The sequence below is a fragment of the Oncorhynchus tshawytscha genome, linkage group LG01 (assembly GCF_018296145.1).
Source record: "Oncorhynchus tshawytscha isolate Ot180627B linkage group LG01, Otsh_v2.0, whole genome shotgun sequence".
Classification (NCBI taxonomy): Eukaryota; Metazoa; Chordata; class Actinopteri; order Salmoniformes; family Salmonidae; genus Oncorhynchus; species Oncorhynchus tshawytscha.
This window is the reverse complement of record NC_056429.1, coordinates 75,169,147-75,231,459: the sequence shown is the minus strand read 5'-3', so window position 1 is coordinate 75,231,459 and position 62,313 is coordinate 75,169,147. Positions and strand designations below refer to the sequence as shown.

General features: G+C 44.0%; 3 protein-coding genes and 1 long non-coding RNA gene across 10 annotated transcripts in view; all 4 read left to right on the top strand.

Annotated features, from left to right (window-relative positions):
* The first annotated feature begins 10,440 nt into the window (after positions 1 to 10,440).
* LOC112256748 (exportin-5-like) lies at positions 10,441 to 32,436 on the top strand. Of its 3 annotated transcripts, XM_042325546.1 has the most exons (34): positions 10,441 to 10,703; positions 12,838 to 12,959; positions 13,088 to 13,160; positions 13,381 to 13,518; positions 13,826 to 14,008; positions 14,113 to 14,139; positions 14,310 to 14,495; positions 14,734 to 14,810; positions 15,636 to 15,680; positions 15,854 to 15,950; positions 19,329 to 19,412; positions 19,597 to 19,722; positions 20,092 to 20,182; positions 20,334 to 20,462; positions 20,847 to 20,962; positions 24,159 to 24,314; positions 24,430 to 24,471; positions 24,601 to 24,690; positions 24,931 to 25,130; positions 25,393 to 25,489; positions 25,653 to 25,834; positions 26,910 to 27,010; positions 27,145 to 27,241; positions 27,370 to 27,506; positions 28,481 to 28,578; positions 28,858 to 28,904; positions 29,013 to 29,110; positions 30,275 to 30,334; positions 30,434 to 30,534; positions 30,619 to 30,726; positions 31,102 to 31,239; positions 31,423 to 31,590; positions 31,869 to 32,015; positions 32,060 to 32,436. In XM_042325546.1, exons 1-34 carry the CDS (start codon positions 10,599 to 10,601, stop codon positions 32,063 to 32,065), a joined length of 3,672 nt encoding a protein of 1,223 aa, XP_042181480.1. In that variant the 5' UTR covers positions 10,441 to 10,598; the 3' UTR covers positions 32,066 to 32,436. The 3 variants fall into 3 exon arrangements, with proteins under 3 accessions (XP_042181480.1, XP_042181478.1, XP_042181482.1); XM_042325544.1 differs by having other exon boundaries at positions 31,869 to 32,436; XM_042325548.1 differs by lacking the exons at positions 31,423 to 31,590; positions 31,869 to 32,015; positions 32,060 to 32,436 and adding an exon at positions 31,291 to 31,410.
* An 811-nt stretch (positions 32,437 to 33,247) lies between these two features.
* Positions 33,248 to 34,568, top strand: LOC112252919. Of its 2 annotated transcripts, none has more exons than XR_002953916.2 (2): positions 33,248 to 33,547; positions 33,791 to 34,568. It is a non-coding gene; the product is annotated as an uncharacterized LOC112252919 (long non-coding RNA). The 2 variants fall into 2 exon arrangements; XR_002953915.2 differs by having other exon boundaries at positions 33,788 to 34,568.
* A 4,747-nt stretch (positions 34,569 to 39,315) lies between these two features.
* On the top strand, positions 39,316 to 45,791 carry LOC112256742 (rho GTPase-activating protein 19). The gene is made up of 11 exons (XM_024430203.2): positions 39,316 to 39,681; positions 40,076 to 40,311; positions 40,543 to 40,623; positions 41,118 to 41,327; positions 41,944 to 42,170; positions 42,361 to 42,447; positions 42,705 to 42,770; positions 42,915 to 43,097; positions 43,482 to 43,577; positions 43,680 to 43,793; positions 44,280 to 45,791. The coding sequence occupies exons 1-11, from the start codon at positions 39,665 to 39,667 to the stop codon at positions 44,334 to 44,336; spliced, it is 1,374 nt and encodes a 457-aa protein (XP_024285971.1). The 5' UTR covers positions 39,316 to 39,664; the 3' UTR covers positions 44,337 to 45,791.
* Positions 45,792 to 48,302: 2,511 nt separating this feature from the next.
* Positions 48,303 to 62,313, top strand: part of LOC112256733 (slit homolog 1 protein-like) — a 188,611-nt gene continuing 174,600 nt past the window's right edge. For all 4 annotated transcript variants that reach the window (XM_042325519.1, XM_042325506.1, XM_042325512.1 and 1 more), the window contains exons 1-2: positions 48,303 to 48,922; positions 60,904 to 60,975. In XM_042325519.1, the coding sequence (XP_042181453.1) occupies positions 48,720 to 48,922; positions 60,904 to 60,975 (275 nt within the window). In that variant the 5' untranslated portion in view covers positions 48,303 to 48,719. The remainder of the gene's footprint in view (positions 48,923 to 60,903; positions 60,976 to 62,313) is intronic.

Here is a 62,313-nt window from a genome sequence, read left to right as displayed (position 1 = left end):
GGTATGACGGCTGCGTGGTCCCATTATTGTTTGTACAGATGAACGTGGTACCTTCAGGCGTTTGGAATTGCTCCCAAGGATGAACCAGACTTGTGGAGGTCCACAATTTTTTTCTGAGGTCTTGGCTGATTTCTTTTGATTTTCCAATGATTTCAAGCAAAGAGGCACTGAGTTTGAAGGTAGGCCTTGAAATTCATCCGCAGGTACACCTCCAATTGACTCAAAATATGCCAATTAGCCTATCAGAAGTTTCTAAAGCCATGACATCATTTTCTGGAATTTTCCAAGCTGTTTAAAGGCACAGTCAACTTAGTGTATGTTAACCTCTGACCCACTGGAATTGTGATACAGTGAATTATAAGTGAAATAATCTGTTTGTAAACAATTGTTGGAAAAATTCCTTGTGCCATGCACAAAGTAGATATCCTAACCGACTTGACAAAACTATAGTTTGTTAACAATACATTTGTGGAGTGGTTGATCGAGTTTTAATAACTCCAACCTAAGTGTACAGTGGGGCAAAAAAGTATTTAGTCAGCCACCAATTGTGCAAGTTCTCCCACTTAAAAAGATGAGAGGCCTGTAATTTTCATCATAGGTACACTTCAACTATGACAGACAAAATTAGAAAAAAAATCCAGAAAATCACATTGTAGGATTTTTAATACATTTATTTGCAAATTAAGGAGGAAAATAAGTATTTGGTCACCAACAAACAAGCAAGATTTCTGTCTCTCACAGACCTGTAACTTCTTCTTTAAGGGGCTCCTCTGTCCTCCACTCGTTACCTGTATTAATGGCACCTGTTTGAACTTGTTATCAGTATAAAAGACACCTGTCCACAACCTCAAACAGTCACACTCCAAACTCCACTATGGCCAAGACCAAAGAGCTGTCAAAGGACACCAGAAACAAAATTGTAGACCTGCACCAGGCTGGGAAGACTGAATCTGCAATAGGTAAGCAGCTTGGTTTGAAGAAATCAACTGGGAGCAATTATTAGGAAATGGAAGACATACAAGACCACTGATAATCTCCCTCGATCTGGGGCTCCACGCAAGATCTCACCCGTGGGGTCAAAATGATCACAAGAACGGTGAGCAAAAATCACAGAACCACACGGGGGGACCTAGTGAATGACCTGCAGAGAGCTGGGACCAAAGTAACAAAGCCTACCATCAGTAACACACTACGCCGCCAGGGACTCAAATACTGCAGTGCCAGACGTGTCCCCCTGCTTAAGCCAGTACATGTCCAGGTCCGTCTGAAGTTTGCTAGAGAGCATTTGGATGATCCAGAAGAAAATTGGGAGAATGTCATATGGTCAGATGAAACCAAAATATAACTTTTTGGTAAAAACTCAACTCGTCGTGTTTGGAGGACAAAGAATGCTGAGTTGCATCCAAAGAACACCATACCTACTGTGAAGCATGGGGGTGGAAACATCATGCTTTGGGGCTGTTTTTCTGCAAAGGGACCAGGACGACTGATCCGTGTAAAGGAAAGAATGAATGGGGCCATGTATCGTGAGATTTTGAGTGAAAACCTCCTTCCATCAACAAGGGCATTGAAGATGAAACGTGGCTGGGTCTTTCAGCATGACAATGATCCCAAACACACCGCCCGGGCAATAAAGGAGTGGCTTTGTAAGAAGCATTTCAATGTCCTGGAGTGACCTAGCCAGTCTCCAGATCTCAACCCCATAGAAAATCTTTGGAGGGAGTTGAAAGTCCGTGTTGCCCAGCAACAGCCCCAAAACATCACTGCTCTAGAGGAGATCTGCATGGAGGAATGGGCCAAAATACCAGCAACAGTGTGTGAAAACCTTGTGAAGACTTACAGAAAACGTTTGACCTCTGTCATTGCCAACAAAGGGTATATAACAAAATATTGAGAAACTTTTGTTATTGACCAAATACTTATTTTCCACCATAATTTGCAAATAAATTCATAAAACATCCTACAATGTGATTTTCTGGATTTTTTTTTTCATTTTGTCTATCATAGTAGAAGTGTACCTATGATGAAAATTACAGGCCTCTCTCATCCTTTTAAGTGGGAGAACTTGCACAATTGGTGGCTGACTAAATACTTTTTTGCCCCACTGTATGTAAACTTCCGACTTCAACTGTGTATAAACCTCATTCCTCTCAATGACCACCAGGAAATGGGATTGGGTTCACATTTTATGCTATTGTCTGCCCATAAGTGATAGGCAGTGTTTTCCTCTTTCAGAAATGGTTGTCTTGACCTCTTTATGACTAATTGGTTGACATTGCTCTACACAGCAACCAGCTTGGTCAGATCTTTTCTCTCTCAAAGCCATTGGCCTTCTCTCTGTTTAAATTGATCCTCTCCCTATCCAATGACATCAGACTATTTTGTTTTCAGGAAGGCAGTGCTAAACCTGAGCAACTCCACAATGCCATTTGGATGATTTGGGGTTAGCAAGGCAACACATTTCACTTAATTTATTCAGTAGTCAACAACCTTTGGTTCTTCGCCGCTTGAGTGTTGTTGTTGTGGGTTTCTTTTTTTAGTTGACCAGTACCTGCTCTTGTATGTAATATATTAAGTAGTTTTATTTGTTGTTTTACAAAATGTGAGTCCTTTAACATCAATCAAACATCAGGGTTTGATTCGTGGATGGGGACACTGAATATGTAGGTTTCTTTGAATGGAAGTGTCTGCTAAGTTATCATATTACTGTATTATTTGTTAGAGTACTGTGTAGACCCACTGGGCACAGATGTCACACATCTAATTTTGATTTACATTGGGTTGAGTTGTCAACTAACATGATGTCACGAACATCGTCAGGGAAATGACCGGACCAAGGTGCAGAGTCGTGAGCGTACATTTATTTTTATATAGAATGTCACCAACAAAACCGACCGTGACGCTTACTAGGGCTTTACAGGCCACTATAACAAAGTCAACTACCCACCACTAAGGTGGCAAAACATGCTGCCTAAGTATGACTCCCAATCAGAGACAACGATAGACAGCTGTCCCTGATTGAGAACCATACCCGGCCAAAACATAGAAACAGAAAACATAGAAATAAAGAAACTAGAATGGCCACCAATATCACACCCTGGCCAAACCAAAATGACACATGAATTCAACATGAAATCAACAAAACAATTTCAGTGTGTCATTTGATGAAAAAATGACAAAAAAAGCCTGTACGTTGATGACTTATTGCGAATCCAATTAGTTTTCCACATTGATTCAACATCATCACATAGATTTTTTGGGTTGAAATAACGTGGAAACAATGTTGATTCAACCAGTTGTTGCCCAGTAACTGACTAGTGTGCATCACTATCACTGGAGATCATCTTGCCGAGTGCTATTCTTGTTTCTCCACTCAGACAGTCTTATATCAGCTAATGCTGGGAATATTTAGTGATGATGGAGCAGAAATACTGTCTCTTTCGCAGAATAAAAGCTTTGCACTCAGAATTTTGCTCATAACAGATCACATCGGAATGAGACCTTTCTTCAGATATACTTTATTCATAAGTTGGGAATATAGTGGAAATATGGTACACCAGATACTGTAGCCTCTATATTTGTTGCAAAAAAAGTGTCACCACTGGAAATGGGCACTTTAAAGACCCAGCTTTGAACATTTTGATGAGGTTTCATCTTAAGGTTAGCAAAGACAGTCAGATACTCTGAACAAATCTAATTTCCTCAACTGTTCTGACATTGCAATTATTATTCTCTACCCATTCACTTCAAAGACCAAATTTGGAAGAAAAATAGGCCCACAATAGAATAGGCCTACAACAAACGTTGTGTGTTGATGTCTGCCTCCCCTGTCGACCAACCATCCCCGCACCCCTAGTGACTGATGCCTATCTCTCCCAATAGCTACTGTCTCCAAGGCACTTGGCCACCGTTCTCCCGACTGTGATATCAACCACTGCTGTTACTGCTCCCCAGGGCAGCTGTGCAGAGCCAGTAAATAAATAAATAAAGGCTTTCATTGTTCCAATTGGCCAAATGATGGGGAAAATAAAGGTACAGATGTAAGCAGAAAGAGGAGGTCCCAGACTACTGTAGGCTTATCAGTAATCTCACCGAGAGCCTGAGGTTGTGGAAGACCTAAGCATAGTGTTTGTGTGATAACATACCTATCTTTATCCCTCTAGGGGCTGCCATATCATAACCATCATCTCTTCCTGACTTACTGTTTGTCTTGCCAAGGAAGGCTGAGAGCTGTTGTGAGTCTCTGTTCACATCCCAACTTGAAACTGTTCAATTGTAGGTTACTAAGAACAACTATTGCAATGGATTGAAAGCATGTGCATTATACATTAATATTAGCATTTTCTGTGTATGGTGATATACACTGAGTTTACAAAAAATTAAGAACACCTGCTCTTTCCATGACATAGACTGACCAGGTGAAAGCTATCATCCCTTATTGATGTCACTTGTTAAATCCACTTCAGTCAGTGTAGATGAAGGTGAGGAGACAGGTTAGAGAAAGATTTTTAAGCCTTGAAACAGTTGAGACATGGATTGTGTATGTGTGCCATTCAGATGGTGAACGTGCAAGACATAACATGGCCCAGCATCCCTGTGGAATGCTTTTGAGGATTCCCACTCTGGGCACAAATGATGTCTGTGCCCAGAGAGGGAATCCTCGAAATGAAAGTTTCTTTCATGTCTTGCATTTCTTCTTTGCTTCTGATCAAAACGGATACATTGTATTACAAATCATCAATTTGATTAAAAGTTTTTTTGTTTGTTGAAATGACACGTTTTTTCCCAGTGAGTTGTTATTCATTGTTTCACGCCAGTGTCTCTTTTTATGGCATAAAATCCATTTGCAAGGATTGTTTTTTTCTATCTCCAATATGATGAACGCTTCAAGGCAGTATTTTTAAGACTATTTGATCAAATATACACTGAACAAAAATATAAACGCAACATGTAAAATGCTGGTTTCATGTTTCATGAGCTGAAATAAAAGATTCCAGAAATGTTCCATACGTCATAAGTTGGGAATATAGTGGAAATATGGTACACCAGATACTGCTTATTTCTCTCAAATGTTGTGCACAAATTTGTTTATATCCCTGTTAGTAAGTATTTTATGCTTTGTCAAGATAATGCCTGACAGGTGTGACATATTAAGAAGCGTATTAAATAGGATGATCTTTACACAGGTGCATCTTGTGCTGGGGACAATCAAAGGCCACTCTAAAATGTGCAGTTTAGTCGCACAACACAATGCCACAGGTATATCAAGTTTTGAAGGAGCGTACAAGTGGCATGCTGACTGCAGGAATGTCCAGCAGAGCTGTTTCCAGAGGATTTAATTTCAATTTCTCTACCAATGTTGTTTTCGAGAATTTGGCAGTACATCCAACTGGCCTCACCACCGCAGGCCACGTGTAACCACGCCAGCCCAGGACCTCCACATCCGACTTCTTCACCTGCGGGATTGTCAAAGAGGGAAGGTGGGGTGCTGAGGAGTATTTCCATCTTTAATAAAGCCCTTTTGTGGGTAAAAACTCATTCTGATTGGCTGGGACTGGCTCCCCAGTGGGTGGGCCTTTGCCCACCCATGGCTGCACCCCTGCCCAGTCATGTGAAATCCATAGATTAGGGCCTAATGAATTTATTTCCATTGACTGCTTTCCTTCTATGAACTGTAACTCAGTAAAATCTTTTAAATTGTTGCATGTTGCATTTATATTTTTGTTCACTATACATTCATCTCAGATCCATAATTTCTCATTTGATCCAGTAAGAGATTTACATTGAAATACCCCTAGTCATTGGCAATTTTTTTTATTGGACTCTTATTGCAGTAGTACCGCCAGAAAATGTAAATAGATTATGATCACAACCTCTGGAAATGAACATCAGTTCTGCTTATATGACATCTACAGAACTCTCAAGTAAACTTTTTATTGGATAGATCAATTGTCGTACCTTGGAATACTTTTATTGGCCAACAGTAACTGCAACTGTGATAAGAATGTATTACTTTGATGGCCCCATAAGAAAGTCGTGTCTGGTTAATGTAAATGCTTTAAAAAAGAAAATGATTTTTTTTGTTGCTTAAAGGCACAACACCTGTAGGGGGCAAAAGTACGATAGAAAACAATTATTATAATTTGTAAACAAAGCTATTTTCCCTCCACGTCTGTCTCCATGGTGTCTTATGAACTCACCCCCAAGGAACATGTTGCACTGTTTGATCTGGAGGCATTGAATCAGACTAGTTTAAGCCTTAACTTGGGAACAGAACATCCTCTAAGATCAGCAAACACATCTGATAGGACACATGGATCAAAGCAAAAACATAACAAATAATAATGATGTAACTTAGTGGGCATAAAAAGAGAGAACAAAGTCAGACATAAACATATTGTACATTATTAAACGAAGAACAGCGAGAATCCACTGCAGGATTCATAAGTGGGTCAAAAACAACCAAACAACAGTTACAGAGAAAGAGTTGTTCACCCTCCTTTTTAAAGCCCTTTTCAGCATTGGACCCGATCGATGATCCCAGAGAATCATTTGTTACTGGTGTTTTTTCTTATACTCTTTTTAGTGCTGTAGGCCTAAATACACACTGCCAAATCCACATCTACTGTAGAAAATGGTTTGCTTTCTCAGAGATGGATACATTTAGGATTGTATGTTCTCCTATTTTTTTAAAAATACAATTAAAATAGGCCACACATCGACGTGCAAAGTAGGCCTACAATGTTTGATGGAGAGAGGGGGACTGTTTAGTATAGATCACAAGGCATTCTTTTCAAGCTTTTGCTAATGCCATGTTATTAAATTTGTTTTTACTGAAGCATCTAAAATGTTCATGGAAAATTACATGATGAATATTCAATATTAAGCCTGTCACTCAGTGTTCAATTCATAAGCTACTGGTAGATAGATTGAAATAGGAAATTAAACATAGTTTACCCACCTCAAAATTACCCACCTGCTGCGCCAGGAAATTGCATTTAATTTAGATTGTCTTTAAATTGGGTTATTTTTTGTATTTTTTCATGATTTACTGAATCCAATGATGGCCAGCACTAACTACACTGCTTTGCTTCACCCATACCATTTCCTTGCCTATGTCGCCCTCCAGTGGCCGGATACTGTATATTATGTAGGTATTATGTAGGTATACCTTGTCAAACTGGTCTCCGAGCATTTCATATTATTCTGAATGTAAATAGGAAACCCTCCTTTTAGTATGATATGTTACGAGTTGCAATTTATACAAATGTTACATATTTGCAAAACGTACAGTATATTACACATTTCCTAAATGTAGGATATGTTACAAATTCCAATTTGTTGTTGCTAACGTTAGCTTGCTGGCTAACGTTAGCTAGGCTAGGGGTAAGGGTTTAAGGTTATGGTTAAGGTTAGGAGATAGGTTAAGTTTGGGGGAAGGGTTAGCTAAAATGGTTAAGGGTTAGGAGACAGGTTAGCTATCATGCTAAGTGCAAAGTAGCTAAAGAGTAGTAAGTAGTTGCAAACAAACTTATTTAACTAGTAGGCAAGTCAGTTAAGAACAAATTCTTATTTTCAATGATGGCCTAGGAACAGTGGGTTAACTAGTTGCAAAGTTGCTAATTACCTGAAATTATAAAGTTGTTCATGTAGATTTGAACACACAACCTTTAGGTTGCAATATGTTCACTTTCTACGCCCGACCAACCACCCTCCTTTTGATTTTGCCTTAAGTATACTTCTGTCTTATTATCAAACAACAAATCTAGCATCAATTTGAAAATAACCTCAATACGTCAACAAAACTAAGGAGATGATTGTTACATCTAGTCAGAGACCAGGCAGACTATCGATGGAACAGTAAAAGCAAGTTTCATCTTCAATCTATCCATCAATACAAACTGACCAAAAACAGTTGCAAACTTCTTCAACCTCAATGAAAGAGAAAACATAGCTGCATCTACAGATGAAATAACATCCTTGGCTGATCACCGCCTGGTATGGCAACATCCTATGTTGTCCAAAAAATCTAAAATGGTGGGCAAAATTGTGTTTTAGGACAGACCAGTGCTACAGGATTTTTCCATAAAGATCATCAAGGACATCAACCACCGAGCCACTGCCTGTTCACCCCGCTGCCATCCAGAAGGCGAGGTCAGTACAGGTGCATCAAAGCTGGGACCGAGAGACTGAAAAACAGCTTCTATCTCAAGGCCATCAGACTGTTAAACAGCCACCACTAACACTGAGTGGCTACTGCCAACACACTGTCAATGACACTGACTCTACTCCAGCCACTTTAATCATGGGAATTGATGGGAAATGATGTAAATATATCACTAGCCACTTTAAACAATTACCTTATATAAGTTATTTATTGTTCATCTCATATGCTATTGATACTGCCTTATCATCGACTGCATCCGAGAATCATGTATCACTAGCCACTTTAACTATGCCACTTGGTTTACTTATCTCATTTATAAAAGACCAATCATCTACTGTATCTTGCCTATCTTCTGTACCATCACTCATTCACATATCCTTATGTAAATTAATTATTTGACAGTTTTTTTTTCGGAATTGTTAGTTGATTACTTGCCTTATTACTGCATTGTCCGAACTAGAAGCACAAGCATTTCGCTACACTCGCATTAACATCTGCTAACCATGTGTATGTGACAAATAAAATTTGATTTGATTTGATTTGATTTGTCTTATTATGTAACCAACCAAATCTAGCATCATACCAATTTGAATGTCCCAACTTTTTGCATACTAAGTTACATCTAGTCTATGAGACCAGGCAGACTATATAGGTCAGTAAAGCAATTCATCTTCAATCTATCCATCAATAAAGTGACCAAAAACAGTTGCAAACTTCTGAATGAAAGAGAAAACATAGCTGCATGTACGAAATAACATCACTTGGCTGAACGCGGTGTGCAACATCCTATGTTGTCCAAAAAAATCCTAAAATGGTGGTGGAAAATTGTGTTTTATTAAGACAGTGCACATATTTTTCCAGTTTCTTTCCGACGACACACCATTGAAGCTAGTTAAGGAGGGAAATGATGCCGTTGCAGCCTGAATGGAAGATGTGAGCCAGTCCACGGTCAACACAAGTGTATTCAAGGCTGGCTATGTCAATTAATCCTAGAAGATTTAGCACCCACTATTGGCTGCCTTGTCTAGCGAGAATCGACACTGGCCCAAAATTCACATTTAAAAAGACCAAATTAAGGCATCTTCGACCAAATCTGTGTGCTGACCTTTGACTTAAATTAATTATTTAATGTGCGTTCTTTTTTTAGAAAAGTTTCCTATAGAACCGGTCAACACATAAATGCATTTCTCCTATTCACACTGCGTTTTCTGGACAACGAGATTCATTTGGGCAGTGGGAAAGGAGGATTCAATCAAGGTGTCTAGAAGCGGCCTTGTTTTGTACTGGGGTAACAGTAAATGTAAAAGTTGACCGACTAAAGGGGAAGATTCCTGGTGTTTGTGATGCTCGTGGTTTGGTGCGACGCAGACAGGGTGGTGTGATTATAGTGAAACAGAAGAGTCATTGTCTGTTCTTTTGAGTTTTGATGTTGAGTCTTTGCCCGACCAAGTGATATTAGGATATGTAAGTTATCCTGTACGAGCTTTTGTGCCGAATAGATTACGTTGTTACAGGTGTCAAGCTTTTGGGCACGTGGCAGCAGTGTGTCGGAGGGAGGTTCCTAGGTGGGAGAAGTGTGCAGAAGGGCATGAGACAAAGGAATGTGTAGCACTGGAGAAAGTAGTGGAATGTGTTAATCAAAAATGTCCCGTGCGAGAGAGGCAGGTGGAGGTTTCCAGGATTAGAGTAGTGCAGAAGTTGTCATATGCTGAGGCATCAAAGAAAGTAGAGGAAGATGGGTCAAGGGGGAGGGATCCTGAGAAGAGTGGTGTGAGTAGTGTATCTGTACCAGTACAGAGAGATAGGCCAACAAGTGATATGTGTTTCAGTAAGATTGGATTTTTGGCATTTATAGCAATGGTTATCGACTGTACTGCAGGGATGGAATGTAAGTCGCACAAATTTGAGGTTGTGGTGGTAACTGCAGAGAGGTATTATTTATTATATTATTATATATATTATTATATTATATATTATTTATTTCGGTGTGTGAGTCTTGACATCAAAAGAGTTACAAGGTGTGTTAAGTAGTGGTGTCCCATCCTTTCAGGTTGTTGGCCTGAGGTAGGAGTAAATAGATTGAATTAGTTGAGTAGGTTGGTGTTATTTTTTATTATTTGATCATTATTTTTTTCTGAGTCTTGTGTTAGATGTTAGAGTATTTCTTTATTTATTCAAGCAAAGTATAAGGGAGTACTCCAGTCTAGTAGGGGGCGGTAAATGCAATATTTATTGGATGCCAACCGCCGTTAAACCTCATTGAAGAAGAAGTAGTTTCGCTACTCTCGAACACGGCTGATGCCTATGGTTACGCCTGTGTAGCTAGCTACATGCTAATTCTCAAAGCGCGCTCAGTTGACCTATTTTGCAGGTGTTTTACATGGTGCGGTACCGCTAGCTTTCATCTCATTTTTTGAAGACGCTACTCAATATGATGGGTGAACCGGTGGCTGATATGTGTGATCGGCTTGTTAAAGCTGTGAACGTGATGATGGACGCGGAATCTAGCCAAATATATCGCTTGGAGGCCCTAAAGGTATCTTGATGGCTAGATGCTAGCTTGCTAATGTTAGCTGGTAAGGTAGCCCAAAGGCCGGCAGATGGCTAACTAGCTCGCTTTCCTATTTGCAATGTGATTGCTTGACTGAAAATGTGCATAGATGCATAGCTATAACTTCACATTATAGTTCACATGTCCATTGCATGTGGCTCCCGAGTGGCGCAGCGTTCTAAGACACTGCATCTCAGTGAAAGGGGCGTCACTACAGTCCCAGGTTCGAATCCAGGCTGTATCACATCCGGCCGTGATTGGGAGTCTCATAGGGCGGCGCACAATTGGCCCAGCGTCGTCCGGGTAGGCCGGCAGCAGCCACTCAAATAAGAATTTGTTCTTAAATGACTTGCCTTATGAAATTAAATCATCAATGGGCGTAGCTAGATAGCTAACTTCAGATGGCTAGCATCATAACGTTACCGTTTCCAGCTGCGGATTTCGTTCATTGCACGTCGCTAGTTAGCTAGAGCCATTGCTGCTGACTGATGCCCTCAAACTGAATGAAAGATAAGCGTTATGTCAACCATTTAGCCTAGTTATATTGATTGCGTTAAATCAACTGAGTTATGCATTGTTTCGAGAGTTTAATTCACTTCTCTCTAAAGCTCCATAAACTACATTGATAGCTATGACGGATATCATTGCAAGTTCACAGTTTTCGTGTTTTATTCATCCATTCAAATCAAATACAATTTTATTTGTCACACATACACATGGTTAGCAGATGTTAATAATGCGAGTGGAGCGAAATGCTTGTGCTTCTAGTTCCCGAAAATGCAGTAATAACCAGCCAACGAGCAATCTAACCTAACAATTCCACAACTACCTTATACACACAAGTGTAAAGGGATGAAGAATATGTACATAAAAATATATGAATGAGTGATGGTACAGAATGGCATAGGCAAGATACAGTAGATGTTATAGAGTACAGTATATACATATGAGATGAGTAATGTAGGGTATGTAAACATTATATTAAGTGGCTAGTGATCCATTTTTACATCAATTTTTCCATTATTAATGTGGCTGAAGTTGAGTCAGTATGTTGGCAGCAGCCACTCAATGTTAGGGATGGCTGTTTAACAGTCTGATGGCCTTGAGATAGAAGCTGTTTTTCAGTCTCTCGGTCCCTGCTTTGATGCACCTGTACTGACCTTGCCTTCTGGATGATAGCGGGGTGAATAGGCAGTGGCTCGGGTGGTTGTTGTCCTTGATAATCTTTATGGCTTTCCTGTGTCATCGGATGGTGTAGGTGTCCTGGAGGTCAGGTAGTTTGCCCCCGGTGATGCGTTGTGCAGACCCCACTACCCTCTGGAGAGCCTTACGGCTGTGGGCGGAGCAGTTGCAGTACCAGGCGGTGATACAGCCCGACAGGATGCTCTCGATTGTGCATCTGTAAAAGTTTGAGTGCTACCCTCTCCACTATTGTTCTGTCAATGTGGATAGGGGGGTGCTCCCGCTGCTGTTTCCTGAAGTCCACGATCATCTCCTTTCTTTTGTTGACGTTGATTGAGTGTGAGGTTATTTTCCTGACACCACACTCTGAGGGCCCTCACCTCCTCCCTGTAGGCCGTCTCGTCGTTGTTGGCAATCAAGCCTACCGTCACGCAGTCGTGGGTGAACAGGGAGTACAGGAGAGGGCTCAGAATGCACCCTTGTGGGGCCCCAGTGTTGAGGATCAGCGGGGAGGAGATGTTGTTACCCACCCTCACCACCTGGGGGTGGACCATAAGGAAGTCCAGTACCCAGTTGCACAGGGCGGGGTCGAGACCCAGGGTCTCGAGCTTGATGACGAGTTTGGAGGGTACTATGGTGTTAAATGCTGAGCTGTAGTCGGTGAACAGCATTCTCACATAGGTATTCCTCTTGTCCAGATGGGTTAGGGCAGTGTGGTTGCAATTGCGTCGTCTGTGATTGGGGCGGTAGGCAAATTGAAGTGGGTCTAGGGTGTCAGGTAGGGTGGAGGTGATATGGTCCTTGACTAGTCTCTCAAAGCACTTCATGATGACGGAAGTGAGTGAGATTGTCCTACACGTAGCTGGCTAGGTATATACAGTAGCTAACTTATTGAGTGCATGTTATTAACTTGTCCATGTCGCTCTTTTATTTTTAGTTTTGTGAAGAATTCAAAGAGAAGTGTTCCTTCTGTGTCCCATGTGGGCTACAGTTGGCAGATACAACTCAAACAGCAGTGGTGAGGCACTTTGGTCTACAGATACTGGAGCACGTCATCAAGTGAGTTATTGAGTATATTGTACAGTCTATAATTCACATGGTTATCCTCAATGATATCAAGACATCCCCCTACACATGTGCCAATGTGTTCCCCAAAACCTTGTTGTTTTTCTTCATGTTGAGAATAGGTTCAGATGGAACAACATGCCACAGCAAGAGAAAGTCCAGCTGAAGAACTGTGCTATGGGGCTATTGTCAACTGTGAGTCTGTTTGGGTGATAAACACCCTATTAGTGTATATTAGAGTATGTGGCAGATAAGATGACGGGTGGAATTACTGGTGGTCTGTCGACCCAATTACAAATGTACTTTCAAAAATTCAAACAAATTCCACATTGTTGTGCGATCAGTTAGATGTACATTAATGAATATGCTGACTCTAGTCTGTTTCATGACTCTGGCACACTGCCTCCCTCTGCAGGGCACGTATTCTATCCTGGAGGAGGAGAGCCACATCAAGGACGTTCTCTCGCGGATCATAGTGGAGATGATCAAGAGAGAATGGCCTCAGCACTGGCCTGACATGCTGAAGGAGATGGAGGCACTCACCAGTGTAGGGGTGAGTCGGCACGTTCCCGTTCAGTGTTTCCCCTGGGGTTTTATGCTGGTGCGTTGCCAAGGCCCCCAGAGCAACTTTCAGGGCTGAAAACATCACAGCATTCAATTGGAGAGAAACAAAACTGGGGGTGGGGGGGCTTATTGAAAATGGAAGGGAGCAAGGATTTGGTTTGTAATCCATCCACCAGCGTAGGGGTGAGTCGGCACGTTCCAGTTCAGTGTTTCCCCTAGGTTTTTATGCTGGTGCGGTGCCATGGCCCCTGGAGCAACTTTCAGGGCTGAAAACATCAGTGTCCATCCCCCCCCAGGAGGCCCAGACAGAGCTGGTGATGTTGATCCTGCTGCGGCTGGCGGAGGACGTGATCACCTTCCGGACCTTGCCCACCCAGCGCCGCCGGGACATCCAGCAGACCCTCACCCAGAACATGGAGAGTATCTTTAGCTTCCTGCTCGCCATCCTGCAGCTCCACGTCGACGAGTACCGCAAACTGGTAAACAGACAATGGTTATAACTGTCTTGTTAAAAAATAATAATAATATGCGGAAGTGTTTTTGACCTCTTTTTATTGATATTCTCTTTTTGTACCTCTTCCAGAAAAGAATACCTGGCCAAGAATTGCAGGTAGGAAAGAGTTTTTGATGTACAATATCCACTTTCTGATGTTATATTTAGATGTTATATTCACATTTAGACACCCAGCTAGAGACTTTTCTGTTTTGTGCACGTTACCCCCTCCCCCCCCTCTCTCATCTTATCCCCCTCTTCTTCTCTCCCCCTCTCCCCCGGGTCAGGCCAAGGCCCACTGTCGGGTAGGCGTGGCCACTCTAAACACCCTGGCAGGCTACATAGACTGGGTTGCCCTGGCAAACATCACCAATGACAACTGTCGCCTGCTGGAAATGCTGTGTCTGTTGCTCAGTGAGACAGAGCTGCAGCTGGAGGCTGCAGAGTGCCTGCTCATCGCCATTAGCCGCAAGGTTAGTACAAACTACACAGTACCAGACACTCCCCTTTCTGCAGTCAGGCCTTGTAGGACATGACACGCCCCTTTCTGTTCGGACACACCCCTTTCTGCAGACTACTCTGTAGGACCGGACCAGATATTTTTTCAAGACATTGGAATGAATAATGCAGGTCTACAATTACTGTATTATTAGTCAGGTACATCACAGGGCAAAGAACTGTTATGTTAACATGCTTGGTGTGTCTCCGTAGGGGAAGCTAGAGGACAGGAAACCACTCATGGTGCTGTTTGATGACGTTGCCATGCACTACATCCTCTCTGCTGCACAGTGAGTACATTCCCCTCATCACCCACAAGGCCTGGGTTTACACAGCCCTCTCTGCTGCACAGTGAGTACATTCCCCTCATCACCCACAAGGCCTGGGTTTACACAGCCCTCTCTGCTGCACAGTGAGTACATTCCCCTCATCACCCACAAGGCCTGGGTTTACACAGCCCTCTCTGCTGCACAGTGAGTACATTCCCCTCATCACCCACAAGGCCTGGGTTTACACAGCCCTCTCTGCTGCACAGTGAGTACATTCCCCTCATCACCCACAAGGCCTGGGTTTACACAGCCCTCTCTGTTGCACAGTTAGTACATTCCCCTCATCACCCACAAGGCCTGGGTTTACACAGCCCTCTCTGCTGCACAGTGAGTACATTCCCTTCATCACCCACAAGGCCTGGGTTTACACAGCCCTCTGCTGCACAGTGAGTACATTCCCCTCATCACCCACAAGGCCTGGGTTTACACAGCCCTCTGCTGCACAGTGAGTACATTCCCCTCATCACCCACAAGGCCTGGGTTTACACAGCCCTCTCTGCTGCACAGTGAGTACATTCCCTTCATCACCCACAAGGCCTGGGTTTACACAGCCCTCTCTGCAGCACAGTGAGTACATTCCCCTCATCACCCACAAGGCATGGGTTTACACAGCCCTCTCTGCTGCACAGTGAGTACATTCCCCTCATCACCCACAAGGCCTGGGTTTACACAGCCCTCTCTGCTGCACAGTGAGTACATTCCCCTCATCACCCACAAGGCCTGGGTTTACACAGCAGCATTACTAGCTCATTCTGGCTTCTAATTCTCATTGGTTTGTGGCTACAGGTCTGCAGATGGAGCAGCAATATGCAACAAATCCTCTCCAACACAGTGAGTAGCCTACACATTTTGGTATTCAGCGTCAACGTTCTTGTCCAGCTTTGTTATTTAGCATTCCATTTAGCATTTGAGTTCATGGGGCTTGGTACTTTTTTTCTTTCAGTGAAGTGTGCTGCGATGCTTAAAAATGCACTTTAAGTAAAGTTTGATTTGATTTCCCCCAGGCCAGTGGGGGCGGGGGTGGTGGAGAGACACTACACCTTCCTGAAGAGGCTATGTCAGGTCCTGTGTGCCCTGGGCAGCCAACTCTGCTCATTAGTGGTGAGTCTGGCTCAGGGTTTCCATTAGGAAAATGTGATGCCGGACAACTTGACCGGGAAGATATACATTTTCCTGCCATTTGAGAAATTTAGCCCGTATGTATTGGGTGCATAATGCATTAGGGCGTCCAGCCACGGTGCTCAGAATTACACATTTAGATTATTTTAATTCATCTTAACAGAACATGCAACTCATGTAATGAAGCAGTCAATGAAACACATTTTCAAACACTTACCAAAATGCAATTCTTAGGAAAACACCATTATAAACAGAGCACCTGTTAGCGGTTCCATATGTGACAGAGATGAACATCTCTGTTAGAAACTTAGAAAGAGGGGACTCTAAAGAGGCAATAACAAGAATGGGTTGCTAATATGACTAGGATTGTTGATATGAAAACCAATAGAACAGGAGAGAAATGGCACATCGTTGGGTCCAATACCGAAGTACATTTGCCCAAGTTATATAATTACTCCTGTCTATACAGAAACAAAATACCTCACCAGAAAGCATGACTTAGCCACAGAGGAATCGAGCTTCTTAATTTTTTTTGCTGTGGATTGTTTCAAATCACAAGCTGATAGGCCTATGCTTATGTGGAAAGCCCGCAGTTTGGGCAGCGCGCGTGGGGCTATAGTTCTGGCTGATTGAGTTGTGGCTGTCAGTGAAAAGCATCTAAAATATGTGTAAAGATAATGTGTCTTGAGTAGAATTTAAACTGTTGAGACAAGAATGGGAGGGGTGTGTGGCGAAGTCTCTCCAGAATGGCTCAGCTATCTCCTGCCAATACTTGCATATTCATTGTGTGAATTGTTTGCCCTTTGATTTCAATTTTTTTAATCAATTCCCCATCACATATGTCACCAGTAGTAAATGTGACGTTAATCCCGTCATTTTTTAAATGTCTGTTAATTCATGTGTTAATTACAGTCATTTACCGTTCTCATTCTCGTGGAAACGTTGCTTTCAGAGTTCACAACCTGCTACACTTGTGAGAGACAAGTTTTGGGTTTTTTCATAACCATTTATGAGATTTGTACATTTTATTCATTGTCTTTTGTTTGAAGTTCTCCACGTGTGCAATGAGCATGTGTTTGGTTTCTCTGTCCTGATAACTTTGAGGGAGCACCTGCTTGAGCACGCAAGTACTTGGCCTGCTGCGCAGAAATATAGGAAAGTGGGTTTTTTAACACTCATTGCTAATGATAATATATTAAAAGTATTGTTCCTCACAGTAAGCTATTTGAAAAATCTTTCCAATCTCCCCCTCGATAATCATCAGTCCTCGGTATGAAAGAGCAATAGGCCTACTGCTGCTTTTGCCTATAGTCTGAGTTCCATGAGCTAATTTATTTAGTCGCCAATGGATAACAGCCTATCAATGTGTCCCTATGGCAGAGGTTGTGGATCTCGCATTAGTTTACTTTTTAAAGTTCCGATTTTAATTCTGATTTGTATGATTAACCACCTGACATTGATTTTGAAAAAAGAAAACGTTATTATTTAAATAACAGTTCCACCAAAATGTACCTATGGAAATCATAACTGGCACGCAGAACAGTAGATCTGGTAAGAGAAATTGTAAGCTTCCCCAAACTTGAAACTCACGTGCCACCTATGAAGTCTTTATAAAATTGCCTCTGTGTTTCCATGGTGGGATTTTGCCTATAGGCTACTTTGAAGCAAGGTAAGACATGCCTCATGATATGAAGTAAAAACATTTCAGGTTTCAAACAATTAAGTATGTTTTCAAAATGCTTACTGCCTCCAACTCACATTGTAAAGTGGATGCGCTGATAGCCTGTCGCCTTGAATGATGAATAGGAGGTGCGCTTTAATTACCGCTTGTGAAATACAAATAGTAGCTCTTTTTAATTGTGCACCAAAACAGTTAACAGTTAACCTATAGACTGAAGCATGATGGTCAAATGTATTTACACTACCGTTCCAAAGTTTAGGGTCACTTAGAAATGTCCTTGTTTTTGAAAGAAAAGCAACAAAAAAATTGTTCATTAAAATAACATCAAATTGATCAAAAATGCAGTGTAGACATTGTTAATGTTGTAAATTATTATTTTAGCTGGAATCGGCTGATTTAAAAAAAATAAAAAAAATTAATAGAATATCTACATAGTTGTAAAGAGGCCCATTATCAGCAACCATCACTCCTATGTTCCAATGATAAGTTGTGTTAGCTAATCCCAGTCTCAACGTCAACAGTGAAGTGGCAACTCCGGGATGCTGGCCTTCTAGGCAGAGTTGCAAAGAAAAAGCCATATCCCAGAATGGCCAATGAAAAGAAAATATTAAGATGGGCAAAAGAACACAGACACTGGACAGAGCAACTCTGCTTAGAAGGCCAGCACCCGGAGTCGCCTCTTCACTGTTGACGTTGAGACTGGCATTTTCTTGGCAATCTCTCGCATAGAATAGCCTTTATTTCTCAGAACAAGAATATATTGACGAGTTTCAGAAGAAAGTTATTTGTTTCTAGCCATTTTGAGCCTGTAATCCCTCTCTATTTAATGCAGCTGCCAGTTGAGGACTTGTGAGGCATCTGTTTCTCAAACTAGATACTCTAATGTACTTGTCCTCTTGCTCAGTTGTGCACCGGGGTCCCCCACTCTTCTTTCTATTTTGGTTAGAGACAGTTTTCGCTGTTCTGTGAAGGGAGTAGTCAACAGTGTTGTACAAGATCTTCAGTTTATTGGCAAGTTCTCGCATGGACTAGCCTTCATTTCCCAGATCAAGAATAGACTGACGAGTTTCAGAAGAAAGTACTTTGTTTATGGCCATTTTGAGTCTGTAATCGAACCAACAAATGCTGATGCTCCAGATACTCAACTAGTCTAAAGAAGGCCAGTTTTATTGCTTCTTTAATCAATCAGAACAGCAGTTTTCAGCTGTGCAAACATCATTTTAAAAGGGTTTTCTAATGATCAGTTAGCCTTTTTAAAATGATAAACTTGGACTAGCTAACACAACGTGCAATTGGAACACAGGAGTGATGGTTGCTGATAATGGGCCTCTGTACACCTATGTAGATATTCCATAAAGAATCAGCCTTTTTCAGCTACAATAGTCATTTACAACATTAACAATGTCTACAATGTATTTCTGATCAATTTGATGTTATTTTAATGGACAAGAAATGTGCTTTTCTTTCAAAAACAAGGACATTTCTAAGTGAACCCAAATGTTTGAATGGTAGTTTACATTGACTGTTATTTCCATCACTGAATAAAAACCATTATTTTGTCATTTTGGCCGGCAAGTTTTCTGCTTTTCGTTTGTTTTAGCGGCCAAAAGCTGTACCAAAAAAAAAAGTGCATGTGGGTGTCTTGATTGTGTCGTTTGTGCTATGTGTTTCTAATGCAGGGTTCAGATGTGGAGGTAGAGGTACCAGTAAACCTTAGCAAGTACACAGAAGCGTTCCTGGCCTTCACCACACACCCAAGCCAGGCGAGTTACCTACTGTTAAAATAAAGTACTAGCCAGGTAGCTAACACTACTGTTTCTCCATATCCCACTTTGTCAGATCTGGTCCTCGAGCACTGAACATTGAGACATAGTATTCTTACATTTTTTTGATCTGTTCTGATAAACTACCCTACTCTGAACTAAAGTATTTGTCTTTTCCCACCAGTTCCTTAGGTCTTCCACCCAGATCACATGGGGAACTTTGTTCAGACATGAGATTCTCTCCAAGGATCCTGTCATCATCCAGATGACCATCAAGTACTTTAGAGCCACCATGACCAACCTAGTCAAGGTGAGACAGGCTACAATGTACATGCATCCAAGACTTTGTGCTGTTGCACATTAAAGCATCAAAATGTTCATTAGAAAAAGTGAGCATGTAAACGACTCACAAATTGATCTACACACGAAGGCACAAATTATGCATCTAAAATATAACTACACCGAAATCCAAAATATAACAACTACACCGAAATCCAAAATACGTGTAACAACTACACCGAAATCCAAAATACGTGTAACAACTACACCGAAATCCAAAATACGTGTAACAACTACACGGAAAGGTTTAGCTCTTCCACTATGTAGACTTTGTCTCTACATGCAAGGTTCTTTTAATTGTACGAATTGCTGTTCTATATTGTTGTGTTCCTCCTGCTAGACTGGTTTCCCTTCCAGCAACGACAGTCCCAGCTGTGAGTACTCCCGTCATGACTTCGACAGTGATGAAGACTTCAACTCCTTCTTCAACTGTAAGCAATGTGACTCCTATTGTGTTTGAATACGTTAGACTTAAACAATATTAATATAATACATTTTTCTTGCCATTAAAGAATATTTTCTCCAGTTCGTTCCTACGGATCACGACCCTGATGCTTGTGTCCGTGTTCCGATGTCTTCCAGCGTTCCGAGCGCAGCAGGGGGAGGTGGTCCGGAATGCGTGTCGTATTGTTCCCTTGGAGGCCTTCCAGATTGCAGCAGAGTGGCTGCAGTATCAGACCAGTGCGCCCATTGATATCGGAACCACTGTGTGTACGTGCTGCTTCTCGACTGTGGCAAATAGTGGCGATCTGGGGAGGGGGATCTCCTGTGTGTGTGTGTGTGTGTGGGGGGGTCACTGGTGAATATGTCAGTATGAAAATGATTGAATGTCTTGGAGGAGTCCATTTGATTGCTCAAATCAAGAGATTCTCATATCTTGGAAGGAGGAGTTGAGGAGGTTTTTAAAAAGAAATGCGTCTTTATTTGTATGAGATGAGTTCTCACTATTAACAAAAAATACATGAATACATGATACTGTTGATGCATGTTAACTAATCAGCCTGATTAACTACACTCTCTTTTTTCCCCCTTTTTATTCCTCCTGACTCTTTTTCTCTCTTTTTGGTCTTTCTGTCTTCCTCCTTTTCTTTCCAGCTAAGACGGCTGAGGGGCTGTGTTCTATCCTGTCTCCGTCAGTGGTCCAGTGGGATGCTATGACCTTCTTTACAGAGAGTGTTGTGGGAAAGATCTTTAAGAACGTGGAGGATGAGGTACAAGCTGCCAAATGAGAATAGCTACCCACAGCAGAGAGATGGAGAGAGCAAAAATAGTATTTTACAGAGGAGGGTAAGAGGGGTAGAGAGGGCAAAGTGTAAACGCTACCAGGGGGGTGCCCTAGATAGCAACAAAATGTGTAGGGATTTTTGAAACGCATAACTATTGATTCATATTTTTTCTCCCCATGGTCAAAAACATAAACTAGTGTTGGTGTAACTTTATATGAAGAGTCCGTAATAAGTTATTTATAAGGCAGTCACAAACTGATCACCATTTTATTAATTACTACTACATTTGTAAATGTTAGTAAGGTAGTCATTCAGAACAACAAAATGTATATATACTGAACAAAAATCGAGGGATTGGCTGAACAGATCGTTGGTTCTGCCTTTGTCTCCCTCGACAACGTGCCTGACCACAGACTCCGCTCCATATCCTTCTGTCCCATTTAGCTGCCAATCACATACAGTGGGGCAAAAAAGTATTTAGTCAGCCACCAATTGTGCAAGTTCTCCCACTTAAAAAGATGAGGGAGGCCTGTAATTTTCATCATAGGTACACTTCAACTATGACCGACAAAATGAGGGAAGAAAATCACATTGTAGGATTTTTAATGAATTTATTTGCAAATTATGGTGGAAAATAAGTATTTGGCCACCTACAAACAAGCAAGATTTCTGGCTCTCACAGACCTGTAACTTCTTCTTTAAGAGGCTCCTCTGTCCTCCACTCATTACCTGTATTAATGGCACCTGTTTGAACTTGTTATCAGTATAAAAGACACCTGTCCACAACCTCAAAACAGTCCCACTCCAAACTCCACTATGGCCAAGACCAAAGAGCTGTCAAAGGACACCAGAAACAAAATTGTAGACCTGCACCAGACTGGGAAGACTGAATCTGCAATAGGTAAGCAACTTGGTTTGAAGAAATCAACTGTGGGAGCAATTATTAGGAAATGGAAGACATACAAGACCACTGATAATCTCCCTCGATCTGGGGCTCCACGCAAGATCTCATCCTGTGGGGTCAAAATGATCACAAGGTGAGCGGTGAGCAAAAATCCCAGAACCACACGGTGGGACCTAGTGAATGACCTGCAGAGAGCTGGGACCAAAGTAACAAAGCCTACCATCGGTAACACACTACGCCGCCAGGGACTCAAATCCTGCAGTGCCAGACGTGTCCCCCTGTCTAAGCCAGTACATGTCCAGGCCCGGCTGAAGTTTGCTAGAGAGCATTTGGATGATCCAGAAGAAGATTGGGAGAATGTCATATGGTCAAAATATAACTTTTTGGTAAAAACTCAACTCGTCGTGTTTGGAGGACAAAGAATGCTGAGTTGCATCCAAAGAACACCATACCTACTGTGAAGCATGGGGGTGGAAACATCATGCTTTGGGGCTGTTTTTCTGCAAAGGGACCAGGACGACTGATCCATGTATCTTGAGATTTTGAGTGAAAACCTCCTTCCATCAGCAAGGGCATTGAAGAAGAAACGTGGCTGGGTCTTTCAGCATGACAATGATCCCAAACACACCGCCCGGGCAAAAAAGGAGTGGCTTTGTAAGAAGCATTTCAATGTCCTGGAGTGACCTAGCCAGTCTCCAGATCTCAACCCCATAGAAAATCTTTGGAGGGAGTTGAAAGTCCGTGTTGCCCAGCAACAGCCCCAAAACATCACTGCTCTAGAGGAGATCTGCATGGAGGAATGGGCCAAAATACCAGCAACAGTGTGTGAAAACCTTGTGAAGACTTACAGAAAACGTTTGACCTCTGTCATTGCCAACAAAGGGTATATAACAAAGTATTGAGAAACTTTTGTTATTGACCAAATACTTATTTTCCACCATAATTTGCAAATAAATTCATTTAAAAATCCTACAATGTGATTTTCTGGATTTTCCCCCTCATTTTGTCTGTCATAGTTGAAGTGTACCTATGATGAAAATTACAGGCCTCTCTTTTTTTAAGTGGGAGAACTTGCACAATTGGTGGCTGACTAAATACCTTTTTGCCCCACTGTATGAATGCAACATGCAACAATTTCAACGATTTTACAGTTCATTTGAGTAAATCAGTTCATTGAAATGAATTCAATAGGACCTAATCTATGGATTTCACGTGACTGGGCAGGGGCGCAGCCATTGGTGGGCCTGCAAGGGCATAGGCCCACCCACTTGGGAGCTAGGCCCACCCACTTGGGAACTAGTTCCACCTACTTGGGATCTAGGCCCACCCACTGGGGAGCCATACCCAGCCAATCAAAATGAGTTTCTCCCTACAAAAGAGCTTTGTTACAGACTGAAATACTCCTCCGTTTCATCAGCTGTCTGGGTGGCTGGTCTCAGATGATCCCGCAGGTGAAGAAACTGGATGTGGAGGTCCTGGGCTGGCATGGTTACACGTGGTCTGTGGTTGTGAGGCCGGTTAGACGTACTGTCAAATTCTCTAAAACAACATATCGGAAGCTTATAGTAGAGAAATTAACATTAAATTCTCTGGCAACAGCTTTAGTGGAAATTCCTGCAGTCAGCATGCCAATTGCATGCTCCCTCAAAAGTTGAGACATCTGTGGCATTGACTGCACTTTTTTGAGTGGCCTTTTATTGTCCCCAGCACAAGTTCCACCTGTGTAATGATCATGCAGTTTAATCAGCTTGTTGATATGCCACACCTGTCAGGTGGATGGATTATCTTGGCAAAGGAGAAATGCTCACCAACAGGGATGTAAACAAATTTGTGCACAAAATTTGATAGCAATAAGCTTTTTGTGCGTATGGAGAAATTCTGGGATATTTTATTTCAGCTCATGAAATACTTTACATGTTGCATTTATATTTGTGTATGTATTTTTAAAATGTCCTTAAATATCCTGTGTTGTGGGCTTATTATTTTGCTAGGTGCTGCTGGAATGTTTACCAATGGCAGTGACCAATTACACTGGTCACAGAACATTTTAGAAAGCATAAATAGTGCTCACTTTAGGGGCTGCAAAAGTACTTTACTGATGATTTGTAGATGGTTTATAAATGTGGGAGTGATGATTAATAAATGGTGAACACACACTATAAATGGTTTATTACAGATCCTTTAAAATAGTGGTTCCCAAGTGTTATGAATGTAATGAAAAGAAATTGCCGATGTAGAAGAAACTCTGACTCTAGTGTCCCTTTGCCCCTGCTGTAGAAGTTGCCGGTAGACCAGGGCATTGAGCTGCTACAGGCTGTGTTGAACTACAACACCCAAGACCCTCTCATCCTGTCCTGTGTCCTCACCAACGTCTCCGTCCTCTTCCCCTTCGTCACACACCGACCTCACTTCCTGCCTCAGGTCCTCTACAAGGTGAACACACCTGCGCTCAAAAGCATGCACACCGATCTACAATCTCTCTCTCCTGACCTTTTGTGCATTGTGTCCACCTTTTAAAACTTGAACTTGTTCTTCTTTTCCTTCCCAGCTATTTGCCTCCATCACATTCGAGGTGGTAGAGGAGAGTAAGGTGAGCCGTCTTAAATATTCTTAGGAGGGACGACAGATGTGTTCGTTGGGATTGTGTAGAAGCAATAGGAATCCGAGGCTAAGGAGTTGTTCATCCAATCATCAGTCTGACCTGGAATGTCATTTTCAGGCACCACGGACGCGTGCGGTGAAGAACATCAGAAGACACGCCTGCTCCTCCATCATCAAGATGTCTCGAGACTACCCACAATTCATTCTTGTATGTGTCTGCGGTCAAGTTCATTCTACTCCTAGAGAAGGCTCATCCATCGCTGTGCAGTAGAATGGAACAGCTGCTTTAAGTAGATACTGATGAAACCGTTGGCTATGACTCTTAGAACCAGTGTACAAATCTATTGCATCTTACAAGTGTATGTGTATCTGTGGGGGAGGGATGTTTGGGTGTGTCTGTTTTTCATGTAACATCTCTCTCTCACACTCACTCTCTGTCTCCATTCAGCCGTGTTTTGACATGATGTATAACCACGTGAAGAAGCTGTTCTCCAGCGAGGCTCTGTTGAACATGCTGGAGAAGTGTGCTCTTATGGAGGCCCTGGTCCTCATCAGTAACCAGTTCAAAGACTACAACAAGCAGAAACACTTCCTGGAGGAGCTCATGGCCACTGTGGTCGCTCGCTGGACCTCAGACGAGATGAGGCGGTATGTACACACACACGTACCATGTCTACACTGAACTGCTTACACGCACTGCATGCACACAGACGCACACATGCGTACACACACAACATGCGTACACACACAACATGCGTACACACACAACATGCGTACACACACAACATGCGTACACACACAACATGCGTACACACACAACATGCGTACACACACAACATGCGTACACACTAAACTATACACCCACTTGCACTGTATTATACACTGGTTGTTCTCTCTCTGTGTGCATCAGTGTGCTGTGGGATCCTGCTCTGTTCCTGGACTTCGTTGGTGCTGATCAGCTGGTGGCTGAAGGCACAGAACACACAACGGGCATCAACAGGTCACGGGTAGGTGTGTGTGTGTGTGTGTGTGTGTGTGTGTGTGTGCGTTCATGGCTAAGTGCTAAAACTTTTTATGTGATGTCAGGCTTGCCAATTCAACCAGTTCTGCCAAAACGTCAACTGTATTGAAACATTTCTTATTCACGGTTTGTCTCACCCTGCCCACCAGTTGAGTTTCTGTGTGTACACCATCCTGGGGGTGGTGAAGAGGGCCCGCTGGCCGGCTGACCTGGAGGAGGCGAAGGCAGGGGGGTTCGTAGTGGGCTACTCCCCTAATGGAGCCCCTATCTACAGAAACCCCTGCAGCGCCCAGGTCCTGGCACTGCTGCCCAACCTGCTCGCCCTCATCAGGTAAGGGGGTGGGGGTGCGGTAGAGAAACATTATGGGTTTTTGATTAAGATGGTGATGAGGATGGTAATAGTGTTTGTGATAATGGTGCTGTTTGTGATTGTGGTGATAGTGTTTGTGATGGTAGTGGTGATAGTGTTTGATGGTGGTGGTGGTGGTGATAGTGTTTGTGATGGTGGTGGTGGTGATAGTGTTTGTGGTGATGATGGTGATAGTGTTTGTGGTGATGATGGTGTTTGTGATGGTGGTGGTAATAGTGAGTGTTATAATGGTGGTAATGGTGAGTGTTTATTATGATGGTGGGTGTTTGTTTGTTATGATGGTGGTGATGGTGAGTGTTTGTTTGTTATGATGGTGGTGATGGTGAGTGTTTGTTTGTTATGATGGTGGTGGTAATGGTGAGACTGTTTGTTATGATGGTGGTGGTAATGGTGAGTGTTTGTTTGTTATGGTGGTGGTAATGGTGAGTGTTTGTTTGTTATGATGGTGGTAATGGTGAGAGTGTTTGTTTGTTATGATGGTGTGTGTTTGTGTGTTATGATGGTGGTAATGGTGAGTGTTTTTGTTATGATGGTGGTGGTAATAGTGAGTGTTTGTTTGTTATGATGGTGAGTGTTTGTTGTGGTAATGGTGAGAGTGTTTGTTTGTTATGATGGTGGTAATGGTGAAGTGTCTGTTTGTTATGATGGTGAGTGTTTGTTTGTTATGATGGTGAGTGTTTGTTTATGATGGTGAGTGTTTGTTATGATGATGGTAGTGGTGAGAGTTTGTTTTTTATGATCGTGAGTTTGTTTGTTATGATGGTGGTAATGGTGAGAGTGTTTGTTTGTTTTATGATGGTGAGTGTTTGTTTGTTGTGGTAATGGTGAGAGTGTTTGTTTGTTTGTTATGATGGTGGTAATGGTGAAGTGTCTGTTTGTTATGATGGTGAGTGTTTGTTTGTTATGATGATGGTGAGAGTGTTTGTTTTTTATGATGGTGAGTGTTTGTTTGTTTGTTTGTTATGATGATGGTGGTAATGGTGAGAGTGTTTGTGATGAACATAATGATAAAGAGGATCATGTTGTTTCTCTGTAGAACCCACAACAGTCTCTTCCTGCCGGAGAACATGTGTCGTCTAAGTGAGACGTTCTCCAAGGCCTACGACATGATAGAGGTGGAGAAGAACATGGTTCTAGGTGAGAGGAACCACACTGATTCAATGGTTATGCCCTGTACTGGTTTAGAAACACTATATCAAAGGTTGGTAACCAGTGGCTATAATTTCCCCTTTGAAGGATAATAAACATGAATATTGTGTCCTGACCTGTAGGCCTGCCTCAGCCAGCCCTGGACATCTATGACCCTCCAGTGTATAAGACTCATCTAGAGCGCATGCAGGGATTCTTCTGTACCCTCTACGACAACTGGTGACTTCCTCACTTTGGATAGTCTTCCGCTTCCTCCATCTCCACATACACACACACAACCACCAGTCTTGCTCTCTTGCTCATTTCCCCCTCTTCCTCTCGCTTGCGCACCCCCATTCTCTCTCTAGTTACCATATCCTGGGGAAGGCAGGCCTATCATTGCAGCAGGACTTCTACACCATCGAGGGATTGGCTGAACAGATCGTTGGTTCTGTCTTTGTCTCCCTCGACAACATGCCTGACCACAGACTCCGCACCATGCTCCATATCCTTCTGTCCCATTAGCTGCCAATCACATGTGAATGCAACGTGCAACAATTTCAACGATTTTACTGAGTTACAGTTCATATAAGGAAATCAGTCAATTGATATTAATTCATTAGGCCCTAATTTATGGATTTCACATGACTGGGCAGGGGTGCAGCCATGGGTGGGCCTGGTAGGGCATAGCCCCACCAATTTGGGAGTCAGGCCCACACACTGGGGAGCCAGGCCCAGCCAATCAGAATGAGTTTTTCCCCACAAAGGGCTTTATTACAGACAGAAATACTCCTCAGTTTCATCAGCTGTCCGGGTGGCTGGTCTCAGATGATTCCGCAGGTGAAGAAGCTGGATGTGGAGGTCCTGGGCTGGCATGGTTACACGTGGTCTGTGGTTGAGGCCTTTTGGAAGTACTGCCAAATTCTCTAAAACGACATGGTAGAGAAATTAACATTAAATTCTCTGGCAACAGCTCTGGTGGACAGTCCTGCAGTCAGCATGCCTATTGCACACTCCCTCTAAACTTGAGACATCAGTGATGTTGTGTGACAAAACTGCACATTTTAAAGTGGACTATTATTGTCCCCGGTACAAGATGCACCTATGTAAAGATCATGCTGTTTAAAGCTGTTTAATCAGCTTGTTGATATGCCACACCTGTCAGGTGGATGGATTATCTTGGCAAAGGAGAAATGCTCACTAACAGGGATGTAAACAAATCTGTGCACAAAATGTGAGAGAAACAAGCTTTTTGTACGTATGGAACATTTCAGGGATCTTTAATTTCAGAGCATTGAACATGGGACCAACACTTTGCATGTTGCGTTTAGATTTTTTGTTTAGTGTATATAGTAATTTTGTTCCGACAAAAAGGGATTATAATGTCATTGTTAGTGATCAAATACATTGATAATAGCATTGACTTTACATGTACAGTATCCATTCAGTCCAACTGTGTTCCTTAATGTGTGTGTGAACGGGTGTTCCTGAAGCAGCTGGTGGTGTCATGTCCTCAGGAGTGCTACAACAGTCTGCTCTGCCCCCTGCTGGGGCCTCTGTTCGCCTACATGCTACAGGTCTGAACTCTCACGCTTTTCCCCCTTGTGCCTGTGAAGCAATATACCAAAAAGGAGAGTTTCTTTGCATGTAAAAAATAAATAAATAAATAAAAAAAACACACAAAACAAAGTACTCACAACAAAAAAGGTTAACTGTGGTACAACTACCAAACTAACAGAAATCAGAGGCTGATCAAACACTCCGAGCTTATTGTCATGCGCACTAGTAATCAGTCACTATTAATAAGAAATGGGACAACTTATCATGTGACGTGTTGACTCTGTTTATTTATACAGAGACTCAATCTCAGGTGGCAGATCATCAACCAGAGGAGTACTGTCAGGTAAGATGTGTCCATCTGTGGGTCCTTATGAAGGCTTGTGGTCTCTTTCAATGCGTAGGTTTTCTTGTGCTAGTGGTATGTTGACAATCTCTTTCCCTCTGTGTGTAGTGGGGAGGAGGAGGAGGACGAGTCGTGTGAGGAGAATCAGGAGATGCTGGAGGAGCAGCTAGTTCGGCTGCTCACCAGAGAGGTTCTGGACCTGCTCAGTAAGTCCACACTTTTGGGAGAAAGGTCAGATTATTGGGATGCAGGGAGCGATTAACTAACACTTTCAATCAGAGGCCTTCAAGGGTCCAAATAAATAACTCCATTGAGAACATTAAGTAGCAGCATACCGGTTGGCTGTTGGTCATTGTAGCCTGTCATTCTCCTTTAACTTTTAATTCCATCTTCCATTGATTAGATGTCTCCTAACTTTTGCCCCACACACAGCGGCTCTGACTGTTAGCCTATTGCCACTTTGATGACTTGTGATTGGCCAACAACAAGCTACACGCACCACGCTCGTGAAAAGCAAGAGCAGCAGCATAAATGATCAAATTTCTCTCTTTCAGCATTCGAATCTGTACGTGTCCTTGCAGTCAAGTCAGTTAAAATTACACTTGACAATCAGATCAGACCCGTGACATTATTTAGAATTCTTGATCCAGACCCTCTTGGGTATTCGGCTACAGGTGGATCTGTATGTGTCCTTGCATTCAAGTCAGTTAAAATTACACTTGACAATCAGATCAGACCAGTGACATTATTTAGAATTCTTGATCCAGACCCTCTTGGGTATTCGGCTACAGGTGGATCTGTCCATTTCAGTTCAGCTTCTCCATTGAGCATGTATTTATGTATTGTCCAGGAGAAGGATTCATCTAAGTCTGAGAAACTGGACCTATGAATTTAGCTCTGCTGCGTATCCATATTTGATAGATTTGGGGTATATCAAAAATCTAAGTCAAATGTATTTATATAGCCCTTCGTACATCAGCTGATCTCTCAAAGTGCTGTACAGAAACCCAGCCTAAAACCCCAAACAGCAAGCAATGCAGGTGTTGAAGCATGTTGGCTAGGAAAAACTCCCTAGAAAGGCCAAAACCTAGGAAGAAACCTAGAGAGGAACCAGGCTATGAGTGGTGGCCAGTCCTCTTCTGGCTGTGCCGGGTGGAGATTATAACAGAACATGGCCAAGATGTTCAAATGTTCATAAATGACCAGCATGGTCAAATAATAGGTCTGGGACAGGTAGCACGTCCGGTGAACAGGTCAGGGTTCCATAGCCGCAGGCAGAACAGTTGAAACTGGAGCAGCAGCTCCAGTTGGGGTTTATGGAGTTTATTTCAGTCTAGTCATGTGTCCTAACATTGATCCTTTCCCATCAGCTCACGCCTGCATAATGAAAAAGGTGCCTGCGCCAGCAGGAAACAAGGAAGATGTGGATGGTAAGTGTTCACTTGTTTTCTAGGGAAGAAAAGTATTACTCAGGTCCACCCCCTTCTCAATCTTCCCCTTCCTTGTTATGTCCTATCCTGTGTGTGTAGAGGAGGAGATGATGTCCACTGAGTCCCAGGCAGTCACTGTCTCCCCTGCCCAGCCAACAGGTGAACTGACGGAGCTGGGGAAGTGTTTTCTCAAACACGAGGTCAGCACAACACACACACACACACACACACCGGAGCATCTACCCATGGCAGTGTGATGGGACTATTTCTCTCTCCCTCTGCAGGACATCTATATGACCTTGTTGACCATCTCATTCACCTCTCTGTCCTGGAAGGACACCAGTAACTGTCACCGCAGCGCCTCCATCGTGTGCTGGACCCTGCTACGACAGGTAGGCTACACACAGGACAGACTGACAGCAACTTTCCATCCTGAGCTCTCCCTATCCATTTAGCTTCCTTTTCCTCTCGCTCCCTCCTTACTCGGTGTCTGTCTGACTGTGTTTGTGATTCACTCCTGTGATTCGAAGATTCCTCCCTCCCTCCACTCTGCTGTCTCCCTCTCTCTCTTCACTGTGCCTCTCTCCTCCTCTCTCTTCCCTGTGCCTGTCTCTCCTCCTCTCTCTTCACTGTGCCTGTCTCTCCTCCTCTCTCTTCACTGTGCCTGTCTCTCCTCCTCTCTCTTCACTGTGCCTGTCTCTCCTCCTCTCTCTTCACTGTGCCCGTCTCTCCTCCTCCCTCTCTCTCTCTGACTCTGTTGTGTTCAGGTTGTAGGTGGGAACCTTTTGCCAGAGGCGGTCACATGGTTCTATACCAGTGTTCTGAAGGGACTGCAGATGCATGGGCAGCATGAGATCTGCAACTCAGCCCTCACACAACTGGCCCTGCTTATGTACGAGAACCTGGTGAGAGTCACATTCTCTCCCTCCTAACTCTGCCTCGCCTCCCTGGGTCAGCGGCCGCGGTACATGGAGCTGAGGGCTGTGATGACTCAGATCCCCAACATCACTCACTCTTCTGTCTCCTGTCCTGCTCCTCCCTTCCTCAACAACTAACCCTTTCCTCTCTTCCCTCCCTCCCTGGGACAGCGGCCGCGGTACATGGAGCTAAGAGACGTGATGACTCAGATCCCCGACATCAATCTGGAGGCTCTAGACCAGTACGACCAGCGGTTGCTGGAGCCCAGCTCCGCTCAGAGGTTGGGAGAGAAGAAGAGGAAAGACCAGTTCAAGAAGCTCATTGCTGGCGCTGTGGGGGTAATAACACCACCTGCCACCAGGGGGAGGGCTCTATTTAGTTTTTTCTGTAAAATGACCTGCAGCAAAGACCTAGAATTATTTAATTTAAAATAATGTCTGAAATGTGTCCATTGTGACTTTTGAAATAGATTTGAATTAAAGGATGTAAGTTGCACTGTATTGGTGAGTGCTATCAGTATTTTAATAAGTTTAATTGAATAGGGCCTGCACGCTGTGTAAGACAACCATTCAATCCAAACCGATTCTAAATTGTTCTTGATCTCTCCTACCCACAGAAAGCTCTGGCCCAGCAGTTCAAAAAGGAGGTACATATACGAAATCTTCCGTCTCTCTTTAAGAAGCCGAAGCCTGAGAAAAGGGACATTCTGGAGACCAGTGAGAGTGGAGCACTAGCAGCACTCTTCTCCCCAGTGCTGGATGACATCTAGGAGCACTAGCAGCACTCTTCTCCCCAGTGCTGGACGACATCTAGGAGCACTAGCAGCACTCTTCTCCCCAGTGCTGGATGACATCTAGGAGCACAGAGCAGCACTCTTCTCCCCAGTGCTGGATGACATCTAGGAGCACTAGCAGCACTCTTCTCCCCAGTGCTGGACGACATCTGAGCACTAGCAGCACTCTTCTCCCCAGTGCTGGACGACATCTAGGAGCACAGAGCAGCACTCTTCTCCCCAGTGCTGGATGACATCTAGGAGCACAGAGCAGCACTCTTCTCCCCAGTGCTGGACGACATCTAGGAGCACAGAGCAGCACTCTTCTCCCCAGTGCTGGACGACATCTAGGAGCACAGAGCAGCACTCTTCTCCCCAGTGCTGGACGACATCTAGGAGCACAGAGCAGCACTCTTCTCCCCAGTGCTGGACATCTAGGAGCACACAGCACTCTTCTCCCCAGCATCTAGGAGCACAGAGCAGCACTCTTCTCCCCAGTGCTGGACGACATCTAGGAGCACAGAGCAGCACTCTTCTCCCCAGTGCTGGACGACATCTAGGAGCACAGAGCAGCACTCTTCTCCCCAGTGCTGACATCTAGGAGCACAGAGCAGCACTCTTCTCCCCAGTGCTGGACGACATCTAGGAGCACAGAGCAGCACTCTTCTCCCCAGTGCTGGACGACATCTAGGAGCACAGAGCAGCACTCTTCTCCCCAGTGCTGGACGACATCTAGGAGCACAGAGCAGCACTCTTCTCCCCAGTGCTGGACGACATCTAGGAGCACAGAGCAGCACTCTTCTCCCCAGTGCTGGACGACATCTAGGAGCACAGAGCAGCACTCTTCTCCCCAGTGCTGGACGACATCTAGGAGCACAGAGCAGCACTCTTCTCCCCAGTGCTGGACGACATCTAGGAGCACAGAGCAGCACTCTTCTCCCCAGTGCTGGACGACATCTAGGAGCACAGAGCAGCACTCTTCTCCCCAGTGCTGGACGACATCTAGGAGCACAGAGCAGCACTCTTCTCCCCAGTGCTGGACGACATCTAGGAGAGCAGCACTCTTCTCCCCAGTGCTGGACGACATCTAGGAGCACAGAGCAGCACTCTTCTCCCCAGTGCTGGACGACATCTAGGAGCACAGAGCAGCACTCTTCTCCCCAGTGCTGGACGACATCTAGGAGCACAGAGCAGCACTCTTCTCCCCAGTGTGCTGGCAGCACTCTTCTCCCCAGTGCTACGACATCTAGGAGCACAGAGCAGCACTCTTCTCCCCAGTGCTGGACGACATCTAGGAGCACAGAGCAGCACTCTTCTCCCCAGTGCTGGACGACATCTAGGAGCACAGAGCAGCACTCAGTCTGGCCTAACACACACACAAACATGCATACACTTTCTATCCTCCCGGGGACTTTTACTCCTGAAGGATTGGCTCAACAAGTGTTCGACGTTTCTACCCTATCGATCGACAGTGGGATGAATGGACTCTACAATTTGTGGCAGCCTCCCCATTTAGGACAAAGGTAATCAGAATATTCTGTCATGGACTGAACCCTGCTAACTGCTCAATAATATTTATCCAAATAATGTGAGTGTCTGTCTGCCTTGATCAGAAATATAGAACAGTATGATGATGGTGATTGTCCTTCAACAGGACATGGCTTTTGCCATAAACCCTGCAGGTTGTAAATGTAACAAAGAATTGCGTTTATACAGCACATTTCCTCACTAGCACAACACATTTAGCTTTAATTGTGTTTTAGTAGATCCGCAAACATGGACCATCCACCTGGGTGCTCAACGACTGCAGCCATTTTGTGCCAGAAGAACCTGAATGGGATCCAGTGAGCATGTCTGAGGTGTTACACTTCAAAGTAGTCTGCTGTATAAGGAGAGCTATTTTCAAACCAATGTTTTGTACAGAATCATTACTCTGTTGATGGTTGAAGTAGATTTGTCATTGACTTTTTTTGCACTGGTTCTCCCAGCTGTGAACATATGAGAAGCCAGCACTGCATTCCACCTATGTTAATGGAAATAGTTTGCCGCAACATCGACTTTTGTTCGGCGGTATTGTTTATGAAAACTGATCCAATGTGGTCGAGATCCCATATTTTATGCCATCTGTTTTGTAGGTCATATTTGTGTGCATTTGGAAGAAGCTGCAGGCCTGAATCTCAAATCAATATGAAAAATAGGCACCAATTGCTGTGAGGTTTATATGTTGCCAGTCTGTCTTTCCCATTAATATGGGACCAAAGCTGATTTATCCAAATACATACAGAATGATCAGAGTTTTTTGATGGCATAAAATATAATAGTCAGGGGACTTTGTTACATCATTTTGGGAGGAATCTTAGATTTTTGGTATGAACTACCCCTTTAAATCTCCCAACCCTGTCAATGATTGATTTGTTCACGTGGCCAACTTTTTTCCTTAATGAATGTATAAAAAAACAAACTTGTACAGGGGGAGAAGTATTTAAAACTGTAGTACTGTTTTTATATTTTGCTGTTTTTAAATAAAGGTAGACTTGAGTCATTTTAAATGTTACTTTTTTAAATATTTAAGGTTATTCGTTAGTAATCCGTCCCTCCCATTGGTTCATCTTCTAGAGTCAGTGGCTGATTATGGTATGGAGTGATTTCAGTGCCAACAGAGATTGTATTTGAATTTTATCATTTTGAATTTGTTTTAGGATATTGAGTTTGATATTTTTTTATGTTTAATGCACAACTTGAATCATTGAATTCATACATTTTACTTGTATTTCAGGATTTGAAACGGAATTATATTAATATTCATGGTAGATATTGTATTCATTGTCTGTATCAAGTTTACAAACCATCTTTTGAAGATATTCAAAGTTCCATATGTTCAACTTCCCAGATTCAGTTTTCAAATTCAGCTCTCTAAATCCAGCTTCAAAACCACAGCCAACATCCTGATACTTTGCCAGCAAGGAAAGGTAGAGGAGAATGGATATTTTTGGTCATGTAGTGTATGTGGACACCTGCTTGTCGAACATCTCATTATAAAATCGTGGGCATTAATATGGAGTTGCCCCTCCCTCCTTTCTGCTATAAAAGCCTCCACTCTTCTGGGAAGACTTTCCACTAGATGTTGGAACATTGCTGCGGGGACTTGCTTCCATTCAGCCACAAGAGCATTAGTGAGGTTGGGTGACTAGGCCTGGCTCGCAGTCCGTGTTCCAATTCATCCCAAAGGTGTTCGATGAGATTGAGGTTAGGGCTTTGTACTCCAGTCAAGTTCTTCCACCCTGATCTCCACAAACAATTTATCTATGGACCTCGCTTTGTGCACTGGGGCATTGTCATGCTGAAAAACAAAAGGGCCCTCCCCAAACTGTTTCCAAAAAGTTGGAAGCACAGAATTGTCTAGAATGTCATTGTATGTTGTAGCGTTAAGATTTCCCTTCACTGGAACTAAGAGGTATAGCCCGAACCATGAAAAACAGCCCCAGACCAATATTTCACCTCCACCAAACTTTATAGTTGGCACTATGCATTCGGGTAGGTAGCGTACTCCTGTCATCCGCCAAACCCAGATTCTTCTGTCGTACTGCCAGATGGTGAATTTAGTAAAGAATCTAGTTGATACTTTCTTAACTTATTTTTTCCTAACTGCATTGTTGGTTAAGGGTTTGTAAGTTAGAACTTCACTGTAAGGTATGTTGTATTCTGCGCATGTGACAAATACAATTTGGTTTGTATTTTGATTTGATTGGAAGTGTGATTCATCACCTCAGAGAACGTGTTTCCACTGCTCCAGAGTCCAATGGCGTTGAGCTTTACGTCGCTCCAGCTTGTGTGTGGCTGCTCGGCCATGGAAACCCATTTCATGAAGCTCCCGACGAACAGTTATTGTGCTGATTTTGGTTCCAGTAGTGAGTGAGTGTTGCAACCAAGGACAGACAAAAAAAAATGTGTAGCCCTTTTTTTCCCCAATTGGTAGTTAGTCTTGTCTCATCGTTGCAACTCCCGTACGGACTCAGTAGAGGCAAAAGTTGAGATCCTCGTGTCCCCCGAAACACAACCCAGCCAAGCCATACTGCTTCTTGACACAATGCCCGCTTAACCCGGAAGCCAGCCGCACCAATGTGTCGGAGGAAACACCTGGCGACCATGTCAGCGTGCACTGCGCCTGGCCTGTCACAGGAGTTGCTAGAGTGCGATGGGACAAGGACATCCCTGCTGGCCAAACCCGGACGATGCTGGGCCAATTGTGCACCGCCCCATGGGTCTCCTAGTCGCGGCCGGCTGCGACAGAGCCTGGACTCGAACCAGGATCTCTAGTGGGACAGCTAGCATTGTGATGCAGTGCCTTAGACCACTGCGCCACTCAGGAGGCTGACAGACTATTTTTTACACGCTTTTCAGCACTTGCCAGTCCCGTTCTGTGAGCTTGTGTGGCCTACCACTTTGTGGCTGAGCCATTGTTGTTTCTAGACGTTTCCACTTCACAATAACAGCGCTTACAGTTGACCAGGGCATACATTCATGAACTGACTTGTTGCCACGTTGAAAGTCACCGAGTAAGGCCATTCTACTGCCAATGTTTGTCTATGGAGATTGCATGGCTGTGTGCTCACTTTTATACACCTGTCAGCAACGGGTGTGGCTAAAATTGCCGAATCCACTAATTTTAAGGGGTGTCCATATACTTCTGTGTTTATAGTGTATAATCAAACACTCTGTGGTAAACAAAGCTTCTGGCAGTTTCTGAAGCCAATGTGCCATGTGGAATATATTTTCTTTCAATGAAATTCGCTCTAGCATTTGAACAGTTTTGGTTATAATCTATTATGACCCCATTTCTGAAACCTAAGACTAAGCATGGATGTGCTTTCTGTTCCCCTCTGATCACAGGCCGTGTTAGAAGGGAGTGTCAAACAAAAAACGCAATTCGGCCCCGATAAGAATATAATTTGCCCTCAGAAAAGCCTCAATTCGTCAGGGCATGGACTCGACAAGGTGTCGAATGCGTTCCACAGTGATGCTGGCCCATGTTGACTCCAATGTTTCCCACAGTTTTGTCAAGTTGGCTGGATGTCCTTTGGGTTGTGGACCATTCTTGATACACACGGCGGGGAAACTGTTGTGTGAAAAACCCAGCAGCGTTGCAGTTCTTGACACAAACCGGTGCACCTGGCACCTATCTATTCTAAGGCAATTAAATATTTTGTGTTGCCCATTCAGCCTCTGAATGGCACACACACAATCCATGAACTTATGTTATGAGTGTGGGAACTTCCTGCCTCTACCAAGCTGCAGGAGACAGTCTTCTGGTCCCACGGTGAGGAATGGAAGAGGAAAGAGAGGAAGAATGCATCAAAGAGAATGAGGAAAGCAGAGGTTGAGGTTGAATTTCATGATGAGTGATTTCTGGGGTAGTGTTAAGTGCGGAGGTGGAGGCATTGAAGTTGAAGATTCCCAGTGTTTATGACGCCTGCCATTTGGTGCGACCCAGACCTGGTAGTGAGCGTGGGGAAGTGAAGGAGTCACTGTCAGTCTTTAAACAACAAAGTCATGTTAGGATATATTAAGTTATCCTGTTAGAGTTTTTGAGCCGAACCCACTGCAGTGTTTCAGGTTCCACTTGTATGGTCAGTTGCAGCAGTGTGTAGGATGGACATTCCAAGATGTGATAGTGTGCAGGAGGGCATGGGACAGATGAATGGGATGTTTTGGTGGGACAAGTTGTGTGTGTCAACTGTAGGAGTGCCCATGTAGCTGGGGATAGGAAGTGTGCGTTGTGAGAGAGGCAGGTTGAGGTGGTCAGAGTAGTACAGAAGTTGTCATATGCTACGGGAGTGAAGAAAACAGGAGGATGGGTTAAGGGTTAGGGATCCTGAGAGGATGACCTTGAATAGTGGATCTGTGTAGCACAGAGGGATAGGTCAACAAGTGATATATGCTTCAGTAAGGTTGTATTCTTAGTGTTCATACAGTGCATTCTGAAAGTATTCAGACCGCTTGACATTTTCCACATTTTGTTACGTTAGTCTTATTCTAAAATGTATTATTGTTTTTTACCTCAATATCCCATAACGACGAAGCAAAAACAGGTTTTTATAAATTTTGGAAAATGTATTCAATTTTTTTTAAAACATAATCACATTTACATAAGTATTCTGACCCTTTACTTAGTCAAAGCACCTTAGGCAGCAATTACAGCCTAGAGTCTTCTTGTGTATGACGCTACAAGCTTGGCACACCTGTATTTGGGGAGTTTCTCCCTTCTCTGCATATCTTCTCAAGCTCTCTCAACTTGGATGTGGAGCGTCGCTGCACAGCTATTTTCAGGTCTCTCCAGACATGTTCAAATGGGTTCAAGTCTGGGCTCTGGCTGGGCTACTCAAGGACATTGAGACTTGTCCCAAAGCCACTCCTGTGTTTGCTTGCCTGTGTGCTTAGGGTCGTTGTCCTGTTGGAAGGTGAACCTTCGCCCCAGTCTGAGGTCCTGAGCGCTCTGGAACAGGTTTTCATCAAGGATCTCTGTACTTTGCTCCGTTCATCTTTCCCTTGATCCTGACTAGTCTCCCAGTCCCTGCTGCTGAAAAACATCCCCACAGCATGATGCTGCCATCACCATGCCTCACCGTAGGGATGGTGCAAGGTTTCCTCCAAACGTGACGCTCGGGCTTTCAGGCCAAAGAGTTCAATCTTGGTTTCATCAGACCAGAGAATCTTGTTTCTCATGGGCTGAGAGTCCTATAGGTGCCTTTTGGATTAGGATTAGATGGATTAGATGCAGTGGAGGCTGGTGAGGGGAGCTATAGGGGGACGGGCTCATTGTAATTGCTGAAATGGAACTAAGTGAAACGTGGTTTCCATATGTTTGCTGTGTTTGATACCGTTCCATTTATTCCTCCAATAGCTCCTCCTACCAGCCTCCTCTGTTTAGGTGGTAGGGTAAAAAAAATAATTGTGTGGATCAAAATATAATGGCTTTATACCCCAGTCTAGTTGGTGGCGGTAATGCAACATACATTGGATGCCATCTGCCGTTAAACCTCACCGAAGAAGAAGGTTTGGGTCCAGTGGTAGCAAAGATATTTCTAACTAACCCAAGATAATTCATCTGTGTCGTTTACAGTGGAAGCAAATGAAGCATTGTGGGCAGAACAAGCAAGGAGGTGGGTAAAAGCGAAGCACGAACTATCGAGATCCTATTGGCGCGTTGTAGCATATATTTGCATATTTCCATTTAGGAACGCCTCCTCTAAAGTGGGTGTGTAAACAAACTAATTTCGACCGTGCACTCCTTCTAAACATAGCATTTTTTTTTTTTATTGGGAAAAAGTGAAAAGTATATAAACCTTAGTGCACTGTGTTCGTAACACATTTTAGTTTGGGAACATAAAAATGAATTGAGATCAGATGTTTCATCGATTAGAAAATTAGCAGAACGTTGGACCAGTTTAACCGACTTCCATCCATTCCAACGACCCGCGACTGGACTTCCTCTCACTACCATGTTTGGTGGTGAAAAAAACATTCTTATCAGATTTATGGCCCTTGTGAGGTGTCTGGGTTACCCCTTCAGTCTGTGGTGCTGATAGTAGTTTCAGCATCCAAGGAGGCGGGGTAAGGAATGGAACAGCGGAAGATTCAAAATGGACGAAAACATAAGGTAGGCATATCATCTAACAATTGTGACCGCCAAACTGTTTGCACTGTGCATGATAACATAATTACACTCATTATGTGGACATGACTGTTGCTATCTCTCAGATACGCCTAATGTTACTCAACCGGCTGGAGAGAGATTTTACTAGCAACTAGCTAGCTAACTTCCCTAGCCATCTAGCTAGCTACGTTCGTTACTATCCAGCTACATACTTGATCGTTATAATGGGTTTGCAAATTGGTACTTCCAAGAGTTAGTTGCTTGTTGGCTCTTTGACACATCAGACCTGAACATTTCTTTTTAGGTAACATTAAGTAGTTAATTAGTTACTAAACAATAACAACCAGACTATTTGTCTCCACTCTCTCCCCTCCCACCCCGGATGGACCGTGTGCAGTGTAGTGAACTCTCAGGACCCTGCACCACAGCCGGTCATCTTCAACCCAGACTTCTTTGTGGAGCGTCTGAAACATGAGCGTCCCCAGGTGTTCACCGAGCTGGTCCTCAGTAACATCACCAGGCTCATAGACCTGCCAGGGGATGAGTTTGCCCAGCTCACAGGAGAGGCAGACCCCAGACTGCCCACAGCACACACAGGCTTCCTACGCTCTTTCAACTTCCTCAAACGCAAAGGTGAATTAACCATAATGTTGTGTACTGTTGGTGTTTACATACTGGAGAGGGAATGCAAAACAACGACGCTGGACAGAGTGGAATCAGGTGTATCAAAAGGCAATTTATTGATTGTTTATATAACAGTACTCTACACACACACACTGAGGTCTTTTGCATAGTTTGCAGTCTGCATTTCAAATGTGTAGTGAATGGACAGTACAGGACATCTTTTTTTGTGGTGATTTCCAGGTAAAGGAGTGGTTTTTGGTGCTCCTCTGACAGAGGAGGGCATAGCACAGATCCACCAGCTGATTGAATACCTCAGCAAGAGTGAGTTCTACAGTTATGCCATCTTTACAACCTCACCTTTCAGCCTGCATCTAGAAAGAAACATATAATTTGCTTTCTCAACGTTTTGTAGAAGTGTTCTAATTTTACCAGTTCATGTCCTATTTCTGTCCTCAAAATCCTGGCAGGAGCACCTAATAGGCATTCTGTGTGTTATTTTCTGGCCCAGTCTGTCTAGTGTTAATATCTCGTCTTTAAGTCTGAGCGCTGAATGAGTGAGTAGGTATGAGCTCATGGTCTATTTCCTGCTCTAGTGATGTCAACGTCTGAAAGTGGACACTGGGATAGAGCAGGGGAGTCAATAATTCAACTGAAAACACTTTACTCGCTCCTTTTTTCTGTTTCTGTCTGTTCTCTCCTCTATTTTGCATTTCTGTTTGCCCCCCCCCCATTCACTCGCCACTGCTTTTCTCACTCTCACACACCTAATTATCTCTTCCCCTTATCTCTATCCATCTGTAATCCCTGTCTCTCAGACCTCCATGTGGAAGGGTTGTTCCGTGTGCCAGGCCACAGCCTGCGGCAGGCGGCCCTGCGGGAGATGTTGAACGCCGGGACAGAGATAGACCTGGAGACTGGGGACTTCCATCCTAATGATGCTGCCACCCTGCTTAAAGCATTCCTAGGAGAGCTGCCTGAACCCCTACTCACACACAGACACTACCACGCCTATCTGAAGATAGCAGGTAACATACACAACAAGCCATATAACCTAAATATACACAAGTACACCCCCTCCCCTTGCCCTCAGAACAGCCTTAATTTGTTTGGGCAAGGACTCTACAAGGTGTCGAAAGCGTTCCACAGGAAGGCTGGCCAATGTTGACTCCAATGCTTCCCACGTTTTTTTCAAGTTGGCGGAGTGTCCTTTGGGTGGGGGCCTGTTCTTGATAAACACAGGAAACTGTTGAGTGGAAAAACCAAGCCGCGTTGCAGTTCTTGACACAAACCGGTGTGTCTGGTACCTACTACCATACCCAGTTCAAAGGCACTTAAATCTTTTATCTTGCCCATTTACCCTCTGAATGGCACACATGCACAATCCATGTCCCAATTGTCTCAATGTTTTAAAATCCTTTAACCTGTCTCTGTCTTCATCTACACTGATTTGAAGTGGATTTAACAAGTGACATCAATAAGGGATCATAGCTTTCACATGGATTCACCTGGTTCACCTGTCTTGGACAGAGCAGGTGTTCTTAATGTTTTGTATGCTCAGTGTAAGTGTTACATTTTTAACTATTTGTGGATGCAAGTCTGCCAAAAACCAAACGTTATGAAAATAGGGGTGATTATCTCCAGAGCTGACCCAGTTTGATGAGAAGGGGAACAAGACTTCAGTGCCGGATAAGGAGCGTCAGATCGAGACCTTCCAGCTGCTGTTCATGCTGCTGCCTCCAGCCAACTACAGTCTGCTTAAACTGCTCTTGGACCTGCTCTACCACACTGCTCGCAACCAGCACAACAACAAGATGTCTGCCATCAACCTGGCCACCATGGTGGCTCCACACATCATCTGGCCCAAACATGTACGTCTTGTTCAAACCAAAGTTTATTGGTCGTGACACCGTTTAGTAGATGTTATAGCGGGTGCAGTGAAATGCTTATGTTACTAGCTCCTAACAATGCAGTAAAATGCCAAACCAAACAATCACTTTCCTTTCTCCCATTAGTTGATTATTGTTGTCTCTTCTCATTAGTATTGTGTGTCTTTTCCAGGTGCAAGCCAGTGACCTCCAGGGGAATATTAAGAAGCTAAACAACTCTGTGGCTTTCCTCATCAAGCACTCACAGAAACTCTTCAGGGTGAAAATTGACTGGCTAGCATTCATTCTCCAGTAGACATTTTTAATCAATATCCCTATTCATTACCCTCCCCTCTGTCGCACTCAATCATCTGGGTTCTGGAACAATAACTGTCTGGGGATTTTCACCTGAGTCAATACTGTGTCTGCATCAGTCAATCATTTCACATGTCAATCACAGTTTGGTCGCCTGAAACCTGTGAGTTTTGTTTGTCTAAACAATGACAAAGGTGGTAATTGTCTGTGTTTTTCCTCAAGGCTCCTGCGTATGTCAAAGAACTCGCCCGCATGCATTTTAAAGGATCAACCACCTCCCAGTTTACGGTGAGTACACTACAGAAACTCTGTAGTTGATTTCCATCACTATTTGACTGTGTTGGGCAACCTAAATCGATCATATCTTCTATCAGGGAATATCTCAAACTCAGCGAAGACCTGTTATCAATTCACTCCTCTCCTCCCTACCAGGATGGCCTGGGTCTGTGTGGTGGGGGTGCTCACCCCTCCCCCTCTAAGAGGGCTGGTGGGGCTGTGACGTGTACAGACGGGACCACCAGCAGTAACACACACACTGAGCTGGCCCTCAGAGAGCTTTACCAACAGGTCAGCAGCATGCCTGAGTCTGCCAAGAAGAAGAAACTCATCAGACAGGTGGGACACACACATGCCTACACCTGTATTTGCAGAATGTGCAGAAATAATGAGTGTTTGGCCAAAAGGGTGGCAGGTAGCCTAGCGGTTAAGAGCGTTGGGCCAGTAACCGAGGGGTCGCTGGGTCAATTCCCTGAGCCGACTAGGTGAAAAATCTGCCAACGTGCCCTTGAGCAAGGCACTTAATTCTAATTGTTCCACGGTCACCATCAATAATGGCTGGCCGTGACCCCACTCTCTCAAGGTTTCTCGGGGAGTGGAATATGCAAAAAAACAAACATTTCACATGCATATAATACACACTTGTGAATAGGATAAATGTACGGACCCACCTAATTATTGTCATTATTATTAAGACTTTCGCTGTTTTTGTGTGTTGTGTAGTTTGCTAAGCAGATCCCTGGGACGCCTTTGAGTGACCAACAGACACTGTACTCGAATAGGAAACATCGCCCCTCACGCTCCTTTGGAGGAATCAGGGTATCGTCAATTATTTAAAATAATAGCTAAATGTTCTGTCAATCCCAGGAAGATGTTAGACAGGATGTGTGATTTTGAAAGCTATGTTTGTGTGTGTACCAGAGGAGAGCGTTAGGTACCCAGGGCCCGGTGGAGAAGTCTAGCAGTAGCCTGGTGACTCCAGGATCCAGCAGCTCAGCAGACAGACAGGAGAAGGAGGACAGCAGCTTTGGATGGGTAAGTACTATACACCACTCCATAGCTGAGTCACTGTATGTGTGCGTAATAGGAACGGTATAGTGAAGTGTTACTTTGTCTCAGGTTCAAACCAAACAAATGAAACTGTCTGTTTACCTGGTTAGCAGCATGATTCACAGCTATAAACCTGTCACCAGTGGGTGACTGCGTCGTTCTCCCCATTTACTAATATGATGATAATGGTAGAATATGGTCATAATATGGTAATTTAGAGTGACATATATGCAGGGCTCCAACCCACGGTCCTGGTGAGCCAGTTAAACCATGACTACTGCGTTGTGGTATGGATGGAGTGTATTACCATTAGCTCACCAACCAGTGGCTAACCACAGGGCAAACTCCCTCCCTCAACTCTCTCCAATGGGGTTTATTTGAGTGACATTGTCGGATGGGTTTGGCACCAAGGTTAAGTAGAACGGACATAACTCTGAAATACATGAGGTTGTTCTCTCTCTTTTCTCTCAGGATTCCTCGTCTCTTAAAAGGATGTGCTTCTCGCCAACGCAGGAGACGTCGGTCTAGCAGTCAGCTCAGCTCATCCACAACTTTCTCCTCTCACTCTCAAAAACATTTCTCTAACTTGGTTTTAAAATGAAACTTTTAACAAACAGGGAGACACCCTGAGAGAGTTAAACAGTCAAGTCATTTACAAGCCAAATAATCTGTTGTCTTAAAAGCAGTAGAACCATGTAGACCAGTAAATTAGTTTTCATCTCTTCCTTGTTCTGTTTGGAAAGACACAACACATGTACACCTCGGTCATTCTGGTCAAGTAGGAGTTAGAATGACTAGAAAAACCAGTGAGAACCAATTGAAAACCCACATTTTTGTGGTTTAAACATTTGCATGTGTTTTGAGTTAGTTACTACTGTGTAGAGCATGCCATGTGGACAAACATGGTCTCAGGTAGGTAGAAGTAAGCTGGATCTATACGGAGTTTGCGCTGGTTTGTAGTAAACGTTTAAGCTAAGCAAAGTGTGTTGAGTGCCTTAAAATGATATTAGCAAAGTAGTAAAGTTAATGTGTGATGCATTATATTAAATTGAATCTTTATTTAAGCCTAAGTCCCATTGAGATAGTTTAATGTATTCCAGTTGGTGTGACTGTGGAGGCAGTAGCATCGTCTAATGTGTTCAGACTGAGCAGAGATGAGTGTGAAAGAAAGATGGAGGGAGAGGTGAGTGAGAGTAAAGTCTTGGAACATGGTATGTAGGGCTATGACTGGTTTTCCTGGTCTGGTCATGTGTTAAGGAAAACCTAGTAGATGTGAATGAGACCGTAGGAGTAGCTAATGGTCTGCTGTTATTACAACTGGTGTGAACTCACTGTTGCTTTGTTTGGGAGTGTTTCTGTAGCCACGGTCTTAAACTGTCAACACTGATTTATTTTTATTTTTCTCTTTTTTTCTGTCTCTATTTAAATACTTTTTTCATTTTTACTGTGTTTGTGTTTTTAACTTTTTTCTGAGACTACAACCAAAATGTGTATTAATGGTATTTTTTTATCCACTTATGTTTTATGCAATCTGTCCTTTTTGATACTGTTACAGAAAAGGTTTTCTATGCAATCTGTTACAATATTTGTTATTTAATATCACATGTTTTTATCCATGGCCTATCTGCATTGATTCTGTTTATAGCTATTTTCAAAACCAGTCAGACATTGAGTGCTGAATCCTGACAAGATTCAACCATATCTTCACACAAATCCTCTACCAACAAGAATTTTTTATTTTTACGGAAATGTGAATAACCTATATCTGTTTCACGATTTCCTTTTTCTAGTGGCAACATTAACTTTACATTTCAGTGTCAGCGGCATTTCCATTCTACTGATCTAACTATTGAGCATCAGAATTCTGTCTGTCAAGCTGTTTCAATGTGAATGTGCTACACGTACAACAGCATGTCTGTCATTATTGGCGCTACTGTGAAGCTATGCAACAAACTGCCATTAAAATACAATGAAACAAACATCTTTATTTCCTTTGTGGTCAAATTATTTATTTATTTAACTAGGCAAGTCAGTTAAGAACACATTTTTATTTACAATGACGGCCAAACCCTCCCCTAACCTGGACGACTGGGCCAATTGTGCGCCGCCCCATGGGACTCCCGATCACCGCCGGTTGTGATTCAGCTCCAGAACGCTACAGGGTCTGTAGTGACGCCACTCGGGAGCTCTTATTGGTTGTGTGAAATATTGATAATCAATAGCGGCGCTACTGGGAAGCTATACAACAAACCGCTGTTAAAAGACAATGAAACGAACATCTTTATTTCCTTTGTGGTAAAATGTGTTATTGGTTGTGTGGAATATTGATAAAAGAGGCAATGTTTTAAACTGATACGATGTCATGCTGAAGATTGACCGTGATTGAAGATTTTATAACATGGCAAGGTTTTATGTAATGTACATGTTTGACATTTAATTCACAGGTATTTAGTGAATATTTAGTTATTTGATTTTGTCTGCTCAACTGCCTGGAACTAGTGACCGGTCTGCAGTGACCGAGTGTAGTTTCGTTTTAACCACAAGATGGAGCACTTGAGATGCAAATGCTCAGCCTTTTGTAAAGATGCCCTGAAATCACTTTAGTAGATGTTTAGTGTTAAATCTTTTCTCACAATTATTTTTCAGCTTGGAAACGTGTAGAATTTTACTTTGTTATAACTGAGATGTTCAGAAAAAATGAATGTACATTTCAATAAGAGTGTTTATCTGGTCCCTGGTAGTTTATGAAAGTGTGATATCATACACTCTCCTTACATTCCAGGAGCAAAAGTCTAAATTAAAATGCATCTATTTTTGTCTGCAGTTTATTTTTCTCCTGGAAATTCTGTGAATAAGCAGTAGGTTATGAAAGAAAGGGGGACAAGGAACTAAGAAGTTATCCACAATGCAGGTGGTTGGAATGTGTGTGTCATGATTGTGTTGCATGTTTGGTATTAGAAGTATACACAGTGCACCTGTGTGTGTGCACATGCCTCTTAATGTGTGTGTGTCGTGTATGTTGTACACAAGTTTTACAGACCTCCAGCAGGGGACTGCTGCCACTCTCAGGTCCTTGTATATACACAACAGGACAGCAGTGACTGTGCTGGAAATACCAATGGTCACTACTGTATATAGTTACCAGGTCAAACTCTGGTTTTATTTAGAATGTGTTCTCCACACAGTTTGGCCCATTCTCAGTCAGACACACATCCATGCCAAACTTTGGTTTTAGAAGTCGGGGAGAGACAACTTTTATTTCAAAACCCTTTTTTTTTTAATCCAGTCGGATAAACACTCCAAACAGCCTACCCAACCACACGGAGGCAAACCATTGCCTCATTTTGTCATTCCAATCCCATTCTAATGATAAAACTGTGGGGGACCAAAATGCAATTTTAGAATGTGGGTTGGACATGTCCCCAGTGAAAGTTGTGTCCCTGATACATAGTAGTGTTTTAGATTAATTAAACTTCACCCAACTCTTCTATTTTCTCCATTTGGTAAACTCTAGTTACTACTAAATTATTTCACAATTACTACACATAAAAGAGACATGCACCTGAGCCTTGAGGTTGACTTATTTTATTTCCTGTATGAGTTGTGGTACTGTTTGCTAGTACTCTTAAGTGCAAATTGGTGTCGTCCCTTCCCACATCTCGGACAAACAGAGAGGTGTGTGAGTGTATTCCATTCACAGGTCTGTAAGAGAGTGGAGGGACGGGGAGAGACGCCCTAAACACCACCCTCTCCCCTGTGTTAGGAAGATCTATACACCACTGACACTTTTACTGGGCCAGATGGATCACTCTCTCTCTTCTACGTGTGTCTGGCGGGGCCTAGGAAGGACGGAACACACTTCTCTTTTTGTTCGTACAGTACCTCATCTCCATCAGTCTCTCTGTCTTTTTCTCCTCCTTTTTCTTTGTAAGCCATAGATTGGGCTTCCAGGGTTCTTCAGGTTCTGTTATAGTGTTTTTACGTTGGGATGGCTCCACCACAGTGCATGCAGGAAGAGCCGGAGCACAGAGGACTTTATTTCATTGTTTGGAGAGAGGTTGGAGACTAACCTCCTAGCCACCACTATGGACTTCAACAGTCTACTAATGTCCAAGTCCTTATATTAGGTGGTCATAAATGTACATTTTGTATGTATGTATTTAAACACACACATACGTACACCTACACAGACCTTTGTGATACTGGGGACAGGGGTTGAACAGTGTCACAGGTTACTGCTCTCTGCTCTATATGGGCTGCCTGGAGGCAAGCCTGGGAGAGAATGAAACAGAATAAAGGACAGAGAGAGTTGTGAGGGTGAGAATAAGAGAGAAATTGAGGGACTAAAAGACAGATTGAGAGAGAATGAGAGAGTTCAGGCAGGGTTCTGTGTGTGTGTGGGGGGGGTGTGTGAGGAGGGAAGGATGAGGGGGAGGGGTGGAGTCAGGGGTCTGCTATTTGTAGCTCCTTGTGATGGATGACTGCTGTGTGTGTAGGAGAGAGAGATAGGCTTTTCTTCATTCTGCTCTATCCCCATTCCCCCTAGTCAGACAAGCAGAGCAGAGCGGGACAGAGAGAGAGAGAGAGAGAAGAGTCGTGAGCGAACGAGTGCAGAACAGAACAACTCCACAAAGAGAAGAGAGAGGTGGATAGTTCCCTTTGCGAGAAAAAGAGAAGAAAATCAAGCCTTTCAGAATACATTACCAACTGAGGACATTACTTATTTCTAGCCCTGTTTCATGTTGTAACAGTGAGATTTCTTTCTCATTCTACGAGAGCCAACACATTGATTGTAAACAACTTGTATTGTGTAGTAGGAATTGGGGATTTTGCAGAGAGAAGGAGAAAGAAAGAGAAAAGGCTTTTTTGGAGCCAGGTTTTGAGAAGCAGGAGGCTGCAGTCGTGGAGATCATGCCCGGTAGAGGAGCTTGTTCTGGGGCAGGCGTGGGGAGGTTGCCTGGGTACTGGGTCTGTGTGCTGGTTCTCTGTGCCCTGGTGACAGGCTACGTCAGCGCGTGCCCTGCCCTGTGTACCTGCAGTGGCACCACGGTGGACTGCCATGGGCTGGGCATCAAAACCATGCCCCGGAATATACCCCGCAACACCGAGAGACTGTAAGTGTTTACTTCTGTACCATACCTGTGTGTGTTTGTGTCCCCGTCTGTCTGTTTGTCTCTTTACTATGTGTGTTTATTTGTCTGTCTGTCTGTTTGTCTCTTTACTGTAAGTGTGCATTTGTCTGCCTGTCTGTGGTTCTATGTCTCTGTGTGTCTGTTTCTGTGTGTGTGGTGGCGCACATGACTTTGCTGAAACAGAGAGAGAACAATAGCCCTGAGTGGTGTGTGTGTGTGTGTGCGCATGCATAGCATTCCAGTCAGGTATAAATAGGCATGAGAGACTGGAAAGAGCCGGAGTAGATGTATGCCGTTCATGTGTCCATAATTGACATACCTGCCGTTGTTGTGTGTGTGTGTGTGTGTGTGCGTGTGTGTATGTCTACAGGCTCAGACATATATACATGTTCACCGCAAAATGTGGAAATGCTCCAGTAATTAGTTTAATATAATTACTACAATTGTAGATCTTCACTATTTCCCCTTTTCTATGCAGCAAAATGTTACTGTGAGATGATTAAATCAGTACGCTTCTATTTTGGTGTGGTGGTATGGTATATGTATTTATGAGCTGAATTTCACTCCATATTTGCATCTTTTTTTATTTCAATCTTCTCTATTAAAATAATTCATTGTTAATTTGACTCCCTTTAGACGAGATGTAAATGTTAGCCTACATTCTGTTGGTTTCAGGACACGGTGTATTCTCCTGATGATATAGTTAGTTCACTATCTGTAGACTGGATCTTCTCTTTCTCTCTCTTTCCCCCTCCTGCACCGGCCCTCCCTCCCTCTTGCAGACCCCCCTCTCCCCCAAATTGTTAAATCATGTAGAAAATTAAGCAAATCTGCTCCTTAAGTGTGTCCTGCCTGTGAGAAGATCTGCTGGACGTCTTGTAGCAGGAAGGAGAAAGTGGAGAGATGATGAGAGAAATGGAAAGAGATTTCTCCTTTTATGGATTTCCTTTTGAAATATTCATCTGTAAATCAGTGGTGAGGAGGAGGATAGGAGAGGTGAGGGAAATAGATTGTTCTGTTTCAGCTTCTAGAATAGCTCAGATGAATAAAAGATGTTGTGGGAACGGAGGAGAGAGAGAGAGGAGAGAAACACTTGTGTCAGAAGCAGCGTTTGCGTAGCGGGAGCTGACTGCATATTTCATGAACTCCATATTTCATTTCTAAGAACACCTTTTTGTAGCGGATGCATGTGTCAGAGCTGCTTGTATGTTCACAGACAGAACACACACACAGACAGAACACACACACAGACAGAACACACACACAGACAGAACACACTTAGGACATTTTCTAGGGGGAAACATGACGATTCTGTGGTTTCCTTTTACATGAACAGCCGTATGCTCTGAGAGTGTACCGTAGTTAAACTGAAGTGTGTTTTATGTGTTGCAGTTAGTTTATATATATGTGTAGGTCATGTATACTAGCTGTTATACCTGGGATTTGTAATGTGATTTCATGCTTCAAACCGTCTCGCTAAATAGGATGGATTTCTGTGCCTCTCTAAATGCTTCTGTCTGTGTCTCTGGCAGACCTTCACTCTTTGGCGGTTAGACTTTTAAGTAGTCAAGCGTTTCAAGTTTTCTGTCAATGCGCGCGCGTATGTGTGGTGCGCGTGTGTATGTCATGTAGAAGGTTCTTGGTCTCCATGAATTGGTTAGTTAACAATATAAACTCTCTGTAATCCAGGGCTGGTATATAGGGTGATCCATCAAGATGATTGAACAAGTCAACCCCCCCCCACCCGCTGGTCCGCTGGGTCTGTGTGTGTGAAAACACCGCTAAGGCTGATAATAGTGCAATATTGGTGAGGGGTACTGGGGTAGACAACTACTGGGGCAGAGTACAGGCCTTTACATTGACTTCAGGTGGAGAGAGGGGAAGGTATGCAGGAGGTTAGAGGGACACAGCCTGTCTGGACAAGCTTTATTGGCCAATCCTGGAATGCTGGGGCGATTTGAGGGGAAAGTGTGTGTGAACGATGTGTGTTGGTCAGTGGACCGTGAGTATGTGTGTGTGTGATTTGGGGGAGGTCTTGACACTGACTGCAGTTTCCCATTTACACTTGTCACTGTGGGTTTGGATCAGCCCTGACCTCTGACCTCCACAGACTGTATCTCAGCTCAGCTCAGCTCCAGGTGTTAAAATCACACCACACACCTTCTCCTGCAGTGGCTAGGATGTCTTCAGCCTGCCGTCCATTCTTAGTCCAATTCACAAACAAACCTCTCTGCATCACTCATACTTAAACTATGCCATGGATTGGTTTGTATAGGCCTGATGCAATTCAACAGGTATTTAAATATGACATATTTTGCTACACACATATACAGTATATGCACACATCCCACAAGTTTCAGAAATGGCCGTCCCTAGCTTGCATCTATTTCTCTATTACCATCCCTTCTTATCTGTTTCTCTTATCTATGTTATCTCTCTAATGGATCCAGCTATGACTGCTGGACAGCTCTGATAACACTGTGGACTATCTGTGTGGAGTGGCAATGAGCTGATAATGGGATTGGAATGACTGGGCTGGCCTCGTTCATCCTCTCTTCAGCAGAATACAGCTCTCCAGCCACCTCAGGGTCAGACTCATCGCAGTGTTGTCTCTCTTATTTACAATGTGTGCTTTGTCCTATATTTTATTTTTAATCTCAGCCCCCGTAGGAGGCCTTTTGGTAGGCCGTCATTGTAAATACAAATTGGTTCTTAAATGACTTGTCTATTTTTTGTTTAACTAGGCAAGTCAGTTAATTAAGAACAAATTCTTATTTACAATGACAGCCTACCCCGACCAAATCCGGACGACACTGGGCCAATTTATGCGCCATCCTATGGGACTCTCAATCACGGCCGGATGTGATACAGCCTGGAATCGAACCAGGGACTGTAGTGACGCCTCTTGCACTGAGATGCAGCGCCTTAGACCGCTGTGCCACTCAGGAGCACGTGTTGGGCCTAGTTAAATAAAAATAAATGAAAAAACGATGTGTGTTTTTGGCTGGTGTGTGTGTCTGAAGGGTAGTGTTAGTAGAAGATTATATTTATGCCAGAGAATGAGTGTTGGACTCACCCCAGACAAGCATGGACTCCATGTGCATTCATTGTCTACAGCCTGTCTGCCCGTCTGTATGTGATGGTGTATGTGTGTACATGTACATGTACAGTACTAGTCAAAAGGATTTTTTTGTGTTTTTTTAAAACAATTTTCTACATTGTAGAATAATAGTGAAGACATCAAAACTATGAAATAACACATATGGAATAATGTAGTAACCAAAAAAAGTGTTAAACAAATGGATATATAGCCACCCTTTGCCTTGATGACAGCTTTGCACACTTGGCATTCTCTCAACCAGCTTCACCTGGAATGCTTTTCCAACAGTCTGAAGGAGTTCCCACATATGATGAGCACTTGTTGGCTGCTTTTGATTCACTCTACGGTCCAACTCATCCCTAACCATCTCAATTGGGTTGAGGTCAGGTAATTGTGGAGGCCAGGTCATCTGATGCAGCACTCCATCACTCTCCTTCTTGGTCAAATAGCCCTTACACAGCCTGGAGGTGTGTTGGGATATTGTCCTGTTGAAAAACAAATTATAGTCCCACTAAGCGCAAACCAGATGGGATGGTGTATCGTTGCAGAATGCTGTGGTAGCCATGCTGGTTAAATGTGCCTAGAATTCTAAATAAATCACAGACAGTGTCACCAGCAAAGCACACCCACACCACTACACCTCCTCCTCCATGCTTCACCGGAGGGAACTTCACATGTGGAGATCATCCATTCACCTACTCTGTGTCTCACAAAGACATGGCGGTTGTAACCAAACATCTCACATCTTGACTCATCAGACTAAAGGACAGATTTCCACCAGTCTAATATCCATTAATCGTGTTTGTTGGCCCAAGCAAGTCTCTTCTTATTATTGGTGTCCTTTAGTAGTGGTTTATTTGCAGCAATTCGACCATGAAGGCCTGATTCATGCAGTCTCCTCTGAACAGTTGATGTTGAGATGTGTCTGTTACTTGAACTCTGTGAAGCATTTATTTGGGCTGAAATTTCTGAGGCTGGTAACTCTAATGAACTTATCTTCTACAGCAGAGGTAACTCTGTGGCCTTTCCTGTGGCGGTCCTCATGAGAGCCAGTTTCATCATAGCGCTTGACGGTTTTTGCGACTTCACTTCAAGAAACATTCAAAGTTCTTGACATTTTACGGATTGATCGACCATCATGATCTTTATTCTGGGTGGCAGCGTAGCCTAGTGGTTAGAGTGTTGGACTAGTAACCAAAAGGTTGCAAGGTCAAATCCCCAAGCTGACAAGGTACAAGTCTGTCATTCTGCCCCTGAACAGGCAGTGTTCCTAGGCCATCATTGAAAATAAGAATTTGTTCTTAACTGACATGCGTAGTTAAATAAAGATTAAAGTAATGATGGACTGTCATTTGACCAAATAGGGCTATCTTCTGTACACCACCCCAACATTGTCACAACACGACTGATAGGCTCAAACACATTAAACAAGGAAAGAAAAATGATTCCATAAATGAACTTTTAACTAGACACACATGTTAATTGAAGTGCATACCTCATGAAGCTGGTTGAGAGAATGCCAAGTGTGTGCAAAGCTGTCATCAAGGCAAAGGGTGGCTACTTTGAAGAATCTCATATTTGGATTTGTTTAACACTTTTTTGGTTACTATGTCATTCCATGTGTTATTTAATAGTTTTGATGTCTACACTATTATTCTGCAATATAGAAATGTGTTTTAAAAAAAGAAAGAAAAACCCTTCAATGAGTAGGTGTGTCCAAACTTTTTACTGGTACTGTATGTGTGTATATGAGTATGTACTTGTGTGAGATAATAAAGAATGGAATAGATAGATTCATGTGGGGGAGCTTGGAGGCTTTGATGGCCAGGTTTTTTCCAGGGCTGTGCCAGTGTGTGTGTGCCAGGGGATGCCTGCAGTGTTTTTGGCACCACCCCACAGCCGGTATAAGTGACAGTTCTCTGCTCATCTGATCCATAATTTACTCTTGACAAGAGAGAGAGAAAGAGGGAGGGGATAGAGAGAGGGTTCCGGGAGATGGGGAGGGAGGGCGAGAGAGAGAAATGGAGGGCAGGGATAGAGAGAGTGTTCCGGGAGATGGGGAGGGAGAGAGAGAGGGCGGGGATAGAGAGAGGGTTCCGGGGAGATGGGGAGGGAGGGAGAGAGAGAGGGAGGGGATAGAGAGAGGGTTCCGGGGAGATGGGGAGGGAGGGAGGGAGGGAGAGAGGGAGAGGATAGAGAGAGGGTTCCGGGGAGATGGGGAGGGAGGGAGAGAGAGAGGGAGGGGATAGAGAGAGGGTTCCGGGGAGATGGGGAGGGAGGGAGAGAGAGAGGGTTGGTATTGTGGATGAATAAGAGAGAGAGTGATAACAGAGAGGAGAGAGTGAGAGAGAGAGGGGGGGTGAAGGATAGATGAGGGTTGGGAGAGGTTGGCAGGGACAGAGGTGTTAATCAGCGATGAAGGGATTACCACCTCCTGACAAGAGAGAGAAAGAGAGAGACATCCACCCTCCCAGCCCCATGGCCAAAAAAGCTAATGAATGAATAAATGAGGTTTAGGAGGACAAAAGCAGGTCTTCTCCTGCAGCAGACTGTTCAATCAGGGTTGTATTTTTTACGACACCATTTCTGTCCTAATCTTTCTAGAGAGGAATGCTTAATGTTGGTATGAGGGCAGTTCAGATAATGTTTGTGCAGATATTACAGGGCTGGAACAAAATGTAGTGCAGTGTGAGTTGTTTTGTTTCCCTGTTTAATTCCTATGCTGAAACATTGAGAAACCTCTTCTTTTCTCTTCTTGACTTGAAGTGCAGATATGTCAGGTTTGAAAGATTGTTCATCAGTGCAATGGTTCAATAAATGATCCCATCTCTACAGAGAGTATTCAGCATGTGTGCAGCGTCTTCTCTACAGGAGAAAATCCTTTGTGCGCATGCAAACGCATGTACACACACACACACACACGTACACACACACACGTACCCACGTACACACACACACACGCACGTACACGCACGTACACACACACACGCACGTACACGCACGTACACACACACACACGCACGTACACGCACGTACACACACACACGTACCCACGTACCCACGTACCCACGTACACACACACACACACACACACACACACACACACACACACACACACACACACACACACACACACACACACACACACACACACACACACACACACACACACAGATCAGTCAGTACCCATCAAAGCCAAACACATTGGTCGACATCTGTCATACAGGACTAGAGCTGTGTGTTCAAAAGATCTTCATAGATCAAGTAAATATGTACATTGTGTTTAATCCAAACAGAGGGACTAACACAGTGCCACATTTTCAGCATGTGGAAATCAAAGTCACAACTCTGGTGTCGATAGTACCCGGCTCCAAATAACTCAGCCATATGAACCATGAGTAAAACCTTAGCTCCTGTCAGCATATGTGTGTGTGACTTTGTGAGTGTGTGTCCTGTCATGCAGCAGTAAACCATGAAAGACCCCCAAACTGTGAACGTGGTTCTAGTCATAACCGCAAAATCTGTGTGTGTTTGAGTGTGTGTGATGTTTTCCCAGTCTGCTAGTCTCTAACACAGACACTCAATAGCAGATGCTATCTGTGTTTTATTACTAACTGTCTATTTGACCATTTTCTCAGCTCATCTCCTCCTTTCCTTCAACCCCTCTCTCTATATCTCCCTCTCTCTCTATCTCCCTCTCTCTCTATCTCCCTCTCTCTATATCTCCCTCTCTCTCTATCTCCCTTTATATTTATCGTGGTGGGATTCTGTTCTCGAGGTTGTTGTGGTAAGAAGGTTTGTGAGTGTTTGTGTATGTGAAGTCCAAAGGAGGATGGTTCTCAGGACAGATGTTTGGGCTAAACTAATATCTGTTGCTGATGTAATCAACTTGATACGGGCTTGGCTGCTTAAACTAGATGTTGATGTCAATGGGAGGTTTGCAAATTACATTCAGGATTCAGTGTGTGTGTGTGTTTCACACTGTATGCATGGTCTGTGGGAGTGTTTGTGTCAGTGATGGGGAATATTTACTTCTCCTTATCGGAGTACCCTGAGGCCTGACCAGACAGACTAAGAACTGTAAATAATCAGGAGGTGAAAACACTCAGACCTTAACCTCACACACACACACACACACACACACACACACACACACACACACACACACACACACACACACACACACACACACACACACACACACACACACACACACACACACACACACACAAAGACCCTCACCTCGTCCCTCGCTGAGAGAAAGAGAGAGAGAATGAAAGCAGCATTTAAGGGAAACGGAGAGAGAGAGAGAAACATGACCTCTGCCTGTAGATTGAAGCATTCCAGCCTCGTTTCTGTTATTCTGGTCTGTGGTCTGGTTTCTCTCTCTCTCTCTCCCCCCTCCCCTCTCTCTCTCTCTCCTTTAGTGGGTAGTGTTGGTACAGGCATGTTCTTTAGGATTGTGCTATGTAGGTCAGTGTCTCTCAGCTCTGCAGGCCACACTATACAGATTGTAGTGAATAACAATCCCAAGATGACCTGTCCACTCCCGTGAGAACTCTCTCTCTCTCTGTCTGCATATTGCTGATCTCTCTATCGGACAGCTTTCTCTGTCTGTATCCCTATGTCTCGCTGTCCTCTTCGTCCCTCTTTTTTTCTCTCCTGGCCTGTGACTCTCCTGGCTGCCACCTCCATATGCTGTGGAATCTGGTCATGCCGGCAGTGTGCCACACACTCAACTAGACATCTAGCTACCTGCCTGTCATGCATTACCTAGAAAGTTCTGGTGGAATTTTACAGGGACATTTTATCAACAGAGTTAAAAGTATAATCAACCCATGGAACTGTAGTTCTTTGTGAGTTTTGTGGCAGGCAGGCAGAAAGACGTGACATGATACTGAAGGTTGGGGGTCTCTGCTCAGTTAGTGGTTAATTTGTTTGTAATGAGGATCAGTGTTCACTGAACAAAACAGAGTCTGGTCTTGTTGCTGAAATGACCAGCTTGTTCCCACAGTGAGGAGCTCTGAGCTCTCCCTCCATCAGTATGTGTCCTCTGCCCTGCCAGCCCAAAGCTGTCCACAACAAATGACTCTATAGCTACAAACACTGCTTCTCTGGCTCTCCACCAAACAGGAGTGTGTGTGTGTATTTATATGCACCATGCGTGTGTTAGCAGAATATGTGTATTTATGTGCACATGTGTTTAGCTATTAAAATGTTATATGCACCGTATATGTACATATGAACACGTGTGTTTGCGTGTTCATGCATTTTGTGTGAGCATCGGGCAAGTGTTTGCTTTTTCTCCCTCCCGCTCTGGATTCCATTTCACAGAATAATAATATTGCTAAATTCAAACCTGGTCTTTCCCAATGCAGCCTGCCTTCCTTCTCTCTCTGCTCTACTCAGCCTAGCCCAGGGAACTCAACAGATGGCAGGAATAAACATAATGACTTTTTCAGCGTTGTTTCTTCTCCTCTACTGCCTCTGAGTTATAGATTCGTAGACCGTTGCTGTGTGTGTGAGACCGGTGGTGTGTATGTAATGGGCTCCCCCAAAGGTATACTGAACCAGGAAGTCTTTACAGGTGGCCACTGGGCAAGGATGAGATGAAGAAGGATTAGTCAGTGATGTCATAAATCTACAAGATTCTCCAGGAAGTATGTTGGCACTAGGAGCCAAGCTTGAATGGAACTAAATGCAACCCTCACTCCCATTCTCAGTGGTGCGGTGACTGTAGTGAACTGTAGCTGTGTTCAGAGTCCATATGTACTCCATATGACCCTCTCTCTTCAGCTCAGCCCAACTGAGGGTTCAACTCAACTTCGACTTCCATCCAAGCATGTAGCGTTCAGAATTTCACTGTCAATTTCCCTCTCCACGCCTCTGCGAGACGAGGGAAAGACGTGTGTATGTCCCCATGCTACTGGAAAGAGGGTTAGAGGTGTGTTTGTGTGTCTCCACACATCACCAACCCCTTGCTGAGGAGTCTCCCCACGTCTGATGTGAAAGACAGCTGGTCTCTGTTGACCTGAGCTACCCAGGCCCCTCTCAGACAGGGACCTGGGTTTGGGTTGTTACCCCAGAGAGAAGGCTCTCCTCTGGGTTATGAAGCTTCCTCAGGTAGGGTCAGGCCCTTGGAGATCTAACCTTACCACTGCTGGAGGTCTGTGCTGACCCAGCTCATCCATCTTTCCCAAAGTGCTTGTGCTCCAGAGAAGCAGTTCAGGCCTCTAACAATTATGAGCCAATCGTCTCTCATGTACTGCATTGTGTGTGTGACCAGGGGACATATACAAACCTATAGTAATTGACAACAGAAGGAGAGAAGAATGGAGAGGTTCTGCTTGTTTATATGACTAGCCCACTTCCCCAACCTCTCTCTTTCTCCTCTCTTCTTTCGCTTCGTCCCACAATTCCTTGTGGGACATCAGTGAAGGCCACCCTGTAGATGAGACGTTGGGAACCCAAGAGTGTGTGTGTATACCTGTAATGAACAGCACATGTGTGTGTATCAGACTCCGGGCTAATGAAGCTCACTCTATTATTTATTTCCCGTGGCCGGTTGGTCGATGCACCTGTGTACACACACACACACACACACACACACACACACACACACACACACACACACACACACACACACACACACACACACACACACACACACACACACACACACACACACACACACACACCCACCATCTGTCTGTAATGACCACTCTCTCTCCCGCCCCGCTGCACTGTGCTATAGTCCCTCGAGTGGTCATTAGACGAGAGGGAGAGAGGGAGACTGCACTGCTTTCGGCATAGCAGTGAAGTGAGGCTTTTTGGTTTTAGGAGTGGAGGAGGGGTGGACCATGCACTGTTCTGTTTTAATCATGAGTAAGAATACATATACTAGCCCTACTGACTGACGAAAACGGTGTGTGCCTGTGCTTGAGTCTGTGCGTGTACTCTGCAGGTCTTCTAAGTGGGAGGATGCCATCTACTGCTGAGACGATCTGTTTCTCTCCACCCGTTCTCTCGTGCTGCCAAACACACACAAATACAAACTTGCACGTAGCAAACTGGGTTTGACATTTAGCGTCTTAATGGGTTGCTAAAGGTTGCTACTAAGAGTTCTAAGACAGTCCTATTCTAAAATACATATTAGAATCTTGTTGTAATGGAGCATTTATTGTCAACATGGAAGATAGACTGCTCAACTCTATATCTCCAGCCCTATCTGGTACCAGCCACTTCATACCTTTCTAACCCTCCCCCTCCTCTCCACCTCCCTCCATCTTTAACTCTGTCCCTAACTCCTCCTATCCCCCTCTTCACCTCTCTCTATCTCCCTACCTCCATCTCTCCATCCCTCCTTTCCTCTATCCCGAGTGATGGCCAGCCCACAGCAGGAAGGCTGGTTTCATCATATCCACAGCACTTAGCTTTCTCGCCCGGCTGGCCCCATGCCCTGTCCCAAATCCCCTGGACCAGCTAGTGGCTACTGCTAATCCTCTCGGTCTCTGATGGTGGACCCAGAGATAGGGAGGTAGAGAGAGTAGAGAAAGAGAGACGTGGATTCCATTTGAAATGAGCTAGTGATATTTGAGTGAGGTGCTCTGATCGAATTATAATTATTGGCGCTCTCTTACATTTTACGTTGACATTTTTTTAATTTAGCAGAAGCTCTTATTCAGAGCAACTTACAGTTAGTGAATTCATCTTAAGATAGCTACTGTAGGTGAGACAACCACATACCACAGTTGCAGTAAGTACATTTCTCCTCAGCAAAGTAATCAGCAAAATCAGCGCTCGGGGGAATAAGACTGAGATGTCTTCTTTAAGATAATCTTTGAAGAGGTAGGGTTTCAGATGTTTTAGAAAGATGGGCAGGGACTCTGCTGTGCAAGCATCAAGGGGAAGCTGTTACACTCCTGTCTCTACACCACTCCAATATGCTCCATAAAGGGCATCCCTCTTTCTCCTCTCTCTCTCTCTCTCTCTCTCTCTCTCTCTCTCTGTCTCCTTCTTCCCCTCAAGCTACAAATGGAAACATGTACAATGTACATTGTAAATGCAAGAGCAGTGTGTGAACAAGATTATAGAAACACCCGTGTCAGTCTTCAAAGCCCGGTATTCTTAACGCACATTTGCATCTGTGTTGGCACTGCCTGGGGCAAAGTGTGCCATTTGTAAAGGAAGATGAAATATATAACTGCTTTAAGTTTCTTTGCATCCCATGTATGGAATTATCTACAGAAATCCCTACAACTTGATGTGAAGGTGTCTCTCAGAGGGCAGTTCAAGTTGTTGATTAAAGATGCAGCCTCAAACAGCCAGTAGTTTTAAAGTTGCGCTCACGAACCAAAAGTCGTCCTGTTTTTTTGTGTACTACGTCATACAAATGGGTACTATGTCATCCATTTTGTGTGATATGTTACGAATTTTGCAATTTGTATGATAGACTACGAATCCAATTTGTGCAATATGTTACAAATCTGTTGTGCTTAAGATAGCAGAGGGCATCTTTAAGGACCTACAATATTTGCTGAGGAATGTGATTATTTTGATGATGATGTATGTGTAAATTATGTATATGCAGGGCTCCCTTGAGAAAGGCCTGAATGGGACTCCCTGTGAAAAAGAGGTTAAATAAAAGAAAAATGCATGATGGGTGTTTGTGTCCATGCTTATGTGTGTGTGTCCATGCTTATATATATGTGTGTGTGCGTGTGTGTGTTGGCTCGTGACTCAGGTATCAATAGCTAGAGTTGTTTCTGTGCCACTGATTACTGTGTTAGTGAGTCAACGGGCTGAACAGGCCCAGAGGGAGAGACCGGATACATAATTAATATACGTGTGTGTGTCTTTGCAGGGAGCTGAATGGGAATAACCTCACACGCATCACCAAGAGTGACTTTTCTGGACTCAAGTACCTCCGTGTGCTGTAAGTAATCTACACTATGTTCATTACTTAGTGTGCATGCACACAGAATTTCCCATGCATATTATATAAATGCAATACTGTTAATGATTCTGAAGTGTCATGACAATGTCCATCTATTATATTTCTGTAGACACTTGATTATTTATGTCACTGTTAGTGGTGATGATGACATTGTAGTGGTTTTAGAGATAATGAATGTCTCACACTAACTAACTGTACAGTCCATTAGACCTCTTATAAACTCACTTATACACTCTCTCTGCTGTCTCAGAGTGGCCCTTATACCATCAATGACCAAATACGCATATGCACACACACACATTACCGTCCACTCCCATACTGTCTTTAGCCTTCTAACTCAGGGATATAATAGGTCCTAAACCCTGTTAACATGTACAAGTGCAGCCGCTGAATCACTCAGTAGTTAAACAGTACTTGTGATTCCTGGTGTAGGTGTTAAAAGTGTGTGTGTGTGTGTGTGTAGCTGTTAAAAACAGCTCCACTGTAAGGGGAAGTGCTTTAGACTGAAATATGCTTAAAATGTAACTGGAGACTGACTGTAGAACTTGAGATGCTGAAACCCCCACGGCCTCTACTATTTTAGAGCCACGTCATTACCCCTTCCATATCCCTCTCCCTCTTATCTTCCCCTTTCTTCACCCTTCTCCACTCGCTCACTCTGTTCCTCACAACCTGCCTTCCCTTTCCCTTTCCCTCCCTCCCTCCCTCCCTCCCTCCCTCCCTCCCTCCCTCCCTCCCTCCCTCCCTCCCTCCCTCCCTCCCTCCCTCCCTCCCTCCCTCCCTCCCTCCCTCCATCCCTCCCTCCCTCCCTCCCTCCCTCCCTCCCTCCCTCCCTCCCTCCCTCCCCCTCCCTGCCTCCCTCCCTCCCTCCCTCCCTCCCTCCCTCCCTCCCTCCCTCCCTCCCTCCCTCCCTCCCTCCCTCCCTCCCTCCCCCTCCCCCCTCCCCTCCCTCCCTCCCTCCCTCCTCCCTCCCTCCCTCCCTCCCTCCCTCCCTCCCCCCTCCTCTCCCTCCCTCCCTCCCTCCCTCCCTCCCTCCCTCCCTCCCTCCCTCCCTCCCTCCCTCCCTCCCTCCCTCCTCTCCCTGCCTCCCTCCCTCCCTCCCCCCTCCCTCCCTCCCTCCCTCCCTCCCTCCCTCCCTCCCTCCCTCCCTCCCTCCCTCCCTCCCTCCCTCCCTCCCTCCCTCCCTCCCTCCCTCCCTCCCTCCCTCCCTCCCTCCCTCCCTCCCTGCCTCCCTCCCTCCCTCCCTCCCTCCCTCCCTCCATCCCTCCCTCCCTCCCTCCCTCCCTCCCTCCCTCCCTCCCTCCCTCCCTCCCTCCC

Bases quoted from the DNA above. Each gene is read 5' to 3' on its own strand.
- LOC112256748 (XM_042325546.1), top strand. From the start codon at position 10,599: ATGATGGGTGAACCGGTGGCTGATATGTGTGATCGGCTTGTTAAAGCT. The intron at 27,011-27,144 runs GTGAGAGGAACC...CCTGACCTGTAG, and splicing joins GGAGAAGAACATGGTTCTAG to GCCTGCCTCAGCCAGCCCTG. The intron at 30,335-30,433 runs GTAAGTGTTCAC...CTGTGTGTGTAG, and splicing joins AAACAAGGAAGATGTGGATG to AGGAGGAGATGATGTCCACT.
- LOC112256742 (XM_024430203.2), top strand. The intron at 42,771-42,914 runs GTGAGTACACTA...CCTCCCTACCAG, and splicing joins CAACCACCTCCCAGTTTACG to GATGGCCTGGGTCTGTGTGG. The intron at 43,794-44,279 runs GTAAGTACTATA...CTTTTCTCTCAG, and splicing joins AGGACAGCAGCTTTGGATGG to GATTCCTCGTCTCTTAAAAG.